General features: G+C 41.3%; 2 protein-coding genes across 3 annotated transcripts; one reads left to right on the forward strand and one right to left on the reverse strand.

Annotated features, from left to right (window-relative positions):
• Positions 1-249: 249 nt before the first annotated feature.
• On the forward strand, positions 250-16,016 carry LOC109274643 (cystatin-13-like). Of its 2 annotated transcripts, none has more exons than XM_019462346.2 (4): positions 250-474; positions 2,993-3,327; positions 11,991-12,104; positions 15,841-16,016. In XM_019462346.2, the coding sequence occupies exons 2-4, from the start codon at positions 3,100-3,102 to the stop codon at positions 15,922-15,924; spliced, it is 426 nt and encodes a 141-aa protein (XP_019317891.1). In that variant the 5' UTR covers positions 250-474; positions 2,993-3,099; the 3' UTR covers positions 15,925-16,016. The 2 variants fall into 2 exon arrangements, with proteins under 2 accessions (XP_019317891.1, XP_019317893.1); XM_019462348.2 differs by having other exon boundaries at positions 2,996-3,327.
• Positions 16,017-24,102: 8,086 nt separating this feature from the next.
• Positions 24,103-27,447, reverse strand: LOC109274642 (cystatin-9-like). Its single transcript, XM_019462345.2, has 3 exons — positions 27,141-27,447; positions 25,273-25,392; positions 24,103-24,388 (listed from the first exon to the last, which is right to left on the reverse strand). Exons 1-3 carry the CDS (start codon positions 27,378-27,380, stop codon positions 24,296-24,298), a joined length of 453 nt encoding a protein of 150 aa, XP_019317890.1. The 5' UTR covers positions 27,381-27,447; the 3' UTR covers positions 24,103-24,295.
• Between the last annotated feature and the right edge of the window lie 44,332 nt (positions 27,448-71,779).

Raw genomic sequence — 71,779 nt, forward strand, 5'->3', positions numbered from 1 at the left:
CATATAACAGAATCCTGACAGAAATGGCCATGGAGGTGCTTTAATTCCCAAGGGGTCAATTCCAAAGCCCAGGAATTTAGAAAGCAAGGAGGTATGGAACAGGCAAGATTTCTGCACTAGGGGCAGATACTGGTGGCTCTTACTGACCTTGTGGGCCTCTGAGAGCTGAGTGACCAATCAGAGGTGCCCCACACTTGAACAGCATCAGAGGGGCTGGGCTTACCTCACAAAGGGGTCATAGATGTGACCACCTGGCCAGGGAGTGCAACCAGAGGGCAGAAGCACCCTTGAGCTCAGGTCTGACTGACACCCTGACCAGAGGCATGAACTGAATGTGTTGGGGCTGGAGAGTGGCTCACGAAGGGAGCTGCTTAGAGCTCAAGTCCTCAGGAAGGAGAAAGATACCACCTGTGGGTGAGGACAGCCAGCTTAAGCCTCAGCAAGCAGGAAAGTGGTGAAGAGCTTAGTTCTAAGGTACATCTGGGGTGTAGCTGGTGGGGAAGGACTGTAATGCCTGGGTGGCCTCCAAGTGTGCCCTGGGCAATTCATTCAGATATCATGGAGCAGAGAAACTCATAGGCCAAAGTTGGCTGCTTGAGCAAGTCCCATGTGTATCAAGTCAGTGCAAACCATCAGGTGAAAGGCTAGGAAAGGAAAGGGAGCAGATTAACACACTCCACATATGGAAGCAAGCAGGGGAGATGGAAAGGCCATCTTGCCAGGACCTTGGGCAACTCTCTGCTGCCTCAGGCTCCCCACTGATGGGGTTATGGTGTCCACAGTGGGGGTTTGATCAAAGTTGCACAGCAGGTCAGAAGCACACCCTGGCACTGAGGAGACACACAGGCAGGTCTGCCTGTCACAGCCAGACATCCTGAGGATTTGGTTGGTGGTTTCTAGGGTGAGGACACATGGGGCCAGGATAGCATCATTGTTGTGTGGTTGACATAAGACATCATAAATATTCTGTGTTCCATGGAACTCATGTGTAGTTAGTGTCTGATGGATATCAGGTGTCTTTTCGTTCTGCCATCACATTCTTTGTTCAACTTAGGCAAGATGTACTTACTGCTTGTCTGTGATGAACACAACTTGTGGATTCTGCCTTTGTTTCTGCTGGGGGAGGAAAAATTTCCTGTCTCCTTCAAGATTCTTCTAACCCAGACTAAGAACCAAATTGACATGCAACAAATTGACAGGAGAAAAATAAAATTTAATTTCATATACATGGGAACCCACACAGATATGGAAATTCCAAAGACAGGCAAACTGAGGTATGCATGTGATTCTGAATTAAGGAAAAAGGGGCAGGGTCTGGAACTTCAAGGGGAAGGGATGTAATCCTCAGGAAGAATGAAAAAGAATAGATGTTTGGTAAACAAATCTTTGTTGGGCCCACAGAAACAATGGAACACAGAGTGGGCTTTGATCCAACAGGCCTTGCTAGGTTCCTTCCTGTCTACCATACCTTGTTCACAGCATAAGATAGTTGTTTGTGGTGGTAGCTCTCTTTCTGGAGCAGGCCCTCTATCTAAATTCTTTTTGGGCAATTGAGGGAGGGAAGGAAGTAAAGAACTTTTCCTGAATCTACTAGATTTTGATTGTTTTTTACTTTTAATTTTTAGTTTTTTAAAGTTTATTTATTTAGGGGTACCTGGGTGGCTCAGTGGGTTAAACGTCCAACTTTGGCTCAGGTCATGATCTCACAGTTTGTGGGTTTGAGCCCCACATTGGGCTCTGTGCTGAAAGCTCAGAGCCTGGAGCCTGCTTCAGATTCTGTGTCTCTCTCTTGCTTCGCCTCTCCCTCTCTAGTGCTCTCTCTCTCTCAAAAATGAATAAACATTAATAAAATAAAAAAATAAAAAAGTAAAGTTTATTTATTTATTTTGAGAGAGAGAGAGAGAGAGAGAGAGAGAAAGAGAGAGAGCTCAAGCAGGGAAAGGGCAGAGAGAGAGGGAGAGAAAGAGAGAGGGAGAGAGAGAATCCTAAGCAGGCTCTGCACTGTCAGCGTGAAGCCTTAACATGGGGCTTGATCATGAACCATGAGATCATGACTGGAGCCAAAATCAAGAGTTGGAGCCACCTGGGAGCCCTGGTTTTGATTGTTTTTTAAATCAAAATAATCTTCATGCTAAAGTGGCTCGTTTTGAGGTGGTCTGATCTTGACCCCTACATCTCTCAAGCGATTTGTTTCTTCATTACCTATATTTAACACATTAACTGTTGTGCCTCTGTCTCATGAACTACATCCTGATTCACCTTCTGTAGTAGAATGGAATCTCCTCAAAAACAAATTTACACTACAAGCTGTGATCTACACATTCTCATCTGTTAGACTGAGGTAAGTATGAAGGTATGTGTCAGGCAGGCAAAAGTTATGACAGTCAAACAGCCTGAGGCATTTACTTGAACTCTCTGAGCCCCACTTTATTCCTGTGTAAAAAGGGGCTACTCGTTATGTGGCCCCAAAGGGGATGGTTCAATAAGAGAAACATGTAACACCCTTATTATGAGGCCTGGCAAGACTCAATAATACTCCATAAATAGATCTCAGTGTGACTGATAGTGAGCCTGACTGGAAACAGGGGAGATGCAGGGGGTACTTTTGAGGCAGGACAAAGGCTCTGGCTGAGGATTTTCATACATGCTCCTGGAGAGGAAATAATAAGATGAGTTTTGAGACCAATGTTCTCCCTGTGGCAGTGTGTCTGTTGCAGGTCCTTATCCCATTCTGTGCATAGAAACCTGATACAGGAAGGCACCTGCAGTGGATGTGTTGGGACCTCACAGACAAGGAGGCAGGAATCTCCTGGTAGGGAAGGGAAAGGTTGTGAGTGCATGGAGGCATGCATCCTTCCAGAAAGAAACAGCCAAAATGGGAAAATACTCTGAATTGTGATTGTGATTTCTCACTCCTCTTCTCTTTGGGAAAGGAGAAAGAGAAGCCCAGAAGACACAAAGATAACAGAAGTTATCCCTGTTTCACTCCTAGCAGTGCCAGGAAGATCTAGGGGTGCAGAAGCAGCAGGGCCAGCTCAGCCCAGTCCAGCCCTGGAAGGAAAAAAGGAACAAGGTGTGTGCCCCCTTGGCTGAGGTGCCATGGCCAGACTCTGCCAGAGCCTGCTGCTCCTGGTGGCCACTGTGGCCCTTGTATCCAGAAGTGTTCATGCCTGGGGCAGGCCAAATGTGGTGAGGAAATTCCAAGACATCCCTGAAACCTACGTCTATGTGCAACAAGCACTGTGGTTCGCCATGAAAGAATTTAATAAGACCAGCAAAGACAAGTACAGCTACAAGGTGGTGAAGGTCCTGAAATCCCAGGAGCAGGTCAGTGAGCATTTTCTTCTTGCTCTTTCTCTCCAAGATGCAGTCATGGGGGTACCATTATCCATGGAGGGCCACAGAGACCAGGGAGTGGAAAAGAGCTGAGAAACGTCTTTAGCCAAATATATATTAATTTTATTTTAGGGTTTTTTGGAGGAAAATTAATTAGGATTCATCCTTTATTATTCCAGGATGAAACATAAAATATCCATTAAAATAACAAAATTGATTACAGTCATATCAGAAAGCATAGGTAAGAACCCAAGAAGGGCTCTTGAAGGGCCCAGTTTGGGATAGTTTGGGCTGGTATCATCAAAATGAGTAATTACAGGCATGGATTGTAACAGTGAAAAAGCAAAGAGTGCACGTCCAGCTTTTGCTGAAAAAAAGGAACCAGGACAGAGAAGGGAAGGCTCTTCTTTACAGGAAAATGCCTACCTCTAGATGTAAAAAAGACTATGTAAGTAGCAAATCATAATGGCAACAACTACTTCAGGCAAACATCATCAATGAATCCTACATCCACTTGGTGGGACAGTGTGGAGTACAAATTGCTGGAGGGATTCTTTCATTAATTATAAGAGAGAAAATATACCCTTACAATTAGGAAATCTGGTGAATGCCTGGCTCACCCAATGCTCATCACCAACACTGGGACAAATTGACATCATGTGTCCCTGATGTGATGTCATGGAAAGGACACAACCTTATCTTTCTATGGTGTTCTTGTCTAAAATCCATCCCCTGAAAGAAGAGAAGGAAAAACAAAACAAAATAAAATAAAATAAAATAAACAAAACAAAACAAAACAAAACAAAACAAAATAAAATAAAGACAGAGAGGGAGGCAAACCATAAGAGACTCTTAACTATAGAGAACAAACTGAGGGTTGCTAGAGGGGATATGGGTGGGGGTACAGGCTAAACAGGTGATGGGGATTAAGGAGTGATGTTGTGATAAGCACTGGGTGTTATATGTAAGTGATGAATCACTAAATTCTACTCCTGAAGCCAATACTACACTATATGTTAACTACTTGAACTTAAATAAAATCTTGGGAGAAAAAAAATCCATCCCCTGAAGGTAATACGAAGGAACAGTTAGACAAATCCATATTATAGAGCATTATGTAAGACCTCTTAAAAATATCAGTGTCATGAAAGACAAGGAGAAAAAGTAGGAAAACTGCTTGATTAAAGGAGATGTAAGAAACAGGACAACTAAATTCAATGCGTGGTCTTGTCTTATCTCTTGAATAATTAAAAAAAACATATAAAAGATGTTATTGGACTAGTTGGAGGAATTGGAATATGGACTGTATCATAGAAGAGAGTACCAATGCTGTCTCCTGAGAACGATGATTGGACTGTGGTTTGGGAAAACCCCAGAGAGTAATCAGTAGGCACACAGAAGGAAAGGGGGTTCAGCCAGTCTGGCTGGACTTTAAGAAAGGGAAGAGAGAGTGGCTAATGGGGCATGGGGGCTACCCTGCAACATCAAAGTGACATGTAGTACAGGGATGCATTTTTTGCTTTTCTTCCTTTTTTGCTAGCTCTGTCCCCTCTTGCCCCTCTTCCTTCTAACCTTTGCTGTATATCCCTCCAGGTCACCAGGAACCTACTCAGGTTACTCTTTTCTTAACAGGGTCAGGAGAGAAGGCTCATTTGGCAGCTTCATCCTCTATGAGGCTGGGACATTTGACCCCTTGTCCATCCTCAACACACACACAGACTTTGACTCTCTTCCTCACCACTGGGTGGCCAAAGTAAAGCCTCATAAATATCAATTGTCTTTGGGTCTCATTTATAGTTAGTGCCTGTCCTTAATGAAGTTCCCACCTTGTCCAAAACTATACTTTCATGGACTTCTCTTTATCTGTGCTTTTTCACTTCCACAAATAAATGGTTCTGCTTAACAGGCAGGTATTTAACCAAATATACTGCAAATTCTCATGTCCTCCAAATTATAAATTATTTTGTACTGTGTGCTATTTTTTTCCCCATGAATGTACATTTTATTTCTCAGCTCATGGTAACTCTTGAATGCAGGTAAGAATTCAAAAGAATCAAATTGAAATGGATTCGAAAAGAGGCTAGAACAGAGGTATTTGAAATTCCTTGGAGCACCTGGGTGGCTCAGTCAGTTAAGTGTCTGACTTCACCTCAGGTCATGATCTCACAATTTGTCAGTTCGAGCCCCTCATTGGGCTTTGTGCTGACAGCTCAGAGCCTGGAGCCTGCTTCAGATTCTGTCTCCCTCTCTCCCTCCCCCTCCCCCACTTGCTCTCTCTCTCTCTCTGTCTCTCAAAAATAAATAAATGTTAAACAAAACAAAAGCAAAAAGAAAAGTGCTTGGTGATAATTCAGATTAAACTTAGTAACACACACACACAGGTTCTATATAAAGAAAAGAGCTTTATTTTACTGGATGATTTAACTTAAATGTACAAAGATCTATATCAGGAGTTAGACAATTATAGCCTCCAGCCAAGTCTGGCTTGCTGCTTATTTTGTATGCCCCATGAACTAAGAATGGTTAAAAGAAATAAAAATAGTATTTTGTGATATGAAAATTACATAAAATTTAAATTTCTGTGTCTATAAATAAATTTTTATTGAGCATTGTCACCTGAATTATTTGAGTGCTGTCTAAGGCTACTTTTGCACTGCAATGAGAAGACTGTGTGTTCTGAGCCTAAAATATTCACCCTCCAGTTCTTAAAGAAGTTTGCAACCATTTGCTCTAGTTCACAGTTGACTAAGGCTCTGCTGTAGATTTTGTGCGAGGTGAATGATGGTAAAAATGAGCACCATGGGTCCAATTATATGCTAATTTGTTTCAAGAAATACAGTGCAGTACTGTAAATATATTTTCTCTTCCTTATGACTTTTTTAAATAGAATTTTGTTTACTCTAGCTTACTTTATTGCAAGGATACAGTATAGAATATATATGACACACAAAATATGTGTTAATTGATTGTTTATGTTATTGTTAAGGCTTCTATTAGTAGTTAAGTTATTGAGGAGTCAAAATTTCCACTTGGATTTTTGACTGTGCCTACAACCCCCACGTTGTTCAAGGGTAAACTCTGGTTGGTTTTCCTTTTCTTTCTCTCTTTTGTTTTAAAGTTTATTTAAGAGAGAGAGAGAGAGAGAGAGAGAGAGAGACAGAGACAGAGACAGAGAGGGAGAGAGAAAATCCCAAGCAGGCTCTTTTCTGTCACTGCCAAGACCAATGTGGGGTTCCATATTAATAACCACGAGATCATGACCAAAGCCAAAATCGAGTCAGAAGCTTTTTTTTTAATATGAAATTTAATGTCAAATTGGTTTCCTTACAACACCCAGTGCTCCTCCCAACAGATGCCCTCCTCAATGCCCATCACCCACCCTCCTCTCCCTCCCACTCCCCATCAACTCTCAGTTTATTCTCAGTTTTTAAGAGTCTCTTATGGTTTGGCTCTCTCCCTCTGTAACTTTATTTTTCCTTCCCCTCGCCCATGGTCTTCTGTTAAGTTTCTCAGGATCCACATAAGAGTGAAGACATATGGTATCTGTCTTTCTCTGTATGACTTATTTCACTTAGCCTAACACTCTCCAGTTCCATCCCTGTTGCTACAAATGGCCATATTTCATTCTTTCTCATTGCCAAGTAGTATTCCATTGTGTATATAAACCACAATTTCTTTATCCATTCGTCAGCTGATGGACATTTAGGCTCTTTCCATAATTTGGCTATTGTTGAAAGTGCTGCTATAAACATTGGGGTACAAGTGCCCCAATGCATCAGCACTCCTGTATCCCTTAGGTAAATTCCTAGCAGTGCTATTGCTGGGTCATAGGGTAGATCTATTTTTAATTTTTTGAGGACTCTCCACACTGTTTTCTGGAGTGGCTGCACCAGTTTGCATTCCCATCAACAGTGCAAGAGGGTTCTCATTTCTCCACATCCTCTCCAGCATCTAGAGTCTCCTGATTTGTTCATTTTAGCCAGAGAGTCAGAAACTTAACTACCCAGCAGCCCTGGGGCCTGGTTGCTTTTCATATGCTCATTCAAATCTCACAACTCATTACATAGAAACTACTTTCTTCCACTTTAAAAAGGAAACGGGCACTGAAGTGTTTAGTAATTTGCTCAGGGACACACAGCTAGTATGTAGAAAAGCCAAGATTTAAACCCAGGATATCTGCTAGGAATGAGCACATGTTACTGATTAAGTGATATGAATGAAGTGTGAGTAGTAGGACACCGTAGCCGGAGGGTCAGAGGGCCTGTCTATGGCAGGGCTGCCTCAGCAGCCAGGACCCCCATTCCCCTCCCTTTTCTGGGCAATTAGGGGTCAAGATAGGGCTGGTGGTCAGTTGGTGGCTATTGAGTACGATTCAGAGCAGTTTGTTTTTATAATAATTTTAACTTGGAAGTATTACTCAGATATAAAGCAGTGTTTCTTTTTTTTTTTAATTTTTTTTTATTTTTTTTTATTTTTTAATATATGAAATTTACTGTCAAATTGGTTTCCATACAACACCCAGTGCTCATCCCAAAAGGTGCCCTCCTCAATACCCATCACCCACCCTGCCCTCCCTCCCACCCCCCATCAACCCTCAGTTTGTTCTCAGTTTTTAACAGTCTCTTATGCTTTGGCTCTCTCCCACTCTAACCTCTTTTTTTTTTTTTTCCTTCCCCTCCCCCATGGGTTTCTGTTATGTTTCTCAGGATCCACATAAGAGTGAAACCATATGGTATCTGTCTTTCTCTGTATGGCTTATTTCACTTAGCATCACACTCTCCAGTTCCATCCATGTTGCTACAAAAGGCCATATTTCATTTTTTCTCATTGCCACGTAGTATTCCATTGTGTATATAAACCACAATTTCTTTATCCATTCATCAGTTGATGGACATTTAGGCTCTTTCCATAATTTGGCTATTGTTGAGAGTGCCGCTATAAACATTGGGATACAGGTGCCCCTATGCATCAGTACTCCTGTATCCCTTGGATAAATTCCTAGCAGTGCTATTGCTGGGTCATAGGGTAGGTCTATTTTTAATTTTCTGAGGAACCTCCACACTGCTTTCCAGAGCGGCTGCACCAATTTGCATTCCCACCAACAGTGCAAGAGGGTTCCTGTTTCTCCACATCCTCTCCAGCATCTATAGTCTCCTGATTTCTTCATTTTGGCCACTCTGACTGGCGTGAGGTGGTATCTGAGTGTGGTTTTGATTTGTATTTCCCTGATAAGGAGCGACGTTGAACATCTTTTCATGTGCCTGTTGGCCATCCGGATGTCTTCTTTAGAGAAGTGTCTATTCATGTTTTCTGCCCATTTCTTCACTGGGTTATTTGTTTTTCGGGTGTGGAGTTTGATGAGCTCTTTATAGATTTTGGATACTAGCCCTTTGTCCGATGTGTCATTTGCAAATATCTTTTCCCATTCCGTTGGTTGCCTTTTAGTTTTGTTGGTTGTTTCCTTTGCTGTGCAGAAGCTTTTTATCTTCATAAGGTCCCAGTAATTCACTTTTGCTTTTAATTCCCTTGCCTTTGGGGATGTGCCGAGTAAGAGATTGCTACGGCTGAGGTCAGAGAGGTCTTTTCCTGCTTTCTCCTCTAAGGTTTTGATGGTTTCCTGTCTCACATTCAGGTCCTTTATCCATTTTGAGTTTATTTTTGTGAATGGTGTGAGAAAGTGGTCTAGTTTCAACCTTCTGCATGTTGCTGTCCAGTTCTCCCAGCACCATTTGTTAAAGAGACTGTCTTTTTTCCATTGGATGTTCTTTCCTGCTTTGTCAAAGATGAGTTGGCCATACGTTTGTGGGTCTAGTTCTGGGGTTTCTATTCTATTCCATTGGTCTATGTGTCTGTTTTTATGCCAATACCATGCTGTCTTGATGATGACAGCTTTGTAGTAGAGGCTAAAGTCTGGGATTGTGATGCCTCCTGCTTTGGTCTTCTTCTTCAAAATTACTTTGGCTATTCGGGGCCTTTTGTGGTTCCATATGAATTTTAGGATGGCTTGTTCTAGTTTCGAGAAGAATGCTGGTGCAATTTTGATTGGGATTGCATTGAATGTGTAGATAGCTTTGGGTAGTATTGACATTTTGACAATATTTATTCTTCCAATCCATGAGCAGGGAATGTCTTTCCATTTCTTTATATCTTCTTCAATTACCTGCATAAGCTTTCTATAGTTTTCAGCATACAGATCTTTTACATCTTTGGTTAGATTTATTCCTAGGTATTTTATGCTTCTTGGTGCAATTGTGAATGGGATCAGTTTCTTCATTTGTCTTTCTGTTGCTTCATTGTTAGTGTATAAGAATGCAACTGATTTCTGCACATTGATTTTATATCCTGCAACTTTGCTGAATTCATGTATCAGTTCTAGCAGACTTTTGGTGGAGTCTATCGGATTTTCCATGTATAATATCATGTCATCTGCAAAAAGCGAAAGCTTGACTTCATCTTTGCCAATTTTGATGCCTTTGATTTCCTTTTGTTGTCTGATTGCTGATGCTAGAACTTCCAGCACTATGTTAAACAAGAGCGGTGACAGTGGGCATCCCTGTCGTGTTCCTGATCTCAGGGAAAAAGCTCTCAGTTTTTCCCCGTTGAGGATGATGTTAGCTGTGGGCTTTTCATAAATGGCCTTTATGATCTTTAAGTATGTTCCTTCTATCCCGACTTTCTCAAGGGTTTTTATTAAGAAAGGGTGCTGGATTTTGTCAAAGGCCTTTTCTGCATCGATTGACAGGATCATATGGTTCTTCTCTTTTTTTTTTTGTTAATGTGATGTATCACGTTGATCGATTTGCGAATGTTGAACCAGCCCTGCATCCCAGGAATGAATCCCACTTGATCATGGTGAATAATTCTTTTTATATGCTGTTGAATTCGATTTGCTAGTATCTTATTGAGAATTTTTGCATCCATATTCATCAGGGATATTGGCCTGTAGTTCTCTTTTTTTACTGGGTCTCTGTCTGGTTTAGGAATCAAAGTAATACTGGCTTCATAGAATGAGTCTGGAAGTTTTCCTTCCCTTTCTATTTCTTGGAATAGCTTGAGAAGGATAGGTATTATCTCTGCTTTAAATGTCTGGTAGAACTCCCCTGGGAAGCCATCTGGTCCTGGACTCTTATTTGTTGGGAGATTTTTGATAACCGATTCAATTTCTTCGCTGGTTATGGGTCTGTTCAAGCTTTCTATTTCCTCCTGATTGAGTTTTGGAAGAGTGTGGGTGTTTAGAAATTTGTCCATTTCTTCCAGGTTGTCCAATTTGCTGGCATATAATTTTTCATAGTATTCCCTGATAATTGTTTGTATCTCTGAGGGATTGGTTGTAATCATTCCATTTTCATTCATGATTTTATCTATTTGGGTCATCTCCCTTTTCTTTTTGAGAAGCCTGGCTAGAGGTTTGTCAATTTTGTTTATTTTTTCAAAAAACCAACTCTTGGTTTCGTTGATCTGTAAAGCAGTGTTTCTTAAGTGGGCGTGGATTTTGCTTGGTAGGGAATTTTTGGCAGTATCTGGAGGCATCTTTGGTCATCACAACCAGAGGGGGCTGCTGCTGACATCTAGTGGGCAGAGACCAGGGATGCTGCTAAGCACCCTACAGTTCCCAGGACAGCCCCCACCACAAAGATCGATCCAGTCCCAAAAGCTGATTGTATTGACATTAAGAAACTTGTTATCCCATCATAAAAACAAACTCTAGGAGTATGTTTGGATGTTGCTGAGTTAAAAAATGGAAATGAAGACTCAATTTCTGACTCATCATTTCCTGAGGGCAGTTGGCTCTGTCCTTACAAACATTTTATATACACATATATACATAACTGAAAAAATGTAAAGTATATATGATATTCAAGAATCCATACTTAGAATTCTGCCCTCCACAACCATTTTGTTTTAATGTCTGGGCAACTTTTTTGAATGTCCAAAATGCTTACTGTATTTTCTGAATTGTCTCTGATTCTTCTAGGGTCAATTATTCTGTTTAACTTAGTCATTCTCTTTAATACTTTCTCTCCCTTAAGTCTTGTAAAATCTTACCTTGTTCTCACTTTTAAATAATGAAAGTCTCCATTTGCCATTGTGCATTTCAATTTCCCCATGGGTCCCTCTGGAATACAAGGACTGGTGGGTGGTTCTGCACAGGTAAAGAAGAGGACCTGAAGTCAGAGACTTAGGAGAGTGTATCACAAGGGGTTGTTAAAAATACCGAGGAGAGAAGCTAGAGAGAGAAGCAATACCTCCAAGTAAATTTGAGTTCTGAGGTGTCTTGTCTTCTTCCCCCAATATCTATTGACTAAGTATGAAGATATTTTAAACTCTGCTGTTTATTTACCTGGCTCCAATAAGCAAACCATTACCTTTCTGGGGAAAGCATTTTTGGGGGGATAGTTTTCTTGCCTTATCTTGGGGACAGTTGTCATTATTTAACATTCAACATCGTGATGAGAGACAGAAGGAGAGGGATCAAGGGAAGAACCCCTGCCCCTCCAGTTATCCCAAAATTTCTGGCAAGGAAACTGTAGGAGGGAGGCAGCAGGGAGACAGTCTTTGCTGTAAGTAGTCAACGACATGCTCGTTTATCAGAGATGACAGTTGATATCATGTATTCGTTTATGATCTCTAATTTTTAAATTGCTCCTTGACAGGTCACAGAGAGTTTGGATTACTTTCTTGAAGTCAAAATTGCCCGAACAATGTGCAAGAAAATTTCAGGAGAAAATGAAAACTGCTTATTACAACAGGACCCCCAAATGCAAAAGGTATATGCCTCAAGTGGGGACAGTCCTTAGTTAGGTCTGTGTACCAGACTGAGAACATCAATAGGACCAATCCTGGTTTGATTTTCTAGTTTCCTTTCTAAACCATATTCTAAATCATATTCAGGATCCAGGATGGCCAGATTCTAGACACAAAGATTGTTTCTATCGTTTTTATTGGTGTTTGTTTGTTTATTTTTTTGTTTTGTTTTTTGCTGATACCACCTTCCCCTAACCCCCACCAGCACACATATAGACACCTAGTGGCTTAAAGCAACACCTGTTCATTATTTCTCACTATTGTGCAAGCTGGGCTAGGTTCAGGTGGACAGATGTAAATTTCCTTTTCACTTTTTCAAATTTGTTTTGGTTATCTTTTCATAGAAGATCCATTTTTTCTTTTTCATAATTGAAGCTGCATAAAGAAGTATGTATATTTCTGTGTCTTCACAGAAGACACCTATTTAGTATATACTTAAAGTTGGCATGACACATGGCTAAGCAAAAATAATGGCAGACTAGTGGTTCCTGAAAATTGCCCAAATGTGCAAATAAAACACATCTTCATATTCCAATGAATAGTAGGTATTCTAATGAATACCAAATGCAAGTCGATGGCTACATCTAGAAAGTTGGCTATTATTATAAATTATTAGAACTTCTTTTCAATTAAGTAATATTTTTATTTTTTAAGGTTTTTAAAGTTTATTTATTTATTTTGAGAAATAGAGAAAGACAGTGTGAACAGGACAGGGGCAGAGAGAGAGAGAGAGAGAGAGGTGTTCTTAACCAGTTTTTTAAAAAAATATATTTAATCTGTGTATGTAGAGTTTTGCGTGTTTTTCAAAAGGTACACAAATTTTGGAACTTTCTCTTGTTCTTTTATTTCCCACTCAACAATATGTTTTGAGATTTGTTATGTTAGTACAATCTAATATTATTTATGCCAAATGATTTCTTGGGTCATTTAATGTATATAGAAATTGGCTAAAATTATTTGTATTAGTGCATATTAAGCTCTTATATGACTGTATTACATTGTATGTAACTATCTTGCTATTTTACATACCTGTGGTTGTCTTAAATTTTCACTTTTAACAAGTGAAGCAGTGACTGTTGAGACAGGTGCTGACTGAGCAGGTTTGGGACTTTCCCCCGGGGCAGGGGGGGCTCGGGAGTGGGGCCACCATACTGCCACACATGCAGCTTAAGCGTTCGTGGGCTACCACATGTGACTTACAAACTGTTTTACTCTCCAAAGTGGCTGAACCAGCATACCTTTCATCAGTGGTGTGTGTTGTTGTTCATGTTCCCTCAGCACTTGGGGTCGAGTCTTAAATGTTTTCATTCTGATGTATGAGAAAGGTGATCTTGTCACCTTTTCACATTGTCACTTCCTGATTTCTCGTAAGGTTGAGATGTTTTAATATCCCTAGTAATCATTAAGATTTTCTTTTTAATATCTTTTTTTTTTCTGGAGCAATCTGTGGGTCCCTGTCAGGAACCACAGCCAACCCATTGGAACCCTCTGACCTCAACTCCTCATGCCTCCCACTTCCTGCCTCTGTCTCTCCTTGGCTGAACCCAACTGGAAGCCAGAGGGTGACCATTGATGTGGTCTCTATAGGTCAGAGGGCAAGAGTGCCCACTGACACAGCTCTTGGAGGGCAAAGGCACCCTTGGCACAGACAGTAGAGGTCATAGGGTAAAGGTGCCCATTGACACAGCCCATAGAAGTCATTGGGCTTTCGAGACATGCCAGGTAGAAATAGGAGTGCAGACATGGAGAGACACATGGAGAAGAGCCAGCATGGGGGCAGGGATGGAGACAGCAAGATCAGTAGGAGTCTGTGATGTTGGTTAGGATGCTAGAGGTACTGGGTTCTGGATGTCTGTGAAAGGCTTGGTTCTAATTTCTGATGGATTGGCCATGGAGACTGAGAGAAGAATTGAGGATGACTTCAAGTCTTGTGGGGTTTAGAGACAGTTTGCTTGCTTGGTTTCCTCTTATGATCTCATCCTCTACATGGAGCTTCTGCTGCTCAGAAGACTTCATCACCTTGATTGCATCCACTTCTTATCACATGGAGAATCCTCTCTGTCTCTGTCCTTGCACAGGGTCCTTTCTCATTTCATAGAACTCTTATAGATTTGACCTAAACACTTCCTTCAATTATTTGTTGGGATTTAGAAATGAAGAAAAGGCAAACATCTGAGCTCTTTAGAATATAAATTTAAAACTTGATATGATTTTAAATAGTTATTGGCCTGATTCATTTCATGTAGAAAATTTGGAACCTTCAAAAGTATTAAATTACTTAAAATCAACTATAAATACCCTTATGTAGAGTTTACCACTGTCAATATATTGTTATTTATATTAACTTTCCTATATTTTATATTTGTATTTTTGTGCAGTTGGGATCATACTCTCTACTGTATTATAATCTAGATTTTTACTTAATAATAAGTTCTAAGAATTTCTAAAACTGTAAAATTATGTGAGAGCATCATATAGTGAAACTGTGATTTCATTTAATGGTTTTACACATTTTTCTAAGCCAATTCCTGAGAATTGGTTAAGTTTTCCTAATTTTTAGCTATTATGAACAGTGCTTTAATTAATATCCTTTATTTCTATTTGAATGTATATCTGGTTATTGTTTCCATGCAGGTAAAGTTCCTGGAAGTTGAACTACTCATTTAGTAATTTTTCGCTTCTTAAAGATTTTTGATATACATTGTTTAAATGTCCTCTAGAATTGATCCTGATATTTTGTTTTTCAATTTCTCTTCTTTCTGATTGTTTCCTGTCTACTTTGGCTGATCCAGAAATTAATCAATTAGTTAACTCTCTGATAAATCCACTCTCTCCCCTTCCTACCACAGCTGGGAACCAGCTGAACCCATCCCAGATGCCACTCTAGCTGGGATGCATCCCTGGATTGGCTTTAGTTCTCCAATGGTCTGTCTGGATTGCTGGTAGCTTGGTCCTATTTTATTCCTCAAGCTGATTTTTTATCAGTACTTGTATATCAGTATTTGTATCTTATATAACTTCAATTCTATTGGATGTTGCCATTCATGTTTCCATTGATATAGTGGAGGCATTCCTAGTTTATATTTTTATTCTAACTGAATAAAGATTTTAGTTGAACTCATCCCACACCAGGAACCTGAAGTTCTGCTCTTCTGCAGGCCCTGGGAAGAGCTCTGTGTGTCCCCTTAGCTCCCTGGCTGCAGTCTTTGCTTCTCATCTCTGGCCTGATTTTGACCAGCCTAACCAAGGGATACAAGACTCTATACTATTCTTGTTGGGTTGTAGCTCCTGGGTAGGATTCACTGGGCTTTCCATGCAACATGGAGTCTCAGTGGGCTGCAGGGAAGTCAGGGTGGCTAGATGAGCAACAGATCTGGAGATGAGGATTTCTGAGAATAATCAGTTTCTGGGGTCCAGCTATTCTGGGGTCCAGCTATCCATGATGGCTCAGACATCCGTGATGGCTTCCGATCACATGGAGATGAATTGGCAGTGGTCCTTCCTGGTGAATGAGGCTGGTTCCTCTGCCAGACAGCCTCAGGTTCAACAGTTCCAGAGACTGTGGAGGCATGACTGGCTCAGGCAGCCTTTAGCCACCCTGAAGCCAAATCCTGGTACCTGGAAATAGAAACATATGTTTATTTGTTTGCTTTTTATTTTTCTTTCTTATAAGCTGATTATTCTTTTTGTCTTTTTTAGATGTTTTATTGCACCTTTATTGTTGCAACCAAACCTTGGAAATTTGAGTTCACTATGCTGAAGAAACAATGCAAAGAGGTATAATTATCTTCTAGCATATTCAGCTGCTCTCACTTCCATTTTAAAGAAGCAAAGACACTTGCAAAACATTTAAATAAACTGACCCATTGACTTCATTTTTGTGACTTTTTTGCTTTTTTATCAGCTCTTTAGGGGCTGATACTGAGAACATAATGCCTTTTTACAGTCTTGATCAGCTTGTTCTAATTGACTCTGTCATCTACTAGCAGGACAATCTGCTACCAATAAACGGAAGAATGTATGAACCTGTTTCCAATATCTCATTGAACTCTGAGGACAAATTACTTTTCACTGACAGTTGTTTCTGGCGAACTAACTGGAGGACAGCTGTTTCTGGAGAACTAACTAAGCTCAACTGTTTTGAGCTTGTGGGTTATTTCATCAAGGTTCTGAGGGTCTGACTTATTTGGGAGTGTTCCTTCCATGGATTTCCACAAAAATCTCCATGCCTAGGACTCCAGGGAAGATACAGTCCAATGGTTTAGAAACAGTTTTAGACAACCAATCCAACTGGAAGATAGTTGGGTCATTTTTAGATTTGCAATGTACTTTTGGTTTTGACGTGAAGCAGAAAAAATGCAAGGGGATTGATGTTTCATGGATAGTAAGCTGTTTTGTGTATGTGTGTGTGCACAGTTTTATGTGTTAGTTATCTAATGCTGCATGTCTAATCACCCTGCCCCTAGTGGCTTAAGAAATTTAAGTCTCTCAGGGTGTCAGTGGGTCAGGGATCTGAGGGAGACTTGGTGGGGTGTTTCCAGGTGTCACTGTCTCTCTTGAGTGAGTGTCTGAGTATCTACACTCAGTCATTGACTACACTGCCCTCACATGAGGGTTAATTTGGCTCTGGAGAATCCACTTCTCAGGTGGCTCACACTCATGACTACAAGTTGACGTTGGCCATTGACAGGAGATCTCTGTTCTCCTCCATGTCAGTCTCTCCACAGGGCTGCTATGTGCTTCATATGGCTTCCTCCAGATAGAATGTTCTGAGAGACCAAGATGGAAGCCAAAGGGCATTGAGCCCTTTGTGATCCAGCTTCAGATGTCACACACGATCACCTCTTCCTTGTACTATTTGCCACCCAGATTAGTTCTGGTTCAGTGTTGGGGGGACTCTACAAGGGTGTGAGACCAGGAGATGAGGATCAGTGGAGGCCATGTTGGAGGTTGGCTACCACTGTGTGTGTGTTTGTGCACAAGTGTGTGTGTGTGTGTGTGTGTGTGTGTGTGTGTAGATGTGGGCTAAGATAATGAAGATAGTTAACATGACCAGAAAGCGGCACTTTCTGAAACCTGGATGTGGAAACTGCAGCACTAATGTGCAGGTCAAGGCCAGCCAGGGCAGTGTCAGTAGTAGCACAGGAGCTACTTAGATGACACATGTCATCTTAGACATATGAGAGATAGTGAAGATCAGAGGCCACCTGGCTGACAGGTAAACACTACCCACACTGAGCCTCTTTGTCTGAAGGCTTTTTCTCCACCTGTGGGAGGTGGCTGGAGTGCTGTGGAGGGAATGCCTCAGCCTTTGTACCCCTGGAAGAAAACACTGAGGCATATTCTATCCAGTCTCCGAGAGGTAAAAAGACAAAAGCCCTAGTTGCCCACATTGTTAATCTGCTCACTGTTGTATGCTGCTTCCCATTCCTACTTCCCCATTGTCTTCTGGTATTTTCTACAATTACCTCCAAATAAACAACTTGCACTTGAATTTCTGTCTTAAGGTCAGATTCTGGAGGAAACAACCTCATAGTGGAGTTCAGATCCACTGTGAGGGACAGCGTGGGACCACCTGAGCTATGTCTGGGGGAAGCCAGGCAACAGGACACAGTTTGTCTGCACCTTCTCACCTCAGCCAGCAGTGGTGTCCTGGGGAAGGCACACCCTGGCCTCCATCCTCCTCCACATGGTCATGGAGCTCTGGGGACACAGTCAGAGTGGGTCTCATCACATTGCTCCCCCTACCTTGGGATGAGGATCCCTATACCTGCAGCTCCTATATCTTGTACTTCTCTGCCCACCTCTGCACTTAAGCCCGCAACCACTGTGAGTGAACAGCCTGAACTGCCAGCACACTTTCTCTCTTGCTCTATAACTGGAGTTAGCCAGCCCCACTTGTTCCCATGAGCAGCCCCTGGCACATGACTTTCTCCCCTAGCCCTGACAATAAGGTTCCATACATGGAAAGACCTAACACATTCACACACCCTTGACTGTTTGCATCTTATCCATAATACCTGAAACATCTGGGGCAAATCAGACTGTACTAACCACAGTCAAGTCATCTGGATAATATTAGTGGGATACTGCTTTGGGTTTAACTCTCCAAAACTACCTGGGCCCTTCTGATGCACTGAGTTAGTAAGAATGAAGAATCAGGATCAAGACAGTTACATTGACTGAGATTTCTGAGTTTTTATTTCGACAGTTGGCAGGGGTATATGTGAGCATGAAGAGAACTGGAATGTGTGGATGTACAGGCTCTGAGACACTTGAGTGTCTGAATATTGGCTCATTCCCTTCCAAGATTTGAAGGCTCATTAAGGCTAAGCCTGGGCCACTGGTGTGTGTGGGGAGGCAGCTGCCAAAGAGAAATTGCATCCTTCTCTCACACTTCTCTGGAAATTGTGCTCTTTAGAAGACACATGGAAGCCAGAAGCATTGGCTTTGCCACCATGTCCTAGTTTTCCCTTTGATCATGAGAAATTTTGAAAAAAAGAGAGTCAAAAATGTACCTTGAAGCAGGGCATGCTCCTTTCCTGGGCTAGACAAGGGCCAGGGAGAAACCCATGTCTGAATCTCATGTAAGGTATTGAGATCTGAGGGGTGTCAGCATCAGGGACTGGAGTAGATATCTGGAATGTACAGAGTCATGCTAAGGCTCACGCATATGGCAAGGACTGCAGGCTGCTGGGATATATTCTTATGTACATCACCTGCCAGCTCCCCCTCCCCCAGGTTCCAACCCCCCTTATCCTTTTGGCCCCAATGGGAGAAGCCTGGGCATCCTCCAAGGCCTCCTCAAGCTTTCCACTTTGTTGTTACTTTGTGTTCAGTCCTGTATTTACTTGAGGCTATATCATGACCCTGACACCCTGGAAAAGTTGAGGAAAGTGTCAATGTCCCTGGTAGTTGGTGAAGTGGCCACAGAGCAGAACACTATTAATATGTGAAGAGCATTTGATAGCCACTACAGCTATTTTCAAGGCTTCAGGTCTTGACCCAGAGACTGAGGCTGACAGGTCAACCAACAGCTAGGGTGGTGGAGTCAACACTTGACTCACGTTTCAGGAGAAGAAGAAGCCCTCCTGAGACTAAGCCATGGACTGGGCCTCTTTTCCTTTCTGGTAATTGAGACCTGGCCAGGCAGCTGAATTATGTTTCTAGCAACTTGCTGCCTCTGTCTCTGCCTCTGGCAGGGCTTTGCCTAAGGACCTACCTATGGCAACAGTGAGTATGCAGAAACCCATTTCCCTGTACCTTTAACACACAGACTCTGGAAAAGAAGCAGGCAGGACCACCCCAAACCAATAAGGATGGACAGGGTAAGGGAGAGGGGTGTTCCCACAAGAACTAGTCTCTCAGTCCTACACTTATTAAAAAGCTGGAACACCTGAAACATGTACTCACCCTCAGGGCCTTGGGCACAGTAGAAACTGTGAGAAAATCCCTACTTTCTGTAGATTCCCATGGGAGAAGGAGGGGCGGAACGATTAACGAAGCCCCACAAATGTGATCTGGTACAAAATTTAGTGAGACCCTGCCAGGAACCACAACTTGATGCCTTACCTTGTTGGCTCCACTCCCCCAGTTCCAGGAGGTGGGATGAGCTCACAAAGGGCCTGGACAGTTACCTCTCCCATTCCCACCACAGGAGACTGTCTCCTACAGCTACATGATGGTACTTCAGTAGAATTAGTGGAATTGACTGTGGAAAATATGTTGGGATCACAGTGGATAAAGAGGCCCCTTTATGCTTCCCTCTGTGGATTGAGGCACAACTCAGAACAGACCAATGTGGGAGCAGGCAGGAGGGTGGTGGGTGGGAGGATCTTCAGAAAAATCTACTCAAGTCTGGGACTAGGTGGGGGTGCTGTGGGACAAGAGCACAGCTGTGTCCATGCTGAGTGATGCTCAGCCAGCAGCAAGGATGCCCACTGCCAGGCTCTCCCCCGTCTCTGTCTGGAATAATAGGAAGCCCATCCAGGTCTCTATGGAGGATAAGCCCTGAAGACATCTAATACCACATGTCTGCTGAATCCCCAGTGAGACCCTGTGAGGCAGGCTGGAGGATGTAGATAATTCATTTGGGAGATGATCACAAGGGCACACACAAAAAAAAAGGGAGGCAGAAGAGGGAGAAGTCAATGTGGCTGTTGTTATGGGTCACTGAGCAGCCATGGGTTTTGTCCTGCAGGAAAGTGTGATACCCTGTGGATCTTGCCTCTGACAGCCTCTCTGAGGCTGGGATATTGGGCCCTTCCACACTACAGCCCCACCTGGGGATGGAATGTTGCCTTACTTCTCCCCACTGAGGTGTGCCTACTCTGCTTCTGGAGTGCCACTTGCACAGAGGAAGCCTTGAGCAGAAATTGAGGGAGACAAGGACATTGGGGTGAAGCAGGGAATGTCAGCCACCGGGTAGTCCAACTGCATGGGCACTGAAGGGATGACTGGTTAGGTGGTGCTGCCACAGCTTGAGAACCAAATGTGGCCCCTGCCTGTGTGTAAATACAGTCTGACTGGAATACAACACCCTTATTTGTGTTCATATTGTCTATGGTACTTTCAAGGCGACACTGGGGAGTTGAGAACAAGACCATTGGACCCTCAAAGGACAAAAGTTTGCAAAATTTTCTTCTAGAAGATTCACAAGACAGGTGCCACATTTGTCCTGAGGGCCAAGGGCCTGTCTGGGTTCATCTTTTACTTTGGGTTGCCTTCAGAGTCATGGTCATTGCACATCTGGAGATGTAGGTCATCCCCCATGAGCCCAGAACAGCAGCTCAGAAGCACTTGTGCTTCTAGATTGTGCCACCTGGAACTGGCCCAGAGGTCGTAGAGGGAAGAAAACTCACACACTTGGGACCATGAGGTTTCCCTGATGGATGATTCCTTCACTTGCTCATCCCCTCCTTCTGGAACCCTGACACACAAAGCTTCTTGAAATGCTGATTTTTAATAATCTATTCTATATGAAAAAAATGGACAATGAGGAATTTCCATAATGGCTGGAAGTGAGATCCAGGCACTTGCTAGAAAACAAACAGAGCTGGTGTTGCACAGCCACTGAAGAGACACCTATAAGGAGCAACTGGATCCAGAACAGCCACAGTCAGGCAGGGTATAGCAGCACTCAATGGAAGCCCTCGAAGCAAACATTGTACAGGTGTTTGAAGGTGGTTTCCCAGGGTATAGTGGCAATGGTGAAGAAGCTGTTGAAAGTCTGAGGGATCAAGCACAGGTGGAAGGTGAATGGAGAGTGGTGGAAAACAGAGACTCTAGCTCTCAACACAGCACACATCCCAACCACACCTCCTGAGATGAGCAGCTGGGGATGCAGGCTGTGGACCTCAGGTGCATCTCTGCTTGAGCCCTGTCTGTTTTGTGCCTGGGGCCTTGTCCTGACCTCAAGGGCTCCTGTACCATGTTCTCATCCTTAGACAAGTGGACGTCAGGGGAACACTCAGGTGGATGCAGTGTGACCCAGGCCCCTAGTAGAGCATTAGGGTGCTCTCTCCCAGGGGATGCTATGTCAGAGTAGCCCCTTGTACCAGGTGGTCATGTCCCCGAGCTGGGGTTCACCTTGAACTTTTCCCCTGGAGCAGCAGCTGATAGATCAGTGGGATGCAGGTCAGGGCATGGGAGGGAGGAGTGTGGGATTCTCCTCAACCCTCACACCCTCATGCACTCGGCAGAGACAAGAGAACCTCAGAAATAGCCACAACAGGCCAGGTGATGTAGCCCATCCTGACATGCCCCTCTCCTGAAGGCAGGAGAGGGAGATGGATAAAGCTCAGAGAAGGGACTTCCTGTCTCAGCCCCAGGAGACATGGACCCTTGTGGCCAGGAGCAACCTGACCCCACTATGGCCCGTGGGACAGGTGCTAGAATGAGGTGAGTGGACAGAGTCAGTTATGACATTGGCTAGGGGCCTACCAGTGGACCCTGGGCCTGGCCTGCCTGGCTCATTCCTACTGCAGCACCAGCCAGTGTGACAGGGCCGGTTTCTCCCTCACTCCTTTGTGTCCCAAGGAATGGCACTGTTATCTACTCCCCCTCCCCCCCTGCCCCAAGCTGTAACGTCAGCTATGTAACACAAGGGGTCTTCTGTGTGTCTTACATTGTTCAGCTCTGGGCTTTCTTGGAAGGGACAGTTGTCAATGTCATCATCAAATTTCCCACATTTGGTTCTGCAAAGCTCCAGCTCCATGGAGAAGGCCAGGCTCTCTTCTATCTGTGGTACATGGAGACATTAGATGCCAACCCACCATGGTTCTGTTGAGCAGCTGCTAGTGTAGATCCATGCAGTGTAGGGAGAGCTCAAACACTCCCCCACTAGGGAGATGCCTCTGGGGCTGGGTCAACTTGCTGGGGGTAAGGCCAAGCTTGGGGAATTCACAGCAAAGAGGCCTGTGATTGGTATTCAGGCCAGGGGGAGACGCCATCTGAGTCATACACCATTAATACATCACACCCTGGAGCTCCAAGTCCCTAGATGCCCCTGGGAGACCCGGCCTGACATCCAGTATGCTTCTGAAGCTGCAGCAGCACTCCTGGGGCACAGGTGCCCAGTGCCCAGTGTCTAGGTTGGTGTTGGCTCTGTAGAGTTTGTTGAGTAACATCAGTCCCAGAGTGGGAGACTCATCTACAGCCCCATTGTCACACCTGCCACCTGCCAAACAATAGGAAAAGGCCCTGCAGTGCTGATGGAATACTCCCATGTAGGCGTGCACACACCCACACATGAACGTGGCTTCTGGATACTTCTTGTCTTATTACAAAGTGCTGCTGGAATTCTCTCTACTCCTCTCCACTCTATTCTGCTTCATTCCATCCCATACCCTCCCTCCACCTTCCATTTTCCACAATACCCAAACTCAGTGCAAGTGCAGATCTGGGAAACCCACAGCAGAGGTGCAGCCTGAGAGAGCTTGGGTGGCAGACCCAGCCGGGAGCTGGCACTGCAGCGTGTGTGAGTGTGTATGTCTGTGAATGAGTGTGTGTGTGCACATTGGGGGCCCAGGACTTTCCTCTATCTCTCTCTGGACCTCTTCCCTGAGGGCCAGAGGGAAGGGCAGTAGGAGCTCCACCCTGCATGAGCTCCAGCCTCTGTGGACGCTGCAGTGGCTCCCTGTGGCTCAGCCTAGAATCATACATTCCTGGGAGGTCCATCCAGGTCTCTGTAGAGGATGAGCCCTGAAGATGTCTGCTGTAGAGGATGAGCCCTGTAGCATACATGTCTGCTGTAAGTCCCCAGGGAGACCCTGCAATGAAGACTTTCTGGGGCAAGTAGTGCATTTAGGAAGTGATGACGGGGGACACAGAGAGGAAGGGAAGCAGAGGAGGGAGAAAGTTAATGTGGCTGTTTTATGAGTCACTGAGCAGCCACGAGTTTTGTCCTGCTGAAGTGTGTGAGAACCCTGTGGTTCTCATCTCTGGCTGCCAGTCTGAGGTTGGGACCCTAAGCCCTTCCCCACTGAAGCTTTTCCTGGGGGTGAAGTGCTGTCCATAGTCCTTATCTTTCCCCACTGAGATGTGTGTCCTCTGCTGGTGAAGTGCCACTGGTACAGAGAAAGCCTTGCTAACCAAAGCTAGGGGTGGAAGAAGATATTGATGTGGAGTATGGAGTGTCAAGTCCTGGGGTCACCAGCTGCACTGGCACTAGAGGAAAATCTGTGTGGGGGTGGGAGGCATCCATGGCCTTGAGGACCGAATCCGATCCTTGCCTGTGTGTGTGTAGATACAGTCTCACTGAAAGACAACATTGTAATATGTGTTCACATTCTCTATGGAGCTTTAAAAGCAACATTGAGACAATGATAATAAGACTAATGACTTACTAAAGCAGAGGTCCTAGAGGGAAGAGAACTCACACACTTGGGACTATGATGTTTCCCTGCTGGATGATTTCTTCACTTGCTCGTCCCATCCTTCTGGAACCATGCCACACAAAGCTTCTTGGAATGCTAATGTTTAATGATTTTTCTATATGAAGTAATGAGGAATTTTCACAATGCCCCAATAGGAGATACCAGATATTTACAAATAAAGAGAACAAAACTTGGACCTACTCAACCACTGAAAGGCCACCCACAGGACATCACTGGTGTCCCAGAGGAGAGCAGCCAGAGCTAGATGGGCTGGAGTCTCATTTGTGGAAGCCATCCAAGCAGGTCTTGTTCCAGAGTTCAAACAGTGTTAACCAGGGCTCACTGGCGATGGTGAAAAAGCAGGTGATGATCTGAGGGTCAAGCACAGGGATGGAAGGTGAGTGGAGAGTGGTTAGAAATAGTAGCTTCAGCATTAAACACAGCACACATCCCAATCACACATCACAGGATGAGCAGCTGTGGGGCAGGCTGTGGCCCTCAGGTGCTTCCCCTTGCCTGTTCTGGACCTGGGCCCTTGTCCTGATCTCAGGGACTCCTGTGTCATTTTCTCATCTTTAGGCCAGTGGTCTCCAGGGGACCTTTAGGCTGACCCAGTGTAACCCAGACCCTTAGTAGAGCATTGGGGTGCTCTCTCCCAAGGGGTGCTAGCTCAGAAGAGCCCATCACTCCAGGTGAGGTATATCCCAGAGCTTGGGTTCACCTTGACCATTTCCCCTGGAGCTGCAGCTGATAAGTCAGTGGAACCTGGTCAAGGCATGGGAAGGAGGGTCATGGGTCCCTCCTCAATCCCCATGCCATTGATTCTTTTCTCAGTGGGACCTGAGAAAGCCATTTTGGCAAAGGTCATGTTGCCCATCTCAATATGCTCCCCATGAATTATTTAGAAAAAGGAGGTCAATAAAGACCAGAGAAAGGATATCCTATGGCCTTCCCAGGAGACCTGAATCCTCGTGACCAGGAGCAATCTGATACCACTGTGGCTTTGGGGACAGGCAGCTAGCATGGGGTGAGTATTCAGAATCAGTTCCCAGATTGGCTAGGGACCTACAAGTGGATCTTGGGTCTGGCTTTCCCAGCTGGCTCCAACTGCAGCACCAGCCATGGGTGTGACAAGGCCTGAAGCTCCCTCACTCCTCTGTGTCTCAAGGAATGGCACTGTCATCTTCACCACCTCCCCTCAGCTCCATGCTGCATCCTCAGCTGTGTAACCCAAAGGACCTGCTGTGTGTCTTACATTGTTCTTCTCTGAACTTGCTTGAAAGGGACAGTTGTCAATGTCTTCATCAAATTTCCCACATCTTGTTCTTCTAAGCTGAAGCTCAAAAGAGAATGCCAATGTGCTGTCCTCCTTGAACTGTTACAGACATGGACATTAACATGAGAACCCACCTCATGGTACCCTTGAGCAACTGCTACTGTAGATCCATGCAGTGTAGAGACAGCCCCAAACACTCCTCCACTAAGGAGCTTCCTTTGGGGCTGTGTCAGCTTGCTGGGGGTAAGGCCAAGCTTGGGGAATTCAGAGCAAAGAGGCCTGTGGTTGATATTCAGGCCAGGGGGAAATGCCAGCTGAGTATTAATACAGCATTAATACATCACACCCACTGCCCCATGTCCCCAAATACCCCAAGGAGACCGAGCCTGACGTCCAGCATGCTTCTAAAGCTACAACAGCACCCCTTGGGCACAGGTGCCCAGGGCCTGGCAGGGTGTTGTCTCTGTAAGAGTTTGCTGAGTAACAGCCCCAGAGTGGGAGGTGCATCTACAGCCCCATTGTCACACCTGTCACCTGCCTGGCAATAGGAAAATGCCCTGCAATGCTGCCGGAACACTCACATGTACAGACACATGTGTGAGCACACACGCACACACACACACACACACACATAACACACACACACACACACGCACATGAACATGGCTTCTGGATACCTCTTGTTCTAATACAAAGTACATTCTGATTTTTTTTATCTCTTCTCCACTCTATTATGCTTCATTCCATCCCATAACCCCCACTCCACTCTCCATTTCCCCCAACTCCCAAACTGAGTGCAAGTGCAGATCTAGGAAACCCACAGTAGAGAGAGCCCAGCCTGAGAGAGCTTGGGTGGCAGACCCAGCTGGAAGCTGGCATTGCAGTGTCCACAGAGGGTGGAGCTCATGCAGGGTGGAGCTCCCACTGCCCTTCCCTCAGGCTCTCAGGGCAGAGGTCCAGAGGGAGAGAGAGGAAGGTCCTGGGCTCCCAATGTACACACACAATTCTCTCACAGACATACATACTTACACACACTTGCTGTATGTTCACACTCACAGACATACCACACACTAACCCACACTCACTCACACTCATACCTACACACACAAAAAGTCACACACTCACTCAAAAATTAATACTAACACACATATACACTTGCACTCAAATTCACTGAGACACTCACACCCACACTTACACACCCCAAACCCCTTCATACACACAACCAGACCTGTTCCTGTTAGAGCCCCTGTGAAAATGGCATTCTTGGCTGCATTCTGTAGACTCTCCATTATAAGAACAGTACTCCAGGATTGAGAACCATGGTCTAGGAAGAGTATGGGAGGAGTGCAGAGAAGAGGCCCTGAGGTCACAGTGGCTGCTCTGGATGAGGAAGAATCCTTTCTCCCTGGATCCTCCATCCCCACTCCCTCCTCTCTTGGTGTCTGTTCTCTGTTCCTGTTTGCATATGTTTTCTTAGAATATTTCTTCATTATGTCTCCTCTGCATTTCTCAATCTGTCTCCTTCTCCTCCTTTCTGTCTTGGTCTTTGCCTTACTCAGGATCATTTCATAGGACTACCATTCCATAGTCCATATTTTGATCATCAATAAGTAACTTCTAAAAATGATGAAGAGGAAAACATCTTACATGTGGTATACATTGAGCTGGGTGTTTGCATTTTTAAATTGTTTCTTTCATAAAACTGTAACTAACTGTGGTGTTTGTATTTTTGCTGTATTACGGACTTCAGATGGTGAACAATATCCCTAGATAGGACCCCTGACTGCACCTCTGATACTGACTTCATAGCAAGTGCTGGCAATTAGGCCAGAAGATGTGGTACATACCTGCTCTCTCCTGGGCTTTAAGATGCGCACCAGCCTGTAGGCATTTGTATCGTTGCTCTGCAGGTTGAATATGTGTATGGCATATTCCACAGTTGCAAGTAAGTAGCTCATCGTAGATTTTTCATCTTCACTCTCTACTTCTTCCAGGAACTCAGAACCTAAGAGAAGCAGCAGCATGGCCCAGGGCAGAGCCCACCGGCACCGCCAGTTTGGAATGACTACAGATACTTGGACACCCATGGCCTTTGTCCTTCTAGCTCAGGCTCCCACTGAGCCTCCTTGGGCATTGGTCCAGTATATCAGCTTCAGAGCAACTCCTCCCTCTGGATCTCCTCTCTGCTATTATACCCTGTCCCTTCCCACATGTCACCCTGACTCCCCCATCCCAAGCTGCATAATTGCCTCCTGTCTAGAGAGGGGGGCAAGCTCAGGCAGGGTGGTTTGAAAAGAACCAGCAGTGAGAGGGAGGGGTCCCCTGTAGCTGATTTCCAGACAACCTCTCCCTCAGCACCTCACTGGAGAGGGACTTCATTTGTATGCCCCAGAATCACAGGCTGAAACAAGGACACAACAGCAAGAGGTAGAAGTGGAAGGTGATCCCAGGGCAAAACAGTAGAACAAGAGCCACTGAAACAAGGACAGAGCCAAAAGGTTGAGTTAGTTGCCAAGAGTTAGCTTTGGGGGAGACAGAAGGCATCCTGTCCAGAGAAAATGGGTATCCTGTGAAGGAAAGACCATGGAGGTCTTGATGGGTCCATGTGTCTGTGTCCCTCCTCAGCTTCTCAGCCCACCTTGAGCAGGAGAGCAGATAAGGCTCATTGACTCCTGGGATTATGCCAGGCTATGGGAGTTTGAGATCCCAGGAGCAGGAGGTTCCAGCTGAGCTCACTGCATCTCCCTTTGCACTTCTCTGCCATGTGCTCAGCCTGGGGGCCTGGCTGGATGATGTAAGAGTCCTCTCTCCAAAGGTGTTGCAGCAGGGTGACCCTTGACACACCCTGGGCCTATAGATCCCTTTGTAGGAATTTGCTTTAGGGGAGGGAGGGTGGAGTAAGAGGCAGACCCAGAGCAAAGCCAGTGAGCTTCGAGATAGCTGAGCTGTGACCAGTAAGTGAGCATAGGTGCCCTCTAGTGGCCTTGGTTCTCAGGGTTCAGTGGACACAATCTCTTGTGTGCAGTCTGGGTTCTAGAGAAAGACCCTCACAGCCTCCATCTGGAATAGCAAATGAGGCCCTGGAAGAACTAAAGAATACATCTTTCCAAACAAGGCTTCAGCTCTGGGCCTGTGAAAGGCTTCAGCACATGTCTGCAGCTACTTGTGAACTCAGGGGGACCAGAATGCCCTGAAGGCCTGTGGACACCCAGGACCCTGGACCTTTTCCTCACTCAGGATTCTGACCCAGTCAAGTCTGGCAAGGCTGGAGAGTTTGCATCTTCACCTGCTCCTGGGGGATGCTGCTGGTCCTGGTCCTGGACCACATTTTGGGGAGCACAGTTCTGAGTGAGTCCCTGGAGAGGATGCCGCTGAATCACAATAAGTCACCCAAGTGTAGGGCATGGGCCCAAGCTGAGGCTGGTTTGTAGAGGCTGCAGTGGATCAGGGAAGGGGTTGCCACTCCTTGCCTGCTGTAAGATTTCAGACCCCCAGGCCTCAGTGACCATATGGCCCTATGGATGGAAAAAAGGCTGCTTTGAAGCTGGCAGCCTGTTCTCATGCATAGAGGCCCTCAGAGCTGGCGTCCTTCCCAGGATGAGGCCTCTCAAAACTCATTCTCACATTAAACAATGCCCATGAATTGACTGATTCATTTTTTTTTTCTATAGTCAGCTATTGTGATAAGTGTTGTGCCAAATATTTCTTTTTTATGTAGTAAAACCTTGGTTTGCGAGCATAATTCATTTTGGAGTGATGCTTGTAATAGAAAGCACTTGTATATCACAGTGAATTTCAAGAACCATTGGCTCAGTTGTGATCATGTGATGTTTGGCATCACATAGTACTTGTATGACAAGACATCACTTGTTTATCAAGTTAAAATTTATTAGAAATGTTTGCTCAGGTTGCAGAACACTTGCAGAACAAGTTACTCGGAATCCAAGGTTTTACTGTTTTTATTTTTATACCTGATTATTCTTTCTTTGTAAGCAAATTTTCCAGATGTTCAATTGCTTATTTTATATTGTTTAACTTATTCAGAATTTTGAATACACATTTTGTAAATGTCCCCTGTAATTGTTCTTGAAAAAAATTTTTCCCAAGTCATATTGATGATGATTCTATCTACATTGGCTTCTCCAGACAGTAAGCAATTGCTTTACCCTCTGATAAGTCCAAATCTCAATCACTGACCTTTCTAGGAATACTCTGTACCTGTTTATCCATCCTGGAAGCCCCTCCAGCCTTGATATAGGTTGCTTGGTGCTATTTTCCCCTTCAGAGTTACCCTACACCTTTATATTTTTTAAAACTGCAATATACCTGATGCTGCCATATATGTTTCCATGTCATGGAGGTATTCTTATTTTCCTCAGAGATGTGGAGAGCTTTGGTGAGTCTCACACACATGGCAGGGACTTCAGACAGCTGGAATAGGTCCTTATGTACATTACCAGACAGTCCATCATCCCCTGCTCTAGCATTCTTCCTCCTTTCTTTGTTACCTAAGGGGGAAGGCTAGGCAGCTATTCACCACTTCATTGCTACTTTGTGTGCAGTCCTGTATTTATTTTACCTAGGATGTGTCCAGACTCTGACACCGTGGGAATGCCGAGAGTAGTGTCCAGTGTCCCCTGGCTGGTGCAGAAGAGACCACAGAGCTGAGCTTTTGATAACCAACATAGGTATGCTCTTCTAATGTCCCACATGATTCCCGACTACAGGCCTGGGAATTCATTCCTGAGAATGTTTGTCAGAAATCTTGGCTTTCAGGTGGTTCCAGGGAATGGAAATTGCCCCTACCAACACATAGTGTCAGGTGTTCATGTCCAGATATGTCTTGCCTTCCAAGGTTGCCCAGTGTTCTGGCTGTTATCATTGTGTGGGACCAATTTCTAGCCCCTGTTGGTGAAGCTTGGGAACAAAGCCTGTCCCCACAGCCTATGAGTCCAGGGCACAGAGCCAGGCTGTTGCGTTGGCAGATGCCCACAGCCGGTGAGGCATCACTGGAGGTGGCATTAGCTCTGACCCTTACATGGGCAAGTGTATAGTCTAAAACAGCATTTCCTTCAGATTATTGCTTTCACGCACTGTCCACTTCCAGCAAATGTGAGGCAGGCCTCCCAGTTTGCTAAATTAGTAATGCCCCTCTGCAGTGAGCTCCCTGAGTGTTCCTGCCTGAGCTGGGGCCATTTCCATCAAGCGTTGGGCTCCAGTGATTTTTAGGCAAATTCCCCACAGTCAGGGTTGCATATTGCCCCTCTCTTAGGATATGTCTGTATAAATGTCCATTCTTAGGTCATTCAAACATTGTCATTCTCTGTTTTAAGATGATTATTTCTACGGCATTGATTTCAAAATGATCAGTGAGGATCATCTCTCTGCTGGTAAGATATTCCATTCTAGAACATCTCTGTAGAATAATCTCATGACAAAAAGAGTCAAGGGCATAAAAGTGGTTCTGTCCACCATCTCATTATTGACACGGAAACAACAATATCCCAAGGAAGTATTTAAAATCTAGTCTTAAGTGCTTGTTCCAAGACTGAGGTATGGTGTGTGTGTGTGGCATGGGGACTGTAGCTGCAGGGTGATTCGTTGCTCAGATGGTACTAGGATTTAAAAGGTTCACAATGAAATCAAGGTGGCCTGTCTCAAGTCTTTCCTGCCGTTGCCCCAATAGACTCATTGACCATCATATTAGACTCATTGACCATCATATTACAATGTGGTTAATAACAATTCTTGTCTTTAGCTCACAAAAGAGTTTGACTGTTGTAGAAGAAACAAAAAGAGGACACATTGATATTTCAGTTTGGCTTTTGAACAGTGGAGACCCTCTTTCTTGCTGGATTAAGGATGGGAGGATGAGACTCAGGTTGTCCCTAGATCTCATCTCAGCATGCTGCGGAGGCTGAGGCACAGGATCGGATCATGCAAGGACATCAGGCAATAGAAGGAGTACCCAAGGGAAAAAAGTCAATTGTTGTGGGCTCCAAAGAAGCAACTTTCCTAACTAGTGGGGAGAGGGGGCTTTGCATTTTAGTTTCAACCAGGTCTGTGTGTCTATCTATCTATCTATCTATCATCATCATTATATATCTCTATCTATCATCTATCTATCATCTGTCAATTATCTATCTTTCACGTCATTTTATACACACACACACACACACACACACACACACACACACATTCTTTTTCTTGGTTAAATCAACCTTAATTATCATTTCAATGTCTGTGGGTCAGAAATTCAAGTGTGACTTAGCTGGTACATCTTGCCCAGAGTTTCATGATGCTATGGTTGAGATGAGATGACAGCAGGGGTTGTTGTCACCTAAAGACTTGACTGGGCTGGATGATCTACTTCTAAGAGATCTGTCCCTATGACTGTTGGTTGGAGGCCACACTTCCTAACCAGTTGTGTTAGGAATACTCGTGGGCCTTTTTTTTTCTTTTTTGACATAAAAAGAAAATTTTTTATTTACTTTTTTCATTTTTTCAAAATTTATATCCAAGTTAGTTAGCATATAGTGCAATAATTATTTCAGGAGTAGAGTCCAGTGGTTCCTCCCCTACATATAACCCCAGTGCTCGTCCCAACAGTTAACTGTCCTCCTTAATGCCCCTTGACCATTTATCCCATTCCCCCACCCAAAACTCCTCCAGCAACTCTCAGTTTGTTCTCTGTGTTTATGAGTCTCTTATGTTTTGTCCTCCTCCATGTTTTTATATTATTTTTGCTTCCCTTCCCTTATGTTCATCTGTTTTGTGTCTTAAATTCCACATATGAGTGAAGTCATATGACATTTGTCCTTCTCTGATTTCGCTTAGCATAAGTGAAATGCTCTAGTTCCATTCACATTGATGCAAATGACAAGATTTCATTCTTTTTGATTGCTGAGTAATATTCCATTGTATATATATGCCACATCTTTTTTTAATTTTATTTTTAATTTTTAAAAATTTATATCATAATTAGTTCGCACATAGTGAAACAATGATTTCAGGAGTAGATTCCTTAATGCCCCTTACCCATTTAGCCCATCCCCCCTCCCACAACCCCTCCAGCAACCCTGTTTGTTCTCCATATTTATGAGTCTCTTCTGTTTTGTCCCCTCCCTGTTTTTATATTATTTTTGTTTTCCTTCCCTTATGTTCATCTGTTTTGTCTCTTAAAGTCCTCATATGAGTGAAATCATATGATTTTTGTCTTTCTCTGACTAATTTCACTTAGCGTAATACCCTCCAGTTCCATCCACGTAGTTGCAAATGGCAAGATTTCATTCTTTTTGTTTGCCGAGTAATACTTCATTGTGTGTGTGTGTGTGTGTGTGTGTGTGTATGTGTGTGTGTGTGTATACACACACACACACATCTTCTTTACCCATTCATCAATTGATGGACATTTGGGCTCTTTTCATACTTTGGCTATTGTTGATAGTGCTGCTATAAACATGGGGGTGCATGTGTCCCTTCAAAACATTACACCTGTATCCCGTGGATAAATGCCTAGTAGTGCAATTGCTGGGTCTTGAGATAGTTCTATTTTTAGTTTTTTGAGGAACTTCCATACTGTTTTCCAGAGTGGCTGCACCAGCTTGCATTGCCACCAACAATGCCAAAGAGATCCTCTTTCTCTGCATCCTCGCCAACATCTGTTGTTGCCTCAGTTGTTAATGTTAGCCATTCTGACAGGTGTAAGGTGGTATCTCATGTGGTTTTGATTTGTATTTCCCTGATGATGAGTGATATTGTGCATTTTTTCATGTGTCGGTTGGCCATCTGGATGTCTTCCTTGAAGAAGTGTCTATTCATGTCTTTTGCCCATTTCTTCACTAGATTATTTGTTTTTTGGGTGTTGAGTTTGATAAGTTCCTTATAGATTTTGCATACTAACCCTTTATCTGATATGTCATTTGAAAATATCTTCTCCCATTCTGTCGGTTGCTTTTTAGTTTTGCTGATTGGTTCCTTCACTGTGCAGAAGCTTTTTATTTTGATGAGGTCCCACTAGTTCATTTTGCTTTTGTTTCCCTTGCTTACGGAGACGTGTTGAATAAGAAGTTGCTGTGGGCAAGATCAAAGAGGTTTTTGCTTGCTTTCTCCTCAAGGATTTTGATTGCTTCCTGCTTTCATTGAGGTATTTCATCCATTTTGAGTTTATTTTTGTGTATGGTATAAGAAAGTGGTCCAGGTTCATTCTTCTGCATGTCGCTGTCCAGTTTTCCCAGCACCACTTGCTGAAAAGACTGTCATTGTTCCATTGGATATTCTTTCCTGCATTGTCAGAGATTTGTTCATCATACATTTGTGGGTTCATTTCTGGGTTGTCTATTCTGTTCCATTGATTTGAGTGTCTGTTCTTGTGCCAGTACCATACTGTCCTAATGATTACAACTTTGTAGTACAGCTTGAAGTCTGGGATTGTGATGCCTCCTGCTTTGGTTTTATTTTTCAAGATTGTTTTGGCTATTTGGGGTCTTTTATGGTTCCATACAAATTTTAGGATTATATGTTCTAGCTCTGTGAAGAATGCTGGTGCTACTTTGATAGGGATTGCATTGAATATGTAGATTGTTTTGGGTACTATCGGCATTTTAACAATATTTGTTCTTCCTATCCATGAGCATGGAATCTTTTTCCATTTCTTTGTATCTTCTTCAATTTCTTTCATCAGCTTTCTATAGTTTTCAGTGTATAGATTTTTCACCTTTTTGGTTAGATTTATTGCTAGGTATTTTATGGTTTTTTGGTGCAACTGTAAATGGGATCGATTCCTTGATTTCTCTTTCCATTGCTTCATTGTTGGTGTATAGGAATGCAACTGATTTCTGTGCATTGATTTTATATCCTGCAACTTTGCTGAATTCATGAATCAATTCTAGCAGTTTTTTGGTATAATCTTTTGGGTTTTCCATATAGAGTATCATGTCATCTGCAAAGGGTGAAAGTTTGACCTCCTCCTGGCTGATTTGGATGCCTTTTATTTCTTTGTGTTGTCTGATTGCAAAGGCTAAGACTTCCAATACTATGTTGAATAACAGTGGCGAGAGTGGACATCCCTTGTCTTTTTCCTGACCTTAGGGGGAAAGCTCTCACTTTTTCCCCATTGACGATGATATTAGCATCGGGTTGTTCATATATGGCTTTTATGATCTCGAGGTATGCTCTTTCTATCCCTACTTTCTTGAGGGTTTTTATCAAGAAAGGATGCTGTATTTTGTCAAATACTTTCTCTACATCTATTGAGAGGATCATATGGTTCTTGTCCTTTCTTTTATTGATATGATGAATCACATTAATTGTTTTGTGGATATTGAACCAGCCTTGCATCCTAGGTATAAATCCCACTTGGTCGTAGTGAATAATTTTCTTAATGTATTGTTGGATCTGGTTGGCTAATATCTTGTTGAGGATTTTTGCATCCATGTTCACCAGGGAAATTGGTCTATAGTTCGCCTTTTTAGTGGGGTCTCTGTCTGGTTTTGAAATCAAGGTAATGCTGGCTTCATAGAAAGAATTTGGAAGTTTTCCTTTCATTTCTATTTTTTGGAACAGTTTCAAAAGAATAGGTGTTAATTCTTCCTTAAATGTTTGGTAGAATTCCCCTGGAAAGCCTTCTGGCCCTGGACTCTTGTTTTTTGGCAGAGTTTTGGTTATTAATTCAATTTCCTTACTGGTTATGGGTCTGTTCAAATTTTCTATTTCTTCCTGTTTCAGTTTTGGTAGTGTGTATGTTTCTATAAATTTGTCCATTTCTTCCAGATTACCCATTTTATTGGAATATAATTGCTCATAATATTCTCTTATTATGGTTTTTATTTCTGTTGTGTTGGATGTGACCTCTCCTCTTTCATTCTTGATTTTATCTATTTGGGCCCTTTCCTTTTTCTTTTTGATCAAACTGGCTAGTGGTTTATCAATTCTGTTAATTCTTTCAAAGAACCAGCTTCTGTTTTCATTGATCCATTCTACTGTTTTCTGTTTTTTTGGTTTTTTTTTGGTTTTGATAATATTAATTTCTGCTATAATCTTTATTATTTCCTGTCTTCTTCTGGTTTGGGGTTTTATTTGTTGTTCTTTTTCCAGCTCCTTAAGGCGTAAGGTGAGGTTGTGTATCAGATCTTTCTTCCTTCTTTAGGGAGGCCTGGATTGCTATATACTTTCCTCTTATGACTGCCTTTGCTGTGTCCCAGAGGTTTTGGGTTGTGGTGCTATCATTTTCATTGACTTCCATATGCTTTTTTAATTTCCTCTTTAACTGTTTGTTTAGTCTATTCATTATTTAGTAGGATGTTCTTCAGTCTCCAAGTATTTGTTACCTTTCCAAATTTTTTCTTGTGGTTGATTTCAAGTTTCATAATGTTGTGGTCTGAAAATATGCACGGTATGATCTCAGTCTTTGTACTTACTTAGGGCTGATTTGTGTCCCAGTGTATGGTCTGTTCTGGAGAATGTTCCATGTGCACAGGAGAAGAATGTATATTCTGCTGCTTTAGGATGAAATGTTCTGAATATATCTGTTAAGTCCATCCGGTCCAGTGTGTCATTCAAAGCCATTGTTTCCTTATTGATTTTTTGATTACATGATCTGTCCATTGTTGTGAGTGGGGTGTTGAAGTCTCCTACTATTATGGTATTACTATCGATGAGTTTCTTTATGTTTGTGATTAATTGATTTATATATTTGGGTTCCTCCACATTTGGTGCATAAATGTTTACAGTTCTTAGGTCTTCTTGGTGGATAGACCCCTTGGTTATGATATAATGCCTTTCTGCATATCTTGATCCAGTCTTTATTTTGAAGTCTAGATTGTCTGATATAAGTATGGCTACTTGGGCTTTCTTTTGTTGACCATTAGCACAATAAATGGTTCTCCATCCCCTTATTTTCAATCTGAAGGTGTCTTTAGGTCTAAAGTGGGTCTCTTGTAAACAGCATATAGATGGATCTTGTTTTCTTATTCATCCTGTTACCCTATGTCTTTTGATTGGAGCATTGAGTCCATTGACGTTTAGAGTGAGTACTGAAAGAAATGAATTTATTGCCATTATGATGCTTGTAGAGTTGGAGTTTCTGGTGGTGTTCTCTGGTTCTTTCTAATCTTTTGTTGCTTTTGGTATTTATGTATATATATATATATATATATATATATGTGTGTGTGTGTGTGTATATATATGTGTATATATATATATATATGTGTGTATATATATATGTGTGTATATATATATATATATATATATATATATATTTTTTTTTTTTTTAATCTTTTCTCCCCTCATAAAGTTCCCCTTAAAATTTCTTGCAGGGCTGGTTTAGTGGTCACAAACTCCTTTAATTTTTGTTTGTCTGGGAAACTTTTTATCTCTCCTTCTATTTTGAATGACAGCCTTGTTGGATAAAGAATCCTTGGCTGCATATTTTTCTGATTCAGCACACTGAATATATCCCACCACTCCTTTCTGGCCTGCCACATTTCTGTGGATAGGTCTGCTGCAAACCTGATCTGTCTTCCCTTGTAGGTTAGGAACCTTTTTTCCCTTGCTGTTTTCATGATTCTCTCCTTGCCTGAGTATTTTGTGAATTTGACAATGATATGCCTTGTTGATGGTCAGTTTTTGTTGAATCTAATGGGGGTCCTCTGTGCTTCCTGGATTTTGATGTCTGTATCTTTCCCCAGGTTAGAAAAGTTTTCTGCTATGATTTGCTCACATAACCCTTCTACCCCTATTTCTCTCTCTTCCTTTTCTGGGACCTCTATGATTCTGATGTTCCTTTTTAATGAGTCACTAATTTCTCTAATTCTTAAATCATGCTCTTTTGCCTTAATCTCCCTCTTTTTTTCTGCTTCATTATTCTCCATAAGTTTGTCCTCTATATCGCTGATTCTCTGTTCTGCCTCATCCATCCTTGTTGCCCCTGCATCCATCCATGATTGCAGCTCATTTACAGCATTTTTAATTACATTCTGGCTATTTTTTGCTTCTTTTATCTATGCAGAAAGGGATTCTACTCTATTTTCAACTGTAGCTAATATTCTTATCGTGATTCTAAATTCTGGTTCAGACATCTTGCTTGTATCTGTGTTGGTTAAATGCCTGGCTGTCATTTCTTCGTGCTCTTTCTTTTGGGGTAAATTCATTCATTTTGTCATTTTGAAGGGAGAAAAGGAACTAATGAGGTAGAAAAATTGAAATAAAAAAATTAAAATTAAAAAATATTGAAATTAAAAATTAAAACACACACAGACACAAATCAAATAGATGATTCTAGATCCTAGGTGTGTTTTGGTCTGGGTGTTGAAAGTGGTTTGACATATTAGAGAAAAGAAAAAAGAAAAAAATGAGGTGGGAAGAAAAGAAAAGGAAATCGTTTGAGAATTTGAAAAAATGAATACACCGAAGTGGACTAAAATGAGATGGTAAGGGTAAAACATAATTTGAAAAAATATACACAAAAGTAAAGAGTATAGTAAAAAAAAAGGAAAGAAAAATATTTTAATAAAAATTAAAAATAAATATGATTTTTTTGTTTTCTGCATTTAAGGAAAAAGACAATAAATGAAAAGGAGAAAAAAGATGAAAAAATAAAAAGTAAATAAAAAAAATAAATCGTTTGAAAATTTGAAAAAGTGAATACAGTGTGGTAGACTAAAATAAAATGATGAAGTAAAATTGATTTTTAAAAAATGTACTTAAAAGCAAAAAATACAGTAATGAAAATTAAATAAGAATATTATTAATTAAAATTGAAAGTAAAAATGATGTTTTTTCTCTTTCTGCATTCAAGAAAAAGAAAAGAAATGAAAAAGAGAAAAAAAGAAAAAGAAAGAAAAAAGAAAAAAAGGAAATTGACTGAAAATTTGAAAAGGTGAATACACTGAAGTAGACTAAAATAAAATGATGGAAGTAAAGTAGAATTTGAAAAAAAATTACACAAAAATAAAAAAAAATATGGTAATGAAAATTAGAGAATGATATTTTTAACAAAAATTGAAAATAAAAATGAATTTTTTCTCTTTCTGTATTCAAGAAAAAGAAAAGAATTGTGAGAGAAATAAAAATGAAAAAAAAAAACAAGAAAATTGAATAGATGAACCTGCTAGCAGATTGAAGTAGGACTAAAATTGCTTCGTTTTCTCCTAGAAGTCAGTCTGTGTAGCTCTTTATAGTCCATAAATTAAGCCGGCGGTGAGACTTGTGTTCTTGAAGAACGAAATTGGCCCAGTTGGGCGGGGCTCAGTGTAACAGCTCTGCTCTCCACTAGATGGAGGTGATAGCTTACTGGAGTGGATTGTTGCGGAGCTTGTAGGTACGTATGCACATGCGTGGGAGTGGTGTAAATGGCGCCACCCAGCTACACAGTCTGTTCTCTTGGATCAGCAATCGCACACCTGTCCTCTGTCTTCAGCTCTTGTCCAATCCCTGGTTTTTCACTCTCTGTGACCAGGTCCCAGGCAGTACCTCTCTCCCAAGTTTTGTCTCAGATGCGGCTGTTTTCCCCAGCCCCTTACTTCTGAAGGACTGTGGCTCTGACCCGTTCTGCTCCTCTGCGGGAGGGTCTCATAGGAGCAATGGCCAAATGAGCAATGGACGAATGTTGGCTGCTCCCAGGAACACCTGCTGGACCCTGCTGCTGCCAGTGCCCCGAGACTGCAGCCAGGTGCCAGCCTGTCCCAGAAAATGTTCGCAAGACAGTGTAGCAGCAGCATTTCAGGGATTATGGAAAAATCACCACACACATCTGGCACCAGGCCAGACCCTTAATGACCTTTATCCAGCACCAGCAAATGTGGCCACCTTCTGGAGTCTGCTGGGACCAGGTGGTTTCAACAGTCTCTACCAAATGTCCTTACAGCAGTGGAACTGCTTTTGCCTGTGTAGCCTGAGAACCTCCCGGACACCACTCTGTTCCTGGGGATTCGCTCTTCCCACCAGAGCACCACCAGGTATCAAGCTGTGGAGTTGCAGCCTTTGTGCTCCCCTTGTTTACAGTCTTAATGGAATTTAAACCCTCTCCTTTCTCCTTTCTCCCTTCTCCCTTTTTAGTTTAGTCCCTGTGGCTATTTCCAGTTTTCCACTTTCTCTCCAGCTGCTTTTGGGGAGGGTGCTTTTCCCGTATTCTCCCCCCTTCCCCAGTCTCCGTTTTCTCTCTGCCCGCAAAAGGGGTTCCCTACCCTTCATGGCTTCTCACTTCCCAAGTTCAGCTCTCCGCACCAAGTACCTGCTGAATTCTGTGGTTCAGGTTGTGCAGACTGTTGTGTTAATCCTCCAATCAGTTTTCTAGGTGTGTAGGATGGTTTAGTGTTGGTCTGGCTGTATTTCATGGATGCAAAACACACAAAAGGCTTCTGTGCTGTTTTGCCATCTTGGCTCCTCTATATATGCCACATCTTCTTTATCCATTCATCTGTCAGTGGACATTTGGGCTCTTTCCATACTTTGGCTATTGTCAGTAGTACTGCTATAAACATTGGAGTGCCTGTCTCTTCAAAACACCATACCTGTATCCTTCAGATGAATACTTAGTAGTGCAATCGCTGGGTTGTAGGATAGTTCTATTTTTAATTTTTTGAGGAACCTCCATACTGTTTCCCAGAATGGCTGCACTAGTTGGCATTCCTGTCAGCAGTGCAAAAGTGTTCATCTTTCTCCACATCTTGGCCAACATCTGTTGTTGCCTGAGTTGTTCATTTTAGCCATTCTGACAGGTATGAGGTGGTATCTCATTGTGATTTTGATTTGCATTTCCATCATGATGAGTGATATTCAGCAAGTTTTCATGTGTCTGTTAACTATGTGAATGTCTTCTTTGGAAAAGTGTCCCATCGTGAGTTTTGCCCATTTCTTCACTGGATTATTTGTTTTTTGGGTGTTGAGTTTAATAAGCTCTTTATAGATTTTGGATACTAACCCTTTATCTGATATGTTATTTGCAAATATCTTCTCATGGGCCTTTCTGTAGGTATGCTCCACACCACACCTGGCTCAACCCAAAGCAGTGATCCAAGAAAAAGCTAGGGACTAAGGAAAGCAGGAAACCTCATTGCCATTTATAAGCCAGTACCTGAAGTTGTAGACTGTCACTTCTACTTTATTTATCAGTTAGAAGCAAGACACTGAATACAGCCAACAGAAATTGGGAAAGGAAGCAGACTACATGTCTTGAAGACATGTCAAAGAATGTCAGACTTTGTGAACAGATCACTAAACTGCAGCATATCTACACAGAAAATGTATGAAGGTAGCAAAATAAATATTTTACATATGTCTTATGCAGCCACTCTGGAAAACAGTGTGGAGGTTCCTCAAAAAATTAAAAATAGATCTACCCTATGAACCAGCAATAGCACTGCTAGGAATTTACCCAAGGGATACAGGAGTGCTGATGCATAGGGGCACTTGTACCCCAAAGTTTATAGTAGCACTTTCAACAATAGCCAAGTTATGGAAAGAGTCTAAATGTCCATCAAATGATGAATGGATAAAGAAGTGGCTTATATATACAATAGAATACTACTTGGCAATGAGAAAGAATGAAATATGGCCTTTTGTAGCAACGTGAATGGAACTGGAGAGTGTTATGTTAAGTGAAATAAGTCATACAGAGAAAGACAGATACCATATGTTTTCACTCTTATGTGGATCCTGAGAAACTTAACAGAAGACCATGGGGGAGAGGAAGGGAAAAAAAAAGTTAGAGAGGGAAGGAGGCAAACTATAAGAGACTTAAAAACTGAGAATAAACTGAGAGTTGATAGGGGATTGGAAGGAGGGGAAAGTGGGTGATGTGCATTGAGGAGGGCACCTGTTGGGATGAGTACTGGGTGTTGTATGGAAACCAATTTGACAATAAATTTCATATTAAAAAAAAATATGTCTTAAATGCCTATCAAATCCATTAGGGAAAAAATCAACATGAAAACTGAGAAGAGAAAAAGGAAAAATTTGGAGAGAGGACAAACTTGAGAGAATAGAAGGCAAAGTGCATAAGACTGAGAAATAAATATAAAGGGCCAATGAGCAAGGTACAGGGAACACAAAAGACAGACAGTGATGAAAGAGGCAGAACAACTCTCCAGAAGACTCTGTCTTGTCCTGGGAGGATGCCCTCTGTGAGAGCATGTTCTCCGGAGTCTTCATTCTCAAGGTGGGTCTGCCGGCTTCTTAGTGCTCCCACTGAAAGCCCAGGCTGAGTTCTTGGTGATCTCAGAAGCAAAGGCCAGCAGAAGCTGGTGCAGATGTTAATTATAGTCTATGAAAGGGAAAGCAGCAACATTAGGGCTGATGAATATACATGCCTCAATGTCAGAAGTTGATAGGGAATTCCTCATGGATCAGAAGTTAGGCTGTAAGTCATGAAAAGTATATTGGCAATGTTGGTGTCTATCCCTTTTTGCATTGAGTGATATTCAATGGAAATGCATTTAAGACTTTATCAAACCGTGAGTATGTGGTTTGAACTCACTGAGTCCGGAAGGGGCCTGCATAGAACACAGGGGGCTCAGTGAGTGTGGCTGAGCCATGCTCCCCTAGGATTCTTGGCTAGTGTATATCCGGCAGGCAGAAAGGGCTGATCTGCTGGGGTTCCCTCATTGCAGTCTTCACTCAGAGCTCTCATCTCCCATCCCTGAATAGACCTGAGGTGCTTAGAGCTCCAAGCAGCCTCCATGCCCCTAAGCAGCCTCATTTCCAGGCCAGGGTTCCTCTGGAACTTCCTCTCCTTATTCTGTAGGCTTCTGGGAGAGTGGTTTAGCTTCTTCTTGCATCCTTGATAATTTTTATGCCTTTTTCCTGATTTGGGAGCTTATCTGGCCTGGGGCACTGAGCCAACTCATTCCCTGCCTATGCCTTGTCTTAACCTCGGAACTTTGGGGGCAGAAAGATAGGAGGTAAGCTGCCCTTGCATCCAGATCTGTCTCCCTGTAATTCAGGGAGCTGTATATGGTGACTGTCCCCAAGGTTTATTCCAGGGGTGAAGCAAGGTAACCCAATGGTCTTATGTCCTTCTTGGGGTAAAGTTTATAGCCACTTGACTTAAATCAAGGTCTATACACTCAGTGATCCTCAGAGATTCTCAGGGGAAAGTCCAAGAGCCCAGTGTTGGGGCAGGTGGTGACTTGAGAAACTCACCACTGGAAGTTTGGAACTGACCCCAAAGCCAGGCCTGTCTCAAGAGTTCCCAGGGCTCAGGCACCATCCTGCAACACTTGGCCATGGTTCAGTGCTTCCCTGAGCTCTACTCTGCCTCTGTAGTGCTTCAGCCAAGGTCAAAGAGGTTTATGCTTGTGTTCTCCTCTAGGATTTTGATGGTTTCTTGTCTCACATTTAGTTCTTTCATCCATTTTGAATTTATTTTTGTGTATGGTGTAGGAAAGTGGTCCAGTTTCATTGTTCTGCTTGTCATTGTCCAGTTTTCCTATCACCATTTGCTGAAGAGATTGTCTTTTCTGTGTTGGAGATTCTTTTCTGCTTTGTGGAAGATTTGTTGACTATATGGTTGTGGGTCCATTACTGGGTTCTGTATTCTGTTCCATTGATATATGTGTCAGTTTTTGTGCCAGTTACATACTATCTTGATAACTACAGCTTTAAAATTTAGCCAGAAATTTGGAATCGTGATGCCTCCATTTTTTTTCCGAATTTCTTTGGTTCTTCAGGGTCTTTTGTGGTTCCATACAAATTTTAGGATTGTTTATTTTAACTCTGCAAAGAATGCTAGTAGTATTTTGATAGGGATTGCATTAAATATGTAGATTGCTTTCGGTAGTATAGACATTATAGCCATGTTTGTTCTTCTAATCTATGAGTATGGAATGCTTTTCCATTTCTCTGTGTCCTCTTAAATTTCTTTCATAGGTATGCTATCGTTTTCAGAGACCTTTCTTGCTTCTTGCAATATACTTACCTCTTAGTACTGCTTTTGCTGCATCCCGAAGGTTTTAGAGTGTCACATATTCATTTTCATTTGTTTTCTTATACTATTTTATTTCTCCCTTAATTTCCTGGTTAACCCATTCATTCTTTAGTAGAATGTTCTTTAATCTTCATGTATTTGAGGGATTTCCAATTTTTTCTTGTTTTTCTTTTGATTGATTTCTAATTTCATAGCATTGTGTTTTGAAAATATGATCACAATATTTTTGTACTTATTGAGGGTTGATTTATGACCCAGTATGTGACCTCTTCTGGAGAATGTTCCATGTGTACTTGAAAAGAATGTGTATTCCACTCCTTGAGGATGAAATGTTCTGAATATATCTGTTAGGTTCATCTGGTCCAGTGTGTCATTCAAAGTCATTTTTTCCTTGTTGATTTTTTGCTTAGATGATCTTCTCATTGTTGTAAGTGGCATGTTAAGTGCCCTAGTTTTGCTGTATTCTTATCAATGAATTTCTTTATGCAAAACCTTATATTTCTGGAAGCATTCCTTTCAGAAATCAGAAAATGTCAGCCATGGCCAGGAACAAACCACCAGCTCTTCTCTGTGGAGCCAAAGGTGAGGCAGCAGGTGAGCAAAAGCCATCATCTCTGTTCTGGACACGTGGCATTCCTCCTCCTGAGCTCCCTCCCTCTGACCTCATAGCTCAACACCTACCAGGTGGTCTAACTCACTATCCAGCCTGATTCAGCCCCACCCTCCAACTGTCCTGCACCATCTTGCTCAGGATTGCTTGTTTTGTTTCCAGACCACTTACTAAGGGCCCTGCACTTACAGCTTAATATTCCCTCATGGGGCTCTACCCCGATAACTCAAGATTGCTCATGTTCTTGTACTGGGAAACAAGAATGTGCCCAGAGTCTATGTGAGCAAAAGAGGAAAACAGCACCAGAGAGAACCCCAGGACTCATCACAGAATACAATGATCACAGTTAGGTCAAAGGAAAACACTGAGGGAGCAGGAAATATGCAAGTATGGCAGAGCTTCTTTCCACCCTGGCCCTCCCTTCACCTGGTTCTTCCATCTGGAGTGCTCTTCTTGTTGAGTCTTCGGGAGACTTTGAGCCCTGATCATTTAAGGCATGCATCTCTGCATCTCATTTAAACTTCCAGAAAATTTAAACTGATGAAGAAGAGTAACAACTGAATGTATAAATGGCCAAAGGAAGAATAAAAATGTTAACGTTACCGTAAAATAGGTGAGGCCTCAATCAGGAATCACTTGCAGTATGCGTGGGTGGAAAATCACCAGGGCAGTTTCTCCTCCTTTCACCCATCCAGTCTGCAGTGTGATCATGAACTAGTGGTCTTGCCTAGTGCACATAGGTGGAACCCACCAGCCTCTTGTCTCAGGGAAGCTATGCTCCCACTGAGCCAGAGTGCTGCCCCACTCACCACTCCATTCCTCACTTTTGGAAACTGTCCTTTGCCTTTCTTGTGACCAGAGCTGGCTGTTCCATCTCTTTCATTGCTGTTTACATGAACATAGAGGCTTTTTGTGAACTTTGGTCTATACAGCTGACCCTTGAACAATGTGGAGGTTAGGAGCACCAACCTCTGTGCAGCCTATAACTTTTGACTCCCCAAAAACTTAGCTATGATTGACAGGAAGGCTTACTGATAATTTAACAGTTGGTTAATTTGTATTTTGTGTGTTATATGTATTGTACACTGTATAAGGTCAGCTAGAGAAAAGAAAATGTTAGTAATAAAATCACAAGGAAGAGAAAAATATGTTGATAGCAGTGTATGATATTATTTATTGAAGGAACCCCACCTATATGTGGACCCATGCAGCTCAAATCCATGTTGTTCAAGGGTTAGCTATATGTGGACAAAGTGGATTTGAAAACTGAAACAAGGAGAAAAACAGCCAATCCTGTTATAAATGTGACTGTAGTTGCTGAGATCTTGTCTCCTAAAACATCTTTCTTTCACTCCAACAGGTCCTGAACTGTCTCACTTTTGTCTAAGGTGCACCTGCACCCACCTTCTCCTTCAACAAGTCTCTGCGTGCCCAGAACAGAATTTTCTCCTAACATTGCCCATTATTTTTCTTTTGTATGTACTTTATTTTTTTATTTTAAAATATTCTAAATAAATTTAACAAATATGAAATGGTACTCCACCACTTTTACTGGGTAAAATGTAGGCCCACCTCAGCAGAACTGAAACTGCAAATAACAGGGCCTTCAACAAGCAAGAGGTTTATTTTTCTCTTAATAAGGATGGTAGCTGATATTCATGTGTGCTCACTCTTGCCAGGCACTGTCCCAGGCTCTCTACACGTATTGTCCCATTGATGCTTACAGGGAGAAAGTCAGCCAAAATGATGTATAACATTAAATTACAGGCTTTTAGCATTTTTCATAAATAATATCATACTGCATTTCTTGCAACTTTATGCTTTACTCAAATCGTATCGGCGAGGTTGCCCATGTGGGCACTTGTCAATCTAGTTCTTCCACTGGCATTGCTTTTGAGTAATGCATTAGAACCTTGTCATAATTGACCATTGTTGATGAAATCATTCTCTGCTGGGTGACACTGGGTCGACCTACTCTTTTCCTGTTAGAGTTGGTCCTGCAACAGGCACCTTCATCCTGGTGTCCACATGCAGATGTGTTAGTTACTCTGGGGTGGACCTCTGAAGGAATATTGTTAGGATATAGGATAACCCCTCCTTTAGCCTCATCAAGGATCACTGTGCTAATGATTTCTGTTATTATACAGATTAAACTGAAGACATTACATTATACAGATTAAGTTGAAGTCAGTTCAGTGTATCAACATCTTTGTTGAGGGTTGGTGTTCTTTTTATGTTTATTTTTAAAATCCTTTCTCATATTATCCTATCTTTTCTTTGAACTGTGTTATTTTCATTGATTTTTTCCTTTAGGTGTGTGATCCAGCTGGAGTTTGAGTGTGTGTTAGGTGTAAAGTAGGGATCTGAGGCTTGACACCTGTCCCCAGGTGCACAGGTGGCTTTTTGGCGTTGTTCATGGAACAATTTTTTCTTTACTCTCAGATTCCAAAATCATATCTATCTTATGCCTCTTTTCCAGACATGTTGGTTCCTTTTCAGTTTCCTTTATATTCTTTTGGCTGGGTTAAGAAGGTATAGGCCTAACATAAGCAGGTGATTATTTAACCTTGGCTAGAAAAGGGAATAAAATGTCAGGACACATTAGTAGGCCTTGGCCTTGCTTACTGCACAGGGCTGTTCCCTTCCAGCCCCAAACTTGTGGTTGTGGCCTTAGGTCAGTAGGCCTGTGGCCCTTTGTACTCTGCACTTAGAGTCTGGCTTTGGGGAAGGTGGTCTGGGTTTTATTCCAGGTTTTAGGAAGGTCTTCCTTGATGAGCCATTATAAGCTATGCTGTTGTTAGTATCCCCAGCACCCTATTCCTTTATCATTTGGAAACATGAAATTTGTTCTTTTATCCTTTTCTGAACTTTTTTAAGTTTTATTCTTCAAGAAGTTTGTATTGCAAAGAAGTTGGAATTACCTCTTGGATATAGGCAAGTCCTTGCCCAGAAGAGCAAGAGAAAAACCTGGGGATGCAGACTGAGAATATGGGTTGATTATGAACAAGCTGTACCATCATTGTATCCATTTATAGAAGCTCAAGTTTTCAGATGATTTGCATCATCAGTATGATGTAATTTATAGAAACCATGGAAGGAGGCAAAGCTGAGTTGACGAGGTCTTTGGAGTTGGACACACCTGAGTTTGGGTCCCCTTTGCACCTCTTGCTGGTTGCAGTCCTGGGGCACATTTTTACTTTACATGAACTTCTGTTTCCACAACCGTGAAATTAGAATCATCTGGTATCTCACCCAAGGGGTTGTTATGAAATGAATGAGACAATGGTACATAAGCCAATGGCAGAATGTCTGGCAGAACTCGGTGCTCAACAAATGATATTTGTGGTGCTTGATTCTTCTCCTTGATTATTGGAAAATTGTCCCTCAGGGCCCAAGCTGGTTCTAACAATTATCATACCCAGCAGGAGATGACTGGAGCCAAGGTGTGCACTATTACATATTCTGAGCTGTGGGACCAGGGCGTGTGTGGGGAAGGCAGGGGAACAGAGGTTTCCATGGCTATGTTACCATCTATCAGGCTCCCTGGGATGGTGTGGACATAGGAACAGACACTGTTGTTTGGCTCTAAGTTTAGATTTATAGTCTGATTCATGTTGAGATCAGAGCTCAAAAAAACTTATTCTGGAGAATCAAGTATGATGGTTTTCTCTTTGAGAGGCTCTGCCGACCAAAGTCACCCTCTTAAGCTTCAAATTGGTGTTGAGAAGCTTGGGTTCAAGTCGTTGTGTTCTGACCTTGCAGCTGGGAACTCCCTGCCCCATACTCAGCTTTCCTGAAGCCCCTTCCCCTCATCTGTGACATGGTCTTGTGTCAAGTTACATGCAAGGCATGTACAGAGATGCTGTATGGCCTCTTACACACAATTTAACTGCTGCCTTGTGTATTACCCTTGTTCTCTACCCCCATGCTGAAGTCCAAGCACCCTTGGGATCTTCTTGTTCTCTACTGGGAGCAAATTTTATTGCATTATAAAATAAGAAATAAGCAATAGAACCTCAAAAATCTCCATCCAACTGCTCCATTTTATTTCACACTGGCTCTTTGTCACAGGAGCCCTGTCTGCACTGCCTATCGAGGTTGTCCTGCCTTAGACATTTTACTCACATTGTGCACAGTGTTCTCAATTCTTTTCAATTTGGCAGTTTGGGGCAATGTTTACTGCTACTTCTTTCAAAACAGTCTTTTTAAACTTGGCCAATTTGACAAATCTGTCCTTTTTGCCTTCCTTAATGGTTATCCATGCATGGACAACGGCTGCTTTCTCCCTGAAATAGTTCCATTCAGAGTTCCTTTCGGGTCTTCTGCAGCAGTTTCCGTTGACTCAGCCAAATTTCCACTTCCTCAATTAGTGTCGTTTGGAGATCAACCACAAATGTCCAACATTGGCACTTATTTTGGAAACATAAAACAGTCAACTTGCTGCAAAGATAACACTTCCTTTTGGGGAACAAAATACTAAACCAGTCCATTTTCCACCTTTTTTACTTTTCTAGGCACATCAGCTGTCCTTGACTAAGCTAATGTCTTTCTTAAGCCTCAGGGAAATCCATGTGAATTCAGGCTAAGGAATTAGGTTTGGGATATATATCTCCATTGTCCACATACATAGTAGTTCAAATTAAAAGATAGCAAATAGTGGTATTGAAGTATAAACATCAAATATTGGAGATGGGGTTATGTCTGTGTTGATCAATTGCTACCTTTCATATCAGAGACCTGACAGATCTTGTCCAACACTGAAAAATATGGTTAGGGTGATATAAGCCTGTGGCCTAGACAAGTCATAAGGGAAGGCACTAGAGGAACTGGAGGATACCAGCCTGCTCTCGGGGCCGGGACAGTAGCTTGGAGCAGAGGAGACTATTGTTTTTCATCTTAAGTTCAGCTATGCTTCCTATTCTATGCAGACATTACTTTGACAAAAATAAAATAATGGTTCTCAGCTTTTTTTTTTTTTCATCTTCCTGACTGTAAAGGGAAGCTGTCAGAGTCAATAGGATGATACAGTTTGGGGATCAGGGAAAGAAGGGTGGAGTAGGGTGAAAGAGTGCATTAGGGGGTGCTCCATTCTCTTTAGGGGATGCTCCCTCTTCCTTTGGGGTGTTCCATTCTCCTTATGGGTACCCAAGTGAGCAGCAGGACAGAAGGGCAGGAAAGCCCCTGAAAAATACAGTGAGTCATTTGGGGAATAATTTGTGGCACTTGTCTTTAGTTTTACAATTAAATGGTCTAAGATAATCCTGGAAAATTCTTCATTCACTACCACATGTATCAAGAGCTTGAAGCCTGGGTCTTCACAGTCAGATTCTGAGGTTGTGGAATCTGCCTTCAGGCTCCCCAGTCTAAATCTATCTCTGTGCTCCTGTCTCTGCTTCTGGACGTTTTTCCTCAGAGCTTGCACACTATCCTGCCTCATGATATTGCAAGATTTCTTTGGAAAAATTGATTCACAACAATGTTTATGCACTCTACCACTAAACACACACACACACACACACACACACACACAACCAAAAAAAAATGCCAACCAACTGAACAAACAAAAATACCCAAAGAACCAAAGGATTCCTTAGTGAAAATTCAGAGTACTGAATTCAGCCCAGCACAGGTGTGCTCTAGCCCCAGAGGCTCACACGTTCTACTGTGTCCTTAGATGGGTTACTAAAGTCTTGGAGGTGTGACCAATCTCAAAGTCTACTTGGGTCCTAGAGGGCATGGGCAGGGACTATTTGGTCCAAATCCTCCTTACGCTACAGGGAGACCACCGAGCTCCACCAGACTTACACTCAAACTCTTCAACTTCAATTGCAGGTTACATTCAGTGTTACTTGCCATTGGCAACAATCTGAAATCTGACTCCCTTTCAGAAACACCTGGAGAGTTTAAAAATGTATAGAGATTCTGAGGTCTTATCTGATAGACTCAGACCCTCTGGCAGTGGGGCATGGGAATCTACATTTTTTTTAAAACAAACTCTCCAAGTGAGTCTGATGCAGCAGGAAGGGCATCATCTATAGGCCAGCCTTTGGAAACCACTGAGCGGAAGGTCTCAAGGGTCCTCTGACCTCTCCTGTGTCACCATCTTTTGATGCAATGAATGCATCCCTAAGCACAAGACAACATGTTAATAGGAGAAGGATCTGAAGTTTCTTCAGGGTTACCCACAGCTCACTGCATAAGGAGTGTCCTGCCCATGTCATGCCTCTTGCAAGTCATGGATCTTTTGGGCACTGAAAGGAGCTCTCATGGGAAGAGCACACACCGTTCCTTCTTATTGTGACCCTCTTTGGGTCCTAGCCCAGCAAGTCCCTATTGGAGAACATCAGAGCCTTTTGTGGGAGATGAGAACTGTCCTCAGAAATCCACACTCCAAACCCTGCTCTGATCATCCTAGTCTTAGTGATGGGTAATGAATGAACTTGCCATTTTGGAAAATTGTTTCTGGCATGAGGCGAGACTTCAGTGTCTGCAACCACTGAAAAGGAAGTGATCAATGCAAGAAACACTCTAGGGGAAAATTAATTTGCCTGAATTTGGAGGTTTTTTCCCCCATTTTTTTTTATTGAGGTAAAATATATGTAACATAAAATGTACTACCTTAGTCATTTTAAGAGGCATTGAGTACATTCACATTGCTGTTGAAATCATCACCATCATCATCTCCAGGACTTTTCATCTTCCCCATCTGTATGCATTGCACAGCTCTCCATTCTACCCTCCCCCCATTCCCTGGCAGCCACCACTAGACTTTCCATCCCTATGAATTTGATTACTCCAGGCCCTTCATATAAGTGGGATCATAGAGTGATTATCTTGTTGTGACTTAGCATAATGTCCTCAAGTTTCATCCATGTAGCAGGTGTCAGAATTTCCTTCCTTTTTAAAGCTGAATGATATCCAACTGGATGTATATACCACATTTTGTTTATCCATTCATTGGTCCATGGACACTTGTGCTGTTCCATCTTTTGGCTGTCGTAAGGGTGCTATGAAGATGGGCATACAAATACTTCTTTGAGTCTCTACTTCCAATTTTGGAGGGTATATGCCCGGAAGTGGAATTGCTGTACTGTTTGATGACTCCATTTTTAATTTATTGAGAAATCACCACACTCACCATACTATTTTCCGTAACAGCTATACCATTTTACATTCCCACAACAGTGGACTGAATTTCCAATTTTTCTGCATCCTCATCAGCATTTTTTGTTGTTGTTTTGCTTTGTTTTTTCTTATCATTTCTGTTAATACTTAATGGGTGTGAAATGGTATGTCATTGTGGTTTTGATTTGAATTTCCCTAATGATTAGTGATGCTGATTATTTTTATGGGATTATTAGTCATTTGCATATTTTCTTTGAATAAATGTCTGCTCAAGTCTTTGTCCATCTTTGAATAGAGTTTGTTTTTTTTGTTGTTGTTGTTGACTTGTAGGGGTTCTTTGTATTTTCTGGATATTAATGCCTTTTAGATATGTGATTTGAAAATACTTCCTCTTGTTCCTTGGATTGTTTTTTCACTTTGTTGATAATGCCCTTTGATGCACAAAAGCATCCAATTTATTTATTTTTTTTCTTTTGTCCCCTGTGCTTTTGATCCAAGAAATCATCGCCAAATCCAGTATCATGAAGATTTTCCCCAATGTTTCCTTCTGAGAGTTTTATGTTTTATCTCTTACATTTAGGTCTTATATCCATTTTGAGTTAACTTTTGTATATGGTGTTAGGTAAAGTCCAACCTCATTCTTTTACATGTGGATATCCAGTTTTCCCAGCTTGTGCAGTATCCTTGCCTTGTTTTAGCCATTTGTTGAAAAGACTCTCTTTTTCCAACTGAGTGGCTTTGGTATCCTTCTCAAAAATCATTTGACCATATATGCAAAAGTTTGTTTCTAGGCTCTCCATTTTATTCCATTGGTCTTTATGTCTTTTTTTTTTTTTTTTTAAATGTCAGGATGGCATTGCTTTAAGTTTGTAGTCCATTTTGAAATTAGGAAATGTGAGACCTCCAACTTTGTTCTTTTTTGAAATTGTTTTGGTTATGTAGGGTCTCTTAAGGTTAGATTCATTATAAAATGGATTTTTCTATTTCTACAAAATGTCATTGAGATTCTGATGGGGATTAGTTTGTGCAGATTATTTGAGATAGTGTTGCCATCTTAATGATATTGTCATATCTTCCATGGATACAAGATGTCTTTCCATTTATTTGTGTCTGTTTTAATTTCTTTCATCAACACCCTGTACTCATCAGTATATAAGTCTTTGATCTCCTTAGTGAAGTTTATGTCTAAGTATTTTATTATTTTTGATGCGTTTGAAATAAAATGGTTTTCTTTCTTTTTCAGATTGTTCGTTATTAGTGTATAGAAATGCAAATAATTTTTATGTTGATTTTGTATCTACAACTGCTGAATTTATTAGTTCGAACGTGTGTGTGATCTCTAGGGTATTGTACGTATAACATCATGTCATATGCAAACAGATATAATTGTACTTTCTCTTTTCCAATATGAATGGTTTTTGTCTTTGTTCCTTGCCTAATAGCTCTGGCTAGAACTTCCAGTACTACATTGACTAGAAGTTGGAAAGGCAGACATCTTTGTGTTGTTCTGATCTGAGAGGATAAGCTTTTATTCTTTTACCATTGAGAATGAGGTTAGCTGTGGGTTTTTCATGTATAACCTTTAATATGTTGAAGTAGTTTTCCTCTATCTCTATTTTTCATTTTTATCATTAAAAATTTGAATTTTCTGGGGCACCTGGGTGGCTCAGTCAGTTGAGCGTCTGCCTTCGGCTCAGGTCATGATCCCACAGTTGACGAGTTCGAGCCCCACGTCAGGCTCTGTGCTGACAGCCTGGAGCCTGCTTCGGATTCTGTGTCTCCCTCTATCTCTGCCCCTCCCCCACTCATGCTCTGTCTCTCTCTGTCTCAAAAATAAATAAACATTAAAAAAAATCTAAATGTGATGAATTTTTAAAAGAGAGGTTTTTTTTTAAATGTTTATTTTTGAGAGAAAGAGAGAGAATGCAAGAGCAATCTTCTATGCTCTGTTTATTCCTGTTTTTTCCTTAGTCTTGGAAACACTGATCTTTTTACTGCCTTTATAGTTTTGCTTTTTCCAGAATGTCATCTGGCTGGAATCCCACATATTTTCCCAATATTTTTCATATTGGCTTCTTTCACTTACTAATACGCATTTAAGTTTCCCCCATGGCTTGATGACTCATTTTCTCGTAGCAATACATAATATTCTGTTGTGTGGATGTACCCAGCATATTTATCTGTTCACCTACTGAAAGGTGAATGCCATTTGTTCCTGGGCTTTTCTTTGTTAGGAAGTTTTTGATTACTGACTCAATCATGAAGATTGTTTTAATATGGAGAGGGGTGAGAAAAGAGAGAGGAGGAGAAGTCAACACAGGTTTCAGTTTGGGTAGTAAAGAAAATGATGGCTGTATTAACAGAGATAAGGAAATTAAGGAAAGAAGGTGATTAGGGACAAAGAAGGGAAAAGAGAAAGAAGGTACATTAAAAAAAAAAGAGGTAGGTTAAGAGTGCAGGAGGGAGAGAGGAATAAAAAGATGTATGTCTGTAGTAGCACGTGGTGCACTATAACCCACTTAGTTATCCTAGCCTTGTTGCCCATGAAGGGATGTCCTGAAATAAAGGAAGCTAATTTGGTCATTTAGTAAAAGTCAATTCTTTTCATCGGTATCAGTAATCCTTCCCAATTAAAGTTAAGAGAGGGCTACATGATCTCCCCTTCCTCCCAACCGCATCACACAGCTATAGAAACAAGCCTCAGATCCAACTTTTCCAAACACACATTGTTAACATGCAGGCACCAAGCAGTCCTGTGGGCTCTCCCTGTGGCTCACTCTCCGTTCTCTAGCTGGTGTTTACTTGAGAAGGTGACACAGGAATGAAGACATTATGTGGGCCAGCTTCCCTTCTCTGGGCGTGGCTCAGCATGAGGACCTCCAGGAAATGGAGTGTCACAGGGCCAGCACAGCCACCCACTTTGAGCATTGCTGCGAGATGCTGGGGGTTTCTGGGCTTGCCTTCTTTATCCGAGGGTGGCAGACTCTGTGCAACTTTTCTTCAGCCAAAACATTATACCATTTTCACACACACACAAATTCTATCAGCTTTTATTCTGATTAAACCTTCTGGTGTAGGTTTCAATAATAGTAGATGTTACTTTGCTGGCCATTTTGCTAATTAGTGACTTCTGATTCCAATCTCCACCCTGGGATGGAGATTCCTGATGAAGCCCTGAGCACTCAGCTGTTTTTAGATTGTGGCAAATTTATCGCTGTGAACACATACACTTTCCACTGTTTATGCTGAAATAATTTGAAATGCATTACTATACTTACCAGCACTATCAATAGAAATATGCGAGTCATGTGTATAGTTTCAAAGTATCGTGGAGCTGCATTTTCAAAAGGAAAAAGAATCAGGTGAAGTTATTTAATAATATAGTTTTATCGATCAAATGTATCCAAAACATTATCATTTCAATAGGCAACCAACATAAAAAAATTAATAAGATGCTCTGTAGTACCAAGTTTATCTTGATCCAGACACCAAATTTCCAGCAGTTAAATTTAAATGTAATCCTACCAAAACAACAGAATTGTGTTTAATGAAAAAAGTTTTATACGGCTCAGTTTTAAAATTCAAAACAAAGTAACAAATTAAAGATTCAGTTTCTCAGTCACACATGCTACAGTTCAAGTGCTCAATTGCCACAAGTGGATAGAAAACGTGTGCGTCATCACAGCAACCTGTCAAATGGCCCCAGTACAGACAGAAGACAACACAGTATCTGTTTCTCAGTGTGGAACCTCAGGATTGGGATATTTTCATCACGTCCTGGGGCTGCCCACGTTTCCATGTGGGGTTGGATATTAGTTTGTGTCTGACTTTCTCTACATCCAAATGAAATTCTCCAACAAGAGGTTGGGAACAGTATTTGAACTAGAGATTGGGAAATAGAATTCATCTGAAATGATGTGCTAATTACATTTTTAAAACCAGATAGGAGCTCTGAGAGAGAAGGGAAAAGAGAAAAACAGAGGGCCACAGCCATTTGGAATAGGATACAGGGAAGAAACAATTGTCAAAGGGGAAAAATATCAGCGAGAAGGAATAAGGGCCGCACTTAGGGTCAGGGGTTAATTTTATAGGTAGAAGAATGCTTTGTCCACATATTTTTAAAACACAGGTAAGAATGTTAAGGAAAAGGTAAGGAAGAAGAGCTTTAGGGAATTAGCGGAAAATGTAGTCATTCCCCTGGAAATAGAATGTGCTTGTGTTTAAGTTTCTTGTCCTAATGGTCACTTAGAGTTTTAGTTAACCTTTGGCCCCCAAGGGAATTTCTTATTTGAAAATGTAGCACCAAAGAGCAAAAACGTGTACCTGGAATGATAGCACTGTTGCCCCACACCTGGTCTGTTCTGCCAGTGATTTTTCCGTTGTCTGATTCCCACTTATCCACGTTTGGGGTGTTGACTCACAAATCCTAAAAACCTGAAAGCATATACCCTAATTTCTTTAAGATATAGTGTCTCCTGCCTTCCCAAACCAAATGAAGGATCTAACCCATCAGAGAACCAATCCCCCTCTCTCCCTCCCTTTGCTCATACACACGTATTTAAAGAAGGAACAAAACTATTAAGTGGTGGAAAATATTTTGCACACATGCAAGCTGGGTTTAAATTTGTAACTGTATCTTGAACAAGGGTCTGTGACTACCTTCTCCAATTGTCAGCAACTGCTGCCTCTAAGCTTCACAGGTCCCCCTCCAGTCTCTGCCCTGGCGCTGGCCATGAACCTCTGCAGCACTTTCGGGCCAGCGACCAGCTGCCCTCTGTTGGGCTCTGCCAAGTTGGGGTGGGGGGTAGGGTGGCACCAGCAGGAGACTTGTCTAGCTAGAGGAAACAGGGGGAGAGATGTCTGAAAGGAGATTGCTCTCAGAAGGCTGTGCATATCCCAAGGAAGTGGATCCAGGACACATAAAAGAAGAAAGGTATTTCATGGAGGTGGAGATTCCCTCCTTGATTCTAAGTCACATATAAGGGTGATGGTATATTTTGCATTCATACAAGATCAGTTCAATTTCATGGACATTGACGTTTAACTTATAGAATATAGAAAGCAGTGACACAGATACATTTTATTTATGTGAATAACAATTGGGTCCATTTGCTCATTCTTGCTATATTGTATGTATTCTGTTTAACAATAGAATTCTTGAGCTGTGACTTGGCACAAGACCATCTGCCTGGACACCAGTTCTCAGATCCCTTGCAGCTGGGGGTGCCCAGTGAGTTATGACTGGCTAGGAGGTGTGGGCAGAAGGAATGCGGATCCATGAGCGTCATAAACTCCTCTCCCTGATCTTTTTTCTCCTTTAAGCTTTTATTTGATATAATTTAAAACTTCTAAGGAAGCTGTAAACATAGTACAAAAGCTCCCATATATCCAGGTTCATTAATTATTAACATTTTTTGCCACATTTTTGTTATTTTTTTCTTCGTGTGTACATTTTACAATTATGTAATACCCCAAAATATTTTAGTTGTCTTTTCTAAAAATATGGACATTCTTTTCAGAAACACAAGACAATTATAAGTATCAGGAAACTTAACCTGATATAGCATTAATGGTTAATCTACAGTCCACATACAGATTTTGTTCAACTAATATCCATCATAGAAATGATTTTCCCCAGACCAAGATGCAATCCAGGGTCACACATTGAATTTACTTTGTTTTATTTTATTTCAGCTTTATTGAAGTATAATTGGTATGCAAAAAGTGCACATAATTAATGTACATAATTTGGTGAGTTTGGACATATGCATACATTCATGTTACAATCACTACAGTTCAGGTAATAAACATATCCATCACCTCCAAAAGTCTTCTTGTGCCCTCCTCTTTTGTAATAAGAACACTTAAAATAAAATCTACTCTCTTAACAAATTTTTAAGAATACAATACCTTATTGTTAACCATAGGCATTATGTTTGTACAGCAGATCTCTGGAACTTACTTCCCTTGTAAAATTAGCTTTTTACCCTTTGAACAGCAAATTTGCATACTCCCCCACCCCTAGAAACCATCATTCTGTTGTCTACCTCTTTGACTATGTTAGATGCCTCAAGTAAGAGGAATCATACTGTATTTGTCCTTCTGTGAGTAACTTATTTCACTTGGTATGTCTTCTAGATCCGTCCACAGTGTCACAAATGGTAAGATTTACTTCTTTTAAAAGGAGGAATTACATAGTTCATTGTGTGTGTGTGTGTGTGTGTGTGTGTGTGTATGTGTGTGTGTGTGTGTGTGTGTGTGTGTGTGTGGTGTAATATATACTGTATTTTCTTTATCCATTTATCTGTTGATGGACATTTAAATTGTTTCCATATCTTGGTCATTGTGAATAATGTGATAAAGAGATATCTCTTTGAGATCCTGATTTCAGTTATTTTGTATATCTACTCAGAAGTGGGACTGCTGGATCATATGAAACTTCTGTTATTAAGTTTTTGAGGAATCTACATACTATATTCCACAGCAGCTGCATCATTTTATATTACTACTAACACTGTATAATTTCCAGTTTCACTATAACCTCCCCAATGCTTATCTTTTGTTTTTTTGATAACAGCCATCTTAAGCAATGTGAAGTGACATCTCATTGTGATTTTTATTTGCATCTCCCTGATTAGTGATATTGGGCATCTTTTTATAGAACTCTTGACTGTTTATATGTCTATTCAAGTTCTTTGGTCATTTTTAAATTGGGCTTTTTATTTATTTATGCTATTGAGCTTTATGAGTTTCTTATACATTATGAAATTACATTATGGAAATTAACTCCTTATCAGATATATGGTTTGCAGCTGATTTCTCCCATTATGTAGATTGCCTTTTGACTCTGATGATTGTTTCATTTGTTGTGCAGAAGCTTTTCAGTTTGATATTGTCCCACTTGTTTATTGTTGCTTTTGTTGCCTATGCTTTTGGTATCACATTCAAAACATTATTGCTGAAGACCTGTGTCAAGAAATTTTCTGTAATGTTTCTTCTGGGAACTTGGGGTAACAAATCTGCGTCCAAACCTTTAATCCATTTTTAGTTAATTTTTGTTATGGTGAAAGATAAGGGTCTGATTTCATTCTTTTGGACATAGACATCCAGTTTTCTCAACATCATTTATTAAAGAGATTATCTGTTCCCAATTGTTTATTCTTGGCACCATTAACAAAAATCAGTAGAATGTATACACGTGGGCTTATTTCTGAGCTTTTTATTCTGTTCCATTGGTCAGTATGTTTATTTTATACCAGTACCATGCTGTTTTGATCACAATACCTTTGTAATATATTTTGAAACCAGAAAGTGTGATGCCTTCAGCTTTGGATCTTTTCATGGGTCTTTTATGGTTCCTTAGGAATTTTCAGGTTGTTTTTACTACTTATATAAAAATATATTTGGGATATTGATAGGGCTTACATTGGACCTGTAAATTTTCTTGGGTAGTATACACATTTTAATAATACTAGTTCTTCTAATCCATGAACATGGACGGTTTTCCATTTATTTGTTTTTGCTTTCATTTTGTTCATTAGTATTTTATAGTTTTCAGTGTACATGTCTTTTACCTCTTCAGTTAGGTTTATTTCTAAGTATTTTATTCTTTTGGTACTCTTGTCAGTGGGATTTTTTAAATTTCATTTTTGGTAGTTCATTATTGGTGTATAGAAAGGCAACTGATTTTTTTGTGTGTTGATTTTGTATCCTACAACTTTGTTTAGTTTATTTTTTTGTTCTAATAGTTGTTGTTGTTGCATCTTTAAGTTTTCTACATATTTCTGGTTATTACTGAGGGCATCTTGCCATCATAATAAGAACCACAAAGACCAGTCCAGCCATAACACTGGTTCTGAAAGACAAACCTGGGCCCAGGTGAGTATCCTCTCAAATTTTTAAGCTCATATTATGGCCCAAAACAGCCTTCTTGCTGATGTCACTGCACTCCTTGCTCTAATTCTAAAAATAATTTTTTATATTCTCAGTGATATCACTGTAAAGCTAAAGGCCAGAAATACCACTGAAAGACCTCTGTATGGAACATTCTGTCCCTAGAATGATATTTCTTTGGAAATGTAAGCAAGAACAGAAGTGTTTCATTCTTCAGATTAGCTTCCAAAACTGGAACAGAGGAAGAATAAGAACAAAAATGAAGAAAACCAATGGTGATATTAAATTTTAGGTATCTCCTTGACTTTGCTATTTAGTAAAACCCTAGTCTAGACATTGTTGGAGGTATGAATAACATCTTCAGTTACCTGACTTTAAGTAAAGGAGATTACCTTTGGCAATGTTATAGATAAGTCCTGTCCAACCACTGTTTAGTGCCTTAAGAGCAAAATCTCAGCTTCCCAGAAGGAATTCTGCCTTAAGATAATAACATAAATTCTTCCTGAGTTTCCAGGCTGCTGGCCTTCCTGACAAATTCCAGACTTGCTGGCCCCTATAATCACATGAGCCAATTACTTAAAATAAATTTCTTACTATATATACATAAAACTTATTGACTCAGTTTCTCTGGAGAACACTAACTGATATACCCACCAATTTAGCTAAAGGAAGAGTCTTCCCTAGGAATTTAAGTACCTGGATCAATGAGACTGACATGAAACACAAAATGGATTTGAAGGCCAGGAAAGGGAAATAGAGACCAGTGTGCATAATTGCTCTTGAAGGGGGCACTAAAAAGGTGAGGTAAAGGCGACATATGTTATAACTGAATTAGAAACAGTGCCTGGAGCCAAAGGCATCCCACTGGTGAAAAGAAGAGAGGTTTCAGGACAGACTGGAATGACACCTGTAGAGGAGGGGGAAGATCCATGAAACTATGGGGATGGGGAAGGGTGCTGCACAAAGAGTACCCACAGTAAGAAGAGTTGAGGGATTGTTCCCTAAAACCATGAGAATCACCTGAGGAGTGTGACTTCAGTAGTCTGGGTGGAGTCTGGGGGTCAGCATGTGTCCAATGCTCTTAGGTGATTCTTTGTGCAGCCAGGGTGAGGACAACAGCTTAGATTGGATTTGTCAATCAATTTCATCAACGTAAACTCATTAGAGTTCTCTTGCTGGGTTTCCAGGTGATGTGGACACTATAGGTGGAGATGCAAGTTTGCTTCACTTCCAGGAGAGTGTGCTTGATGAACAGAAGGAAACTAGGGAGAGTGCAGCAGAGACAGGACACACTTACCACAGGGAGCGGAGGTGAATGGACGTTGTGATGGGAAATGTCTCCTTAGATGCAAATTATCCATCTCAGGAAGAGATAATGGACAAGACTTGTTTCAATAGCAGATGACTTTGACAGACTAGCTCTTACTGATTTATATCTTTCTAGAGGGTACCACTCGGGCAAAATATAGTGTAAAAAGAGGAAATGAGCGGGATTTGAAAGCAAGGAGAAAGTAAAAGCAAGAAAGGGAGGCACTCAGTCTGGCAAATAACACAAGCCCCACCAGAGTCAGGAAAAGTTAGTGACCAATCTGAGAAGTAGGTAAAGCCATCAAAACTTACCTGATCCTTACTGCAAAGCAAGGGCAAGAGTGAGAAATTCTGCTCCAGTTGGGGATTGACCTCCTCCAACATGAAAGCAGTGGTTTACAAACCTTACCCTGTATCAGAATCACCTAATTACATAATATGTAAATTAGTTGCATATTTCTGTGTAATGAATTACTGCAAAACTTAGAAGCTTTAGACAGTAACCTTTTATTACCTAAGTTTCTGTGGGTTAAGAATGCATGTACAGCTTAATTGGGTGCCTCTGGCTCAAGGTCCCTGTGAGGTTATAGCCAAGCTGTTGGCCAGAGCTGTGGTCTCTGATGGAGGCCTGTCTGGCATTGTTTGGTGGGGGGACTGCAGCCAAACTTCCTCACGTGGCTGCTGGCAAGCCTTGTTTTCCCATCATGTGAGTGTCTCCACAGTTTTCCTGAGTGTCTTTTCATCACAGAAGCTAGTGATCTGAGAGCTAGAGAGCCAGGGAGTACCCAAGATGGAAGTCACAGTCTTTATGGACTGTATAGACTAGTTTTGCCAGTAACATGTCTTCATTTCTGCTGTAGCCTTTTCATTGCAAACTAGTCACTAAGACCAGCCCATGCTCAGGGGAAGGGGGCTGATTACACAAGGGTGTGCAGACCAGGAGAAGATCATGGGGGCCACCCAGGAGGCTGCCTGTTTATTAACACACAGATTATTGGACCCTCCCCCAGAGTTTCTGATTCATCAGCGTTGGGGTGGGCCCTGAGAATTTGCATTGCTAACAAATTCCTGGCTGCAGTTACTGCTGCTGCAGCTGATCCAAGAACCACACTTTGGGAATTGCTGCTTTCAACCCTATACCCAATCATAGTGAGAATCAGGCTCTAGCTGCTGTAGGAAGTTGGACTTTACCCAAGCACTGAAACTGGGAATCTCAATGGTTCAGATTTTGGCTGAGTCTGAGTTGGATAAGAATTTAGGGAGGATAGTTTATAAACTTTGACTTAAAATTTTGGATGTTTTACGTCACACAAGAATAAGAGAATTCTGCCTGGGGCTTTAATTCCTTTGGATTTTAATGTTTTAGCACTTCACCTTGCAAGGGGAGTTAGTCTTGAACTTTAATTTTTCCTGGGAATGAGTTAATAAGGGTGGGGGGAGGTATGGTGGGAAATTTCTATGTTGATTTATAATGAGAGTACAATTGTTTAATTGTACTTGTTTAATTTTGTTGAGGCTTGAATGGACAATGTGGCTGGAAATTATTTGAAATGGGAAAGAACACAGAGTAAACATTTGGCTTGGATAAATGGAGCTTCGGGATGGATTTTTTCAAATAGCTTTATTCTGATATAATTCACATACCACACTATTCAACTATTTAATGTGTATAGTTCAGCGGTTCTCTGTCTATTCACAGAAATGGGCAAATATCTCTACAATCTAACTTTAGAACATTTTCATTACCCTCAAAGAAGGCCTTTACCCTTTAGCACCATCCACTTCTCTGCTTTCCCCCACCCCACCACTGCCTCCAGCCTTAGGCAACCACCAGTCTACATTTTGTCTTTATAAATTTGTTCCTTCTAGCCATTTGACATCATTCAATATGTGGTCCTTTTGTTGCTGACTTTTTTTAAATACTGTAATGTTTTCAAGATTCATCCATGTTGTAGCATCTATGAGAACTTAATTTTTGTATTGCACAACCATATTCTATTGTATAGATGTACTTCATTTTATTTACTCATTCATCAATTGACAGACATTTGTGAGTTCTTCCTCTCTTTTTTTGAGATTATGGATAGCACTGCTACACACATTCATGTGTAAGTCTTTATGTGGTCATGTTTTCATTTATATTGGGTATCTGTATCAGAGCAGAATTGCTGGGTGGTATAGTAACCATTTGTGTAAACTTTTGAAGAACTACCAAACTGTTTACCAAAGCAGCTGCACCATTTTACATTCCTACCAACAGTACCAGTTTCCAATTTGTTATTGTCTGTTTTGTTTTTGTTTGATTTTTAATTTTTTTTTTACTATAGCCATATAGTGGGTGTGAAGTGATATCACATTTTGATTTGCATTTCCCTAAGGGCTAATGATGAGCATTTGTGTGTGTGTGTGTGTGTGTGTGTGTACTTCTTTGTCATTTGCATATCTTCTTTGGAGAAATGTGTATTCAAATCCTTTGGGATTTTTAAAATTAGGTTGTCTTTTTAAAAATTTAATTGGGTTACTTTTTAATTTTTAAAATTAGGTTTATTTATTTAAAAATTGGTTAGTTGTCTTTTTATTGAGTTGTAATATATTCAAGAAACAAGTTCCATTCTAGCTATATTATTTGCAAATGTTCTCTCCCATTCTGTGGTTGTCTTTTGTCTTTGTTCATGGGATTGTCAAATGACTAAACTAAAACAATTTAGTAGTAAGTGTCATGTCCTATATACAAGGAAAAACTGCATGAATTGGGAGACCACAGTGCCACTGAAGTGGTGGCACACTCTTCCTGGGGAATTTTGGTCAAGGGAAAGTTTTATATAACATTAGGAGCAGCAACATGGAGACAGGGCATAATTGGCTGAGGATGCATATCTGGCCTTATTTGGAAAGATCAAAGAACAAGAAAATAAGTATAAAGCTCAGAGTTGGACGGGCGTTTGGGGTTTGGCTGACTGGATGCTTTGTGTTTCTGGTCAAGTGGAGACTCTACAGAACATGAAAGTTAGGTTTGCTGATGTGGCATCCTGAGCAGCAGTGGCTCTATCTTGAATCTAAAAATTTGTTTCAACAGCTTTGCTTCACTTTTGATCATCCTCTTGACCATTCAAGAGTTCTGAGAAGATACTGGCTTTAGTGTAACTCTCAGTTATCGTTGCCTCTGGGGTGTCAGAGTAGTAGTTACAAGAGATGTCAAGCTTGTATTCTTGGAGCTGGTTACACTCTTCTGTTTTCTTTCATTGTTTTAGTTGGTCAGAGGCCATTTATCACCTGGTCAATGATTGCCTACATGCATTTAAAACTTTTGAGGGCACCCGTGTGGTTCAGTCGGGTCAGTGTACAACTCTTGATTTCAGCTCAGGTCATGATCCCATGGTCATGGAATCAAGCCCTGCATTGGGCTCCACCCTGAGAATGTAAGAATTAGGAAAAGGGTGGTTAGAGAGGGAAAAAGGGAAGGAAAAATATGTTCTTGATCCAACATCTTGGGTGGAGCAGCCTTCTTCAATGTTGGCTACTTCTCTTTCTCATCAATTTGATTCTGAATCTCTAGCACTTGTGAAGGACAAGATGTCAGATGGTTTTGAAATATGGACCCAAGTTTCAATACCCTGTAACTTGGCAGCAGTGTCAGTGGTCAAGAGTACTTGGTAGGATCCTTTTTTTAATAGCTATGTTATTTTCTGTATTTGCCTTCAAAGTCTTTAATGTCACTTTGATTAAATGGATAACTAAGTATTGTTTCAGAGTGACCTATGATCCTATCTGATCAAGTGTTTTAAAAACCTTTTGATATTTTTGACTAACCTCTCTCTCTCCCTCTGCCTCTTCCCCCTGCTTGCACCTTCTCTGGCAAAAAAACAAAAAACAAAAAAAAAACAAACCAAACAAACCTAAAAACCAAAAAAACACCCTTTGAGGGAATGTAGTGTATTAGGGAGATAATAATTATTAGCAATAAAATGATACCCATGGAGGGGCTCCTGGGTGGCTCAGTCGGTTAACCATCCGACTTTGGCTCAGGTCATGAACTTGCAGTTTGTGGGTTCAAGCCCCATGTCAGACCCTGTGCTGACAGCTCAAAGCCTGGAGCCTGCTTCAGATTCTATGTCTCTCTGTCTCTCTCTCTCTCTCTCTCTCTCTCTCTCTCTCTCTTTCTGTGCCCCTCCCCCACTCATGCTCTGTCTGTTTCTTTCTTTCTCAAAAATAAATAAACATTAAAAAATATTTTTTAAAAATGATACCCATGGTTTGGAGAGCACTCCTGAGACAGGGTCCCCATGAACCAAACCAGCTAGAATCAAGTAAGTCAAGAAATGATCCCAAAGAAGGGGATACATCTTTAAATTAATTGTCCTCTTATGTATTTCACGTAACTGTATCTCTACCTTCCCAGAAGTATTTATCCAGATATAGCAGGTGTTGGTTATTACACAAATTCCTTCTTGATCTGAAGTAGCTAATCCCAAGCTAGTCTACTGTCAGGACAACTTTACAAGCAAATCCAATGAACTCTGCCAGGAAGCTCTAGCTTTGGTGGACCCTGATCTTTTCCTTAGAGTCAAAAATGTCCTCCCAGGGTTAAGGAGGCCAACATTATAGAGAAGGAGTGGAGGGCTCCAGTGAAGCTAAGGCACTGGAAATCAGAAGTGTGTGACAGGCAGAACTACAGAACTACCACCATCATGGCATTTGCAATAGTCATTTGGAGGTTGGATTACCCCCCTGCCCACCCTAGCAATAGCCTGAGATGTGTAAATAATGGCATTATCTTTCCAGGCCAGAGCAAGTAGAAAAGGTGGAAAAAGATCTTCATAGTGTAGGATATTTTCCATGAACCTCACTTTTGCAAAAGCATCTAAGTGAAACAATAACTTTCTATAAATTACAAAAGATTTAAAAAATGGCCATGGTTAAAGATCTCACGAGAGTTCATTATAGTGCAATTGACCCCAAAATTTTATTTCTGTAACACATAACATTTTACGATAATAACTGGAATTATGAGCAGTAACATTATACCATGACAGATTTTTAGGAATTTTATACAATCTCTGGAATCTTTATATTAAAACATATACTGAATAGATGCTAGAGAGGATGAGGAGAAATAGGAACCCTCTTGCACTGTTGGTGGGAATGCAAACTGGTGCAACCATTCTGGAAAACAGTGTGGAGGTTCCTCAAAAAATTAAAAATAGATCTACCCTATGACCCAGCAATAGCACTGCTAGGAATTTACCCAAGGGATACAGGAGTGCTGATGCATAGGGGCACTTGTACCCCAATGTTTATAGCAGTACTTTCAACAATAGCCAAATTATGGAAAGAGCCTAAATGTCCATCAAGTGATGAATGGATAAAGAAATTGTGGTTTATATACACAATGGAATACTACTTGGCAATGAGAAAGAATGAAATATGGCCTTTTGTAGCAACGTGGATGGAACTGGAGAGTGTTATGCTAAGTGAAATAAGTCATACAGAGAAAGACAGATACCATATGTTTTCACTCTTATGTGGAGCCTGAGAAACTTAACAGAAGACCATGGGGGAGGGGAAGGGAAAAAATAGAGAGGGAGGGAGCCAAAGCATAAGAGACTCTTAAAAACTGAGAATAAACTGAGGGTTGATGGAGGGTGGGAGGGAAGGGAAAGTGGGTGATGTGCATTGAGGAGGGCACCTGTTGGGATGAGCACTGGGTGTTGTATGGAAACCAATTTGACAATAAATTTCATATTAAAATATGAAAATAAATTTGACAATAATTTCATATTAAAATATGAAATATTTAAAAATTTTTTAATGTTTGTTTATTTTTGAGAGAGAGAGAGAGACAGAATGTGATGGAGGGGGGAAGAGAGAGAGGGAGACACAGATTCTGAAGCAGGCTCCAGGCCCGAGCTGTCAACACAGAGCCTGATGTGGGGCTAGAACTCATTAACTACAGGATCATGATCTGAGCCAAAGTTGGACACTTAAATGACTGAACCACCCAGGCATCCCAATTTAGTCTCTTTTTATAAGGAGAGAGAACGAACAAATCTTTTCAAGTGTTCAGAGTCCCCGTAGAAAATCCCATAGTTAGTTTGAGGTCAAAAAGATTTCATTTATAATTTGTTTTTCAGTTTATCAAAAATATCAAAAGGTTTCAAAACACTTGATCAGATAGAATCATAGGTCACTGTGAAACAATACTTAGTTATCCATTTAATCAAAGTGACACTCAAGACTTTGAAGGCATATATGGAAACTTATATAGCTATAAAAAATAAAAACAAAAACAAACCCCAAAAAACAAAAAAAAAATCCCCAAAACGTAGGTCTTTTAATATTGAGAAGACTGGATTTTCTCAAATAATCAAATACCTGATAAAGACATGAAGCACAGTAAGTTATTTTGGTAAGATACAACTTTTTGTTTTGTTTTGTTTTCTAGCAGATTACTTAAAAGATAAAGAAAAATATTTGTAATTTCGTATTAAGAGAAGACTGATAATCTTAAAAAAAACACTGTCTTTTTAGAGAGAAAATCAAATTTTAATTTTGTTTCAGTGTACTTTTGAAATTAAAATTCATTCATTATAAACAAATAAATCCATTCCAATCTTAGCCAGCTTGCCTACACATAAATTTCTTTTTCCAAGATTTCTTTTTCACAAACCTACAACTTCTTTTATTTCCATTTATGTTCCCTCCTCCTTTTCTTATTCTAAAACAAACAGTCGTAGTTATCTATTTTTCATACACAGTTGTTGTGGGGCACCTGTACCAGAGGCACAGGCCTTGAGAGCATTCACCCCAAGGCAGAACAAAGGAGATAGAAGTTTACTGAAGACACCTCAAGGGAGCTGTGGGCAGGACAGAAAAGGAGAGACAGTTGGCCAAGAGGAATCAGTGGTGAGGGGCTATGGTTATAGGGTGAAGTGAGGGAGTACAGGGATCTACAGAATTTTCCTTTTTTGGTAATCTTAGGAAGTGTGCATGGTTTTAAGTAGCCCATTGGTTGATTTGGGCCTATGACTTATTGAGCCTGTTTGTGTCAGCTCTGGGTCCCTATGGGCTCTGTTGTCTTGTCAGGTTTGCACTGCTCAAGCCTGTTGCCTAAAAGCAACCTCTACAGTTATTTCATTTCACTCATTATTTCTAAGAAGTTTTAATTGGTTAGAATTCTTTTTTTTTATGTTTATTTATTAAACAGAGAGAGGGAGAGAGAGAATCCCAAGCATGCTCTGCAGTGTCCATGCAGAGCCCGAAGCAGGGCTTGAACTGAGGAACCCTGAGATCATGACCTGAGCTGAAATCAAGAGTTGGACACCTAAACAACTGAGTCACCCAGGCGTCCCTAATTGAGTAGAATTCTTAAACCTTATAATTCTTAATTCCTAGTGAAAACAAAGATGTAAGCAGTTGTGGACGCTGGGTTACACTAGCATTCTGTAGATTGGCAAGTTTATAAATATGCTTCACAATTTCTAAAAATATATTTTTCCTCATAGTAAAATTTTCAATGTGGCAGCATACGTGTTTACTGAAAGACCCAAATATCTTTACTTCCTTTGTAATAAGTAATCAAAAGTAGATAAATTTGTGTTCAATATTTAAAATTTGAGGATTTTATCTTACTTGGAAGATATCTAGATATTCAATGCATATTCATCATTTAACTTCACTTAGTATAACTTTAAGCTTTCAAGTTATCAAAAATATTTTAGCAACTATTTTTAAGTATACATATAATAAGCACAGTTGAAAAATTCACTATAAACTTGTATCTTACTTATATCTAATTTACCTATTCTCAATAATGCATAGCTTATTTATTAAAAAAAAATCATGAGACACAAACTGTTAACCATCATCTTAAGCTATCTTTCTTGCTCACAGATTTTGGCAGGTACAGCATAAGCTTGACTCCTAGAAACCTAGGTGGAACAAAACTTATATGTCCACATTGTATTTAATGCTGGTAACTCTGAAGACACACCTGTCTTAATAAAACCAACCAGCAAACTTTTATTTGCTGAAGATTATCTTGATCACATGAAGTTGAAAAACATTTGGGTTAATTTATATATTTCTGAGAGTATATTTCTTTACTTCTTAAAAAATTTTTTGAGAGAATATTTCTATCTATACAGTACACTTTAATAGAGCACTTTTCTTTAAGCCAATTAAATAGAGCTCTTTACAAATTAATTTTGACAATATCATCTGGAGGTACAAAAAACTCCATGGATCTATATAACATGCATATATAAACATATAGACAGAAACAGATCTTATAGTTTTTGTTTCAAATTTTTAGTCCGCGAAACAGGTACAATAATTCAAACTTGCTGCTTTATAAAAGTACAATTGGTTCCAAACTGTGTTTCTGGCAGATGGAATAATTTAAGGCTACCTGCTCAGCTGGCTTAAGCTTTTCAGTAATATTTGTGGCAAAGATTTACAAATATATTTGCCCATACTAGCCTTTATTCCACCTCTGATAAGAATTACCTACCTTAAATTTGCATTTCAAAGATATAGAACACTCCTAGAGAAGACTGGGTAGAAAATTTACATCTCAAAGGCAGAGGAAAATAATGCAAGTATCTGCAAGCGGCTTTTTGTTTCCTAAGTCCAGATATTTTACAATGCCTACAAGCCTTTTGAGATTAATAAGGAAGGTTTTGTGGTTGGTGAAACGGACAGTGGGCTTTTTTTTTTATTTAAAATTTTTTAATGTTTATTTATTTCTGAGACAGAGAGAGACAGAGCATGAGTGAGGGAGGGGCAGAGAGAGAAGGAGACACAGAATCTGACACAGGCTCCAAGCTCCAAGCTGTCAGCACAGAGCCCAACGGGGGGCTCAAACTCAGACCTTGAGATCATGACCTGAGCCAAAGTCGGACACTCAACCGACTGAGCCACCCAGGCGCCCCCGGACAGGTGGGCTTTGAATTGCTTCTAGAGCTGCGTTTCTGTTTTCCTAAAAACTTAATTTATAAAATAAGACAGGTGTAATTCCTTGAAGAATTGTTTTGCAATCTGAATGCTGTCAAGGAGCTGAGCCAACTATTCAACTATATCATCTTCTATTTGCTTTTTTACAATCTTCAATGAAAATGGGAATCAAAAAATTCTTATGTTCTATATTTAGAGACATTTGTCTTTGGAACGCCTTTCTTTCCCTCTAGGTACCTAGTTTCATTTAGCTTAGGGAAGAGGGCCTAAAATAAATTTTCCATCAGCCTCCAAATATTAGCTTCCAATCTGGTCAACTTCTGAACATAGAACTATTTCAAAAAAAACTAAATATTAACTTCCAATCTGGCCAACTTTTGACCATAGAACTATTTAAAAAAAAAAATCCTTTCCTGTATCTTGCTAGGTTTCATCTGGGGCAAACAGTAAATACTCTTGACAGTATTGAACAACTCCATGGATATAAGAGAAGTCCCCAAAAAGGGTGCAAAAGATACTACCCTCACAAGATTTAGAGCCTGAATATATCCAAAAGGAAGAAAGACTTAGGTAATCTCCCTGAGAATTGGCAACAGTTGGCAGGACCCTAGATGCAAATGGAGTGCAGCCCCCATTTCTGTCTGGCCTTATTTTGGGGGCCTCCAAACTGATGGTGGATAAGCCAAATTCTCAGGACATGAAACAAAAAACAAACAAACAGCAACAACAACAAAACAAGAGGCAATAGCTGTCCCTGGGAAAGAGAATGATAATTAACTGATGGACATCTATAAACCAGATTCACGAGGAAACGTCTGAACTTGGAAATAAAAGGACAACATGAAACTTTGCTTTCCCCTCTTGACTGGATACTAGAGGCAGACACCCAGGAGAGTTGACTATAGTAGGAATTCTTACCCTTGGCCGGCTTCTGCCATTTTTTCCAGAAGGCTTTGGAGCAAGTGGGTTTAAAGTAGGGAGTATAGCCCCTTTCTTCCAGAATTTGCCAAGGTTTTCCATTAATTTTAACTTTAGTTTGCCTTTAGCCATTTAAGGAAGTAACTGGTGACATTTCACTTGAAAATCTCTCACTAGAATCCCATCAACCATGGGAGTGGTCCATCTGGAGGACTCTCCTGTGAGCATAGTGTCTCAGTTGATGGCAAATAGACACTGATTTCTTGGCCAATGTTTTGATGATGGACCCATGTGAGGGTGCAATGGGGAAGGCCCACATGTTGTTTTAGGTTTCTGGCCTTTGAGCTACTGCAGCTGTAAGACCACTAACAGGGAAGCATTTTGTTTCAGTTTTGCAGTCTCTCCACTTTGAGAAGAAACAGTCAAGAGGTATCACAGGACTGTCAGTTCTGATGAATGGTGAGTTCAGTCTTTGCCTGCTTTATCAGTTAGGACTCATGATAACAAGTGCTAGAAAACCCAAAGAAGGGGGAGGACTGTTTCACATAACCAAGACGTCCAGAGGCAGGGCTGACATCAGGCATTTCTTGGTGCAAGGATTCATGTTTGCCATCTCTTGACTCTGTTCCGATGTTCCTGTAATTTGTTTTATTTTCAAATAGCTGCTCTGAACCTCCTATTTTCTCATTGCCATGCCCAGCAAAAAAGAGGGAGCTTGCTTTTCAAATAGTAGAAACAAAATTACACTATTAAGTCTCATGATCCACAGGTGGCCAGACTTGGATCACATGCCATCTTTAAGTCAGTCACTAAGGCTTGTGGAAGATTGGTTGCTCTGACTGTTTTAGCCAAGATCAGATTCTCCAAGCCATGGCCTAAAGGGTGAAGTCTGCTTCTCTGGAAACTGGTAGAGTGAGGGAAGGAGGATGCATCACCACAAGGATTGCCTTCTCATCATTATCATAAGAACCAGGCACTCACTGGTTTGTGAGTCAGCACCAACCTCAGGGATTATTTGTTGCCTTCACGTGGGGAGTGTGACCAGTAAGGAATGCACACCGCCCATGGGGTAAACATTTCTTAACACCATTTATCACCAAGTAGCCATTCAGGAAAGATGGACATTTTTCTTAGTCTATTCCTCAGGAGCCTAGATTTGGGTAAAAGCAAAAGAAATGTTGCTCTTCATGATTAAAAGTACCTCACAAAAAAGTTGGATCCTGTACACTAGGAGGCCCTATATTTTCTGAACACCTTCATGGCTGTGGGAAAATCCAGAAAGGGCTGAAGTGTTTTACCCTACAGAGGGAGAAGTTGGACTTGCTGAGGGGTCTGGAGGGAAGGGATAGGGTGGACAAATAGAAAATGCTAAAGGAAAGAGGAATCAGTAAGACAAATAAGGCCAGTGGCTCTGTGGGGTGAAGGGCAAATGACAACCACCTCTGGAAGTGAGGCCAAGGGCATTGCAAAATCAGGGATGCCAGGGTCAAGAAACCTGCCGAGCTGCCTGAAATCTGCACAAATTTCAGTGACCTAATGCACAGTTTGGGTGAAGGACATTTTCATTTGTTTTGTTTGGTTGTGTTTTATTTACTGGGAATCAAGGAGGGGGCAGAGTTGTACATCTGGGGTGATACTCGGCACCAAAGACATGTTTAGATGCAGGTGTGACCTTGAGACAGGACCACTCGACTTGCTGCCCTTTGCAGATGTTTTAGGAACAGTTGCACTTTGACAGGAAATCAAATTGGGTTATA

The sequence above is a fragment of the Panthera pardus genome, unplaced genomic scaffold, assembly GCF_024362965.1.
Source record: "Panthera pardus isolate Hobbes unplaced genomic scaffold, ASM2436296v1 HiC_scaffold_25, whole genome shotgun sequence".
NCBI classification, from domain to species: Eukaryota; Metazoa; Chordata; class Mammalia; order Carnivora; family Felidae; genus Panthera; species Panthera pardus.

What these genes read in the sequence shown, in the direction of transcription:
- LOC109274643 (XM_019462346.2), top strand. Translation starts at nt 3,100, where the DNA reads ATGGCCAGACTCTGCCAGAGCCTGCTGCTCCTGGTGGCCACTGTGGCC. An exon ending in TCCTGAAATCCCAGGAGCAG is followed by an intron (nt 3,328 to 11,990) that starts GTCAGTGAGCAT and finishes GCTCCTTGACAG; the next exon opens with GTCACAGAGAGTTTGGATTA. An exon ending in AGGACCCCCAAATGCAAAAG is followed by an intron (nt 12,105 to 15,840) that starts GTATATGCCTCA and finishes TGTCTTTTTTAG; the next exon opens with ATGTTTTATTGCACCTTTAT.
- LOC109274642 (XM_019462345.2), bottom strand. Translation starts at nt 27,380, where the DNA reads ATGGGTGTCCAAGTATCTGTAGTCATTCCAAACTGGCGGTGCCGGTGG. An exon ending in TAAAGCCCAGGAGAGAGCAG is followed by an intron (nt 25,393 to 27,140) that starts GTATGTACCACA and finishes TGTCTGTAACAG; the next exon opens with TTCAAGGAGGACAGCACATT. An exon ending in CAAGTTCAGAGAAGAACAAT is followed by an intron (nt 24,389 to 25,272) that starts GTAAGACACACA and finishes CTTGACCCTCAG; the next exon opens with ATCATCACCTGCTTTTTCAC.